Genomic DNA, 72089 nt, shown 5'->3' with positions numbered 1-72089 from the left:
ATACAAAGTTCATTTTTTACATTCACTTCTCTATGCAAGCTTGAACCCAAATGTAACTTTGTTATGGATTCTATTATGCCTCTATTGTTCTGCAGAGAATAAAAGTCTAATTCAGAATAGCTCCGTAGTTTATTAGAAATTTTTTAATTTTTTTCATAAAATCACTCTGCTCGCGGAAAAATTTAAGAAATTGCGGCGCTAACTGCAATTAACTTTACCTCACGAAATAAAACTAAAAGAAGGGCGTAAAATTATGAGCGGGGCTGTAAAATACTTTTCCCCTGTTCCAATCAACTTTGCACAGGACATCCAGTGGTGCTCTCTCATTGGTCCTAGCGTGTATCAAACCAAAGGAGCAACAATTGTACGTCGCAACAAGACAAGTTCTAGATCAATTCAAAGGCAGTCAACAACCTGCCTTTGTCCTAACAATTTAAAAATACCAGTACTAACTTGCCAAAGGATCTACATGTTCGTTTTTACCCTGACATTTCAGTGAATGTATCTAATCGCTAAAAATTAAGTCCCAATATTTCGATCCCAAAAATTTTTATTTCTAATTTTAAGTTTTAAGATAAAAAAATAAATAAATAAATGTTACCTTTCTAAAAACGCTAGCAGGTAAACTCCATGAGTGGCCAACGAGGGAAACAATACCAGAATGTGTGTAGAAGAACCCTCCAATTTCTAATAGTGTCAAACTATTGACACATTGTGACAATATACTGTACCATAATCTTCCCAACAACATGAACATACATTTTATAGATGTCTTGGTGTGTAGTACTCTTTTTACTATTAATTTAACCAGTTTATGAAAAATAGTTCAATAAATGAATTGTTGTAAATTTTAAGTGCTGGATTTTAATTATCTTCGAACAAACGATATGTCCACCTAATAATGCCCCATCCATGCTTACTGTACAAATATATGTTAAATGCAGGTGTCTTAATATGCGGTCATGGAACTAAAATTTATTCCAAATTTAAATTCATGGACCATTACTCGAAGACGTATTTAAAATGTTATGCCATTGAGCTATATATGATGTCCTGGGGTTATCATGTTTATTCTTTTGTTTCCATAATCTGAATCTTGATAACATGACTTATTGTTTAACTTTAAAAAATAGTCATTTTACAATTAAAATAATTTACAGCCCCAAGAAAGGACTAATATATATTCAGTTTCGGAGGGTAAAAAGAAATGAGAATTTGAGTTAATGACTATAGAGAACTGTAGCGCGATAAACAATCCTTGAGGCTCGTGGACAAAATAGAGGTAAGTGGGCGGCCACACTCAATGAACGTTTGACCCGGCGACAGATCAAACTGCATTATTCAGTCTTCTACAGCATCGTATACGTAAACAGCTGCTTGCTACTCTGGCCGCCTACATCAGTAAACGTAGATCCGGGGGTCAGGTTACTGCTGCATTATTCAGTCGTCTACAGCCATCGGTATACGGTAACAGCCTACTTTGTTACTCCAAAAAGCCTACACTAAGAGGAGGTCGACTCGGGGCCCAGGTACTGCGATGCATTATGTCAGTCGTCTACGCATCGTATACGGTAAGACAGCTGCTTGATACTCCTCATAAAGCTACACATAAGTGGAGGTCGACTCTAGGGACAGGGTACTACATGAATTATGACAGCTGTGTCTGCAAGTATCGTATACTGATAACAGCTGTGCTTTGTTACTCCACAAGCCTACATGAGTGGTGGTCGGACTTCGGACAGGGTTACTGCTGCATTATTCAGTTGTCTGCAGTATCGGTATACTGTAAACAGCTGCTTTTGTTTACTCAAAGGCCTACACTAAGTGGAGGTGTCGACTATCGGAGAAACAGGTACGTGCGATGGCATTATTCAGTACGTCATACAGCGAACGTATACTCAGGGTAATCAGCTACTTTGTAACTTCAAAAGCCTACACGAAGTGGGAAGTCGACTCGGGACAGGTTACTGCTTTTACATTATTCAGTTGGTCGGTCTCAGTATCGTGTATACTGTAAACAAGCTGGCTCTTTTGGTTACTCCAAAGCCTCCACTAAGTGGGAGGGCGACTCGGAGACTAGGTACTACTGATCAATTATTCAGTTGTTCTGAGCAGTATACGATATACTCTGTATCCGCTGTCTTGTTTACTCCAAAGCCTACTACTTGATAGTGGAGGTCGGAATCCGGGACAGGTACTTGCTGCATAATTCAGTTGTATGCACTATCGTATATCATGTAACAGCTGCTTTGTTACTCTCCATAAGCCTACTGTTGATAACACTAAGTGGATGGTCGGACTCGGGGACAGGTTACTGCTCTTGCATTATTCAGTTGTCTGCTGTATCGATATCCTGAAACAGATGCTTGTATACTCCAATGCCTTCACTAAGTTGGAGGTAGAATCGGGCAGACTAATGTAACTAGCTGCATTAAGTTTTCAGTGTCGATGCCTCAGAACTCGTATACTCGGTAACAGCTTCTTGCTACTCCGCTCTGTCTACACTCAGTGAACATTTACCCGGGACAGGTACTGCTGCCTTAATCAGTTATGTACAAAATCGTTTTACGGTAAACAGATCGCTTGCTACTCTGCCGCCCTTTTCCTCAATAGCCAAATATGGTAAGGTGTATTCAGACTTATTTCCCCCTTGTTATACAGAAATATGTCAGTTTCATCTGATAACTGGCGGATGGCACCACACTAACCTTTCCAATAAGATTTTCGGATATCGTTATGGAAATGACTCAATAGATAAATTCTTAAACTGGCGTATAACTCACAATCTCAAAAACTAAAACCTGTGTGTTTTAACACTAATAATGCAAATTTAATTTCAACTTAAAAATTGTTGTTTCAAACCTGAAGACAGGCTAACTTGTCAGATCATTTTTTTTTGGCCTTCTCATATATCTTCGCAGTTTGGGCCTAGTGTGTGTCATTGTTAGTAAGTGGAAAACCCTATTGATTTGCCCCATTTAGATACAAGGTCCAAAAAACTCCTTGATTTTGCATGTTAAGAATAAATATTGATGAGATAAATTGGTTATAGAATACAGTGGAATATATTTAAGAAAACGTTTTAGTTTTAGCGCATTGTTCAAGTTTTTCAATCGTCATCAGACACCAAGAAAGATATATAAATTTTGGAATTATAAAAAAACCTTGTGAATATAATATGCACTTCACCCAAAATTTCTCAAAATTATTAACGTGTAACATGCTGCATGGAAATTATGAACTGGTTGTTACGTACATTCACTTATAATTTCATTGTATGCACACTTGGAGTATTTAAAGAATATGTAAATAGTTAAATGTCAAAAGTTTCTCATGCAGGAATTTTGTCTAAAAACGTTATATAAATATTCCATGATAAATATTATGTACAATGACAGTGATGTCCAAATGGGGGGTGGGATTCAATGGTAACTTTAATTGCTGCACATTGTTTTTTGTGTTGTCTTTTGGCTCTCAAAAATGTTTCTAGCCTCTGTTAATCACTCCAATTTGACTAGTTGGATTAATAGAAATACTTGTCAATAACGGTAAGGAAATGCACATTATAATCTTAGAAAGAAGAGTGCAAAAAACCTAATGATGTAAAATTTTAAAACAGTCTTGAATGATTTATTCTGTTGTTATCATTCATATTCTTCAAGGGCCGCCATAACCAACAATTGAGGTGGCCTGCTTTAGCATATCAGCAATCTTAGAGAGTTGCTAGCGCGTTGCCTCTTGGACGGGAAAAACTCTCGAAGATTTGTAAAATATAGAACAACTAGTGTTACGTAGTAATGCATAAGTGTATTGAAGGGGAAAATGTTCGCATCATGAAATTTATGAGGGAAAATTTTACCTCTTTAAAATCATTACACCCAATAACAATGAAAAGAAATACAAATGAAATTGAATGTGAGGACCTGAATGGACACTTTCATTTCATTTCATATACTAGGATTATATCCAAGTTGATACCTTTAAAATCTAATAGCGGATATGCATTTCTTATTGTTGGTTTTCTCGATTATCAATAGGTGCTCTATGAGTAGGGTGGGGGGGATAAATTTTTTTACATATTTATGTTGTAAATAATCTGTACGATATAATGCATGTATGTGAAAGTCCTGCCACAAATCTATAATAGCAATAATTTTTCACTGCCCAACAAACTTTTACTTCAAATTTTAACTGATAACTATGGCTACAATAGTGGGGATCTTTAGTTTGGACTGATATATGTGGTACGTTTAGTCGAGACCTTCTAAAATTTATTTGAGCGTTTGTTAACTCTTAGTATCTTACCGACGAATCTTTTTGTGTAATGAATAAGCTATATACTTGAAGTTTTTGCACGTAGCTTTAGCGAATACTTGTTAGATCGGCCAATTGACCTGGCGTACTTCTATTTTGTTATATTGTAGTAAAAAAACAGGGATGATTTACAAAAGTTTTGGAACGCATCGCGATGGCGTAAATACAGTTTTATATATCACCATCAAAAAATATCATGTAATTATAATAGTAACTATCGTCATTAACAAAAGCCCAAAACTCTAAGAAAGAAGAATAATGCTTCTTTAATTCAAATTTTTAACTTTCAACCAACAATGTTGTTATAAAATATTACGTACATTAGTGTATTAGAATCTTAAAGGACTGTGATCTCTTACCTTTTTGAAATACAAGGACTGTATTACCAGGTTGTTATTACTTACTTAAATATAAAGGATAATATAACCGCTTAACGTACTTTTTCTGGAAAATCTATTGAAAAAATATTTCCCACAAATCGGGCGGTGCTGGATAAGAAAACGAGGTATTTAAAAACTTATGGCGTATAGTGTTCTTTCAGATAGCAGCTTTCTTGAAACTCTCTATGCTCAGATTTGTGATTAACAGGCTATGCACAGATATTATTAATGAGATTTTTTAACAAGAATATGTCTCTAAAAAGGATGTCTTGGCAATTTACGTATAGCAGTTTATTAGATGTGATCCTCATTACTGCAATCTTAAGGGGACAACACATTTTCCTTATCATCGCAAGTATATATGAACAATGTTCATTGTGGAAAACGTATTTCAGTTATATTAATATAATGATGTTAATAAACGGTGCCAACCGTTTTTACGCAAAGTCCATGATGTTAGACAGAATAGCTTTGAGTCTTATAAACAATGAACAGCATTTATTTTAAATGCTTGTCATAATTTACATTCACGTAATATGATAAAAATCATTATATTATTTCTATTGTTTTTCCATAATATGTTGATAAATATTGCAGTTAGTATTATATTGTTGGATAACTAAAAAAAGTCCTACTATCCTAATAATAAAAATTACTTTCATTTATCATACCTCAAATTAAAATATTACTTATAGAAATTAATTTGGGGCATTAAGAAAATTATATATTATATATAGCTAATTTTTTTAAGGCTTTTTGTGATTTTACAACTCATTAAACATCTTGAAAATTGTATTGTTTTTTGTTTTAAGTATTTAATTTATATTCTTACAAAAAGTTTTAAATATTTAGGAAAATTGATTGATACTGGAAGTAGAAGCTATTATTTTTTTTTTTTTAATTTTTCATAAGAGACATTTGTGTTTATTAATTCTGTTAAACAAATTATTTCTCTGGAAAAACTTAAAGTAAAGAAGTTTTCAAATTTTTTTCGAACCTTTTATTATTTTTTCTTAAAATAGTTTTGTTGGTTTTCATACTACATTAAAAATCTTACAAACCGTGTATAGTAATCTAAGTGGGGGAAAAAAGTATTATAAGAAAAATCTAAATGGGATTTAATATTGGTTTTAAAAAGACACATTTATTTGTGATCGAAAATTAGATTGCTATTGATAATTTTAAAGTCTAATGTTATTAATACGGCCTTTACATTTCTTGATTGTTAAGTGATTTTTTTGTGTTACATTTATGATTTACTTTTATTACAAATTTGTAGATTGTACAAAATTATATGCGATATTATATCAAACAATGCACAATAATGCAGTTGTTGGGCGCTTATAATGAATATCTGCTGGGCTGATTTCACGGGTTTTATTTATATGTAATAAAATCAATCAATTTTTGTATGAATTAAAAATAATTTTATGATAAATAATGCTGTTTAAACATCCACATACATATATTATGTACAGGTCTATACCTTTGTATGTTTTATACCTGTACACGTTCTGTTCTATATAAGGTAATATATTTTTGACAAATTTTAACATATGATGATCACCGGAATATTGATTATTTCCCAATTTAAAAATCTTTGGTTGTCCTTCGTTGTTATGGTTATATTGCTAACTTACTAGAAGCAGCTTTCACCTCGTTACTGTGCTATACTTTAAACTAAGAGAAGCTCGCTCCTAAATAGTCCGATTGAAATTTGCAGGTTGCCATATCGGTGCTGACCAACAGCTGTTTTCCCCCGTGGGACGCGGTTATGGCCACAAACTGTCTGCTTGGTTTACAAATTGTCCAAAAAATTAGGACCCAAACGGGCAGACGATAATCCTTTGTATGGCATTACAACACACACACACACACACACACCACACACACACCACACACACACACACACACACACACAACACCATCAAACACGACACACACACGGAGCTGTTGTATGTTGTTTAATATAATGATGTTGTATGAGTATAATGTTTGGCAATCTTAATACATTTGAGCCAAGTTATTTGGATCGAATTATGCTTACAAACCACTCGATGTCACAGGAAATTAATAAAACGTTTTGGGTAGTTATCTGTATGGTTGGATACTTTTACTACCCCATAGTCTTAATTTGGGAAGTTACTGTGTAAACGTTTACCGTACAGTAAGGTGAAAGAGGTAAATAAAATTATGCAACGCCAACCCCCTACTATTTGATATTCCCCGTTATATAATTAAAAAAAATCTTTACAACTAGTATGATTTTTAAGGATAGGAGCATATTTTCATATTTTAGTAAATTTCATATTTTTTTGCTAATGCACGATTTCTATTCAGACAGCAACATCCAAAAAATTCTTCTCTGGAAGACGATGTCCTCACTAATAAGAGTAGCGACCGTTTTGTTTCTACATGATGGGGTACCAGCACATATTGTTTAATTTTTTTCAGAAGTGCTAAACTAGCACCTACCATGAACTTGGATGGTTATAAAGTACCATCTTCGTAGCTAGCTGAAACAATATCCCATAGACTTTTGGGATTTTGTGTCTGGCGCAGACATCCAAAACTTGTATTTTCAGATGTACAACTCTTCGTCGCAGGACATGTGTAGATGGGACAACAGCAACACACACAGCCTGGCAACTAAACAATATTCAAACCACTCCCACCAAGTGAGTAATAATGGGGTGATATCCAGTCCTGAGACTTAGTCCGTAAGTGTGTGCAGTAAATTCGACGTTAGAGAGGAAAGAATTCATGAATGTTTTGTAATGTGAAATTATCCTTTAATGATTAAAACTTCCATTATGAGACACACCCAAAATAAAATTTACAACAAAAAAATTATGAAGAAGATTATGTTTGGGAAGAAAATTATTGTTTGGCTTGTCAAATGTCATATTATATTTTTTAAGAATAAGAAGTGATTGAACCGTACATTATTTGAAACTATTAAATAAATGTGACATAATTCTTAATTGTAAATTAGGAAAAATTTACGAGAGCAAAAAAGATGTTGTACGCACTAGAGAATAAAGAAAAAAGAATGAGTGTTAATAATTAGTTGACATGTTAACTGTTCATTGAATTTTCTCTATATTTGATGTTTGAGAAATTCAAGTCTAAATAAAATTCAAGAATTAACAGAATTTAAACAGCATTGTTGTTCAAAAACAAAACAAAAAAAAACAAAAAAAAAAAAAACAAAAAAAAAAAAAAAAAATAAAAAAAAAAATAAAAAAAAAACAAAAAAAAAAACAAAAAAAATAAAAAAAAAAAAAAACAAAAAAAACAAAAAAAAAAAAAAAAAAAAAAAATACAAAAAAAAAAAAAAAACGCCGTATCCCCTATTTCAGAATAAGTAATGGAGAAGTGTGTGAGCATGATGTTTATTCATATCACTAGGTCGCTTTTTTGGGAGTATGTACTAGTTTTAATTTGAATTGAAAAAAATATCGCACGAAAGTTAAGTCATAGCGTGAAAAGGTTCTATATATCTAATTTTAAAAACATATAATATAATAAGATAAAAAGCATGTGTAAATAAAGCTCTTAGATATCGGTTGATTATATAAAAGGATATAGCATAAAATATTAACTACATATTAGTTCAAAAGCTGATTCAGATGGAAAGTGTGAAGACGTGACGGTGCTAAGGTGATTGTGATATTTTTCTTTTTTTTCAAAGAAAGCGAGGAATGCAGACGGTCGGAGATGATGACAATACGCGTGGACGATAATAATATCTTCGTTGTACACAGCAGCACTGTAACAAAGACTCAGCGAGCTGCTGCCTGGTTTAAACCACAAAACAATTTGTCTACAACAAAACTCTTATTGTTTATAAAAACTGCTGCCAACCTGTGCTGCTTCGTAAGGCGACTCAAGTTTCTTGGCGTTACTTTTGACTTAGTGGATTAAACTAAAAAACATCTAATACTTTTAACAGCTATTTATACAACGCTTTCGTTACAAAAAAATGACGCTTTTTATATTGAAAACATGAAATAAAACATAATGGGAAAGAAAATAATGTAAAGAAATAATTGAAAAACCAAAGATAAATAAAAAATTAATTTATTAAGAAATAAGATATTCAAAAAATAAATATATAAACGAAAAAAAATAGTATAAAAATAATAAACAATTACATATCTCCGGTTTACAAATTAAAATCACTTATGCTGTTGTTTACGTACAACCTTATGGTTCGATTATATGGGTTTTATGTAGTTATTGAGATTTTCAAGATACGAATATGCTAAAACTAGATACATTTATAATTATAATTAATTTATATAAACCGTGTATTCTCAAAGACCCACAGAGCAATATGTTTATAAAGACGAAGAAAAGTGGTAAAGGCTTTTAGAACCATCAAATAAATTTTAAACGCCACTTAAGATTAGAGCTCTCGGCTTACCCGTTAAAATTATTGGAAACTTATAGGATTCTCCTGAAGAACTATTAAAATCATAGGTTCCTAAACACTTCGTTATGTTTCTAGTTTATCAACATTAGGTCAAGTGGTACATAAATGTTTATGCTTATTAAAAAATTAAATTTATACGTTTTTAAAGTTGGTTTTACATTTTTATTTTTTTAAAATTTTTAAAATGCGGGAAAATTATCTAAAAACTGGGAATTTGTTATTTCTCCATTCCCAAAATGCTGATTATAATTTGATCTTGTTTATTCTTTAATCTATATATAAAATTCCAAAGCAAAATCTTTATCAAAATAGGAGTTTTAAAATTGATGGGTAAACCCATAACTCCAAATTTTTTAACTAACCGATTGCGTAGAATTAGCGTTCTAATTTGTAAAGTATTCTTAGTGACTTTACCAAATAGTACCGTAGCAAAATCTATACCTATAATCACTGTATGTTAGGATCATGTTAATAGAACTATCCACATGATAGCCTAAGTAACGGTTTTAAAAGGAATAATTACTTAATTCTTTATGACAAGGAAAATTAGGCAAGCATAAGTCAAGACAGCAGGTAACTTTTCCCTAAAACTATGGACTCGGTTTTTGAAATCGATGGTCACACCATTTATCTACGTGCTACAAGAAGTGGATAAGTGTCTATGAACGCAACAAAATCATGAGAAAACCGTGTTATCTTGAAGGACGATCCATGATCCAAAACGCATTTATATCAGCAAAATAGGTGAAAACATTCTCCCTGTATGCATACTTTTGAGAATGATAATAAGTAGCTACCTAAGGGGAAGAAGAGACGATGATGATGCGGTTTTTTGGAATCAATTTCATCGGGTCATTCGAAAGTTTGTGTCTATGGATCGAGACCGTCACGGGAACATCATCGGTCTGGACATGCGATAATGCTGGCATCCTTTGATGTGACAAAACATAAATTATATCAACGATAATAGGGCTCACTCTCAACCTAAAGGAAGCTCTTGCAGGAAGAATACTGCAACAGTTGCAGCGGATGGTTCTCGTATCTGAGACAGGCCTTTATTTACATGTTGGATTTGTCGTATAAAATTGCCTCATAGAAATTCGTGCAGTGAATGTTATGGTTACTGTTTACTAGAGAAAGTTTTTAAAAATTAATACAGTTTCAAAATTAAAAAACAAAACACGCACAAAATTAGTCAAAAGCCAATTTGAAATCGAAAAACCCAATTTTTACGGGGACTCATGTATTTCAATTTAACTTTTTCATTAACATTATTCAAAACTCACTCTCCTTTTGATTTCCAGATCTTGTAACTTATAAAGTTTGTTAAAGCACCGAAATAAAACTTTCAGTTTTAGAAACTTTACGTTGTAATGAATTGAAATAATAATTTTCGGCAAACGGCCGATATGTCCCATGAATGTTGCATAAATATATTATTATATATTACGTGTTTATGTATTGTTAAGAGGTAGTTCTTCTTTTCTTTTACAGTATGAGATTTATAGTAATAACAATATAGGAAGCAATTTACTACCTATTCGGTTAACGTAAGGTGCAATGGCATAAATATAAAACTAATACGCCATAATACTAGCTCTTAAAATTTGCCAGGGTCCAGGTCTAAAAAGGGATCTCACATATTATTATGAGAACCTTGACGAACCTCTGCAAGTTTTTCTCTCTGTAGAGTTTTGAACCGGAACACAGATTAAAATTATTCGTATTATAATATTGGCCAAGTATAATCCACGTTACTGTTTTAAAATATTATTAATAGTATAAGGCTTATAAGATAATATGTCTCGTCTAATATATAGCTTTGTCTCAACGGAGTACAAGCTCACAGGAATTAGTAAAAAATTTTTTTGCGAAGTAATGAGGAAATCTGTACCAAAGGAAGCGAATGGCTGGGCCAAAATTGGGAGTTTCACTTACTGCACCTATAATGACGAAGCTGCTGGCTTCCGTTTTATAATCGATAAATGGTATGGGATGAAAGAAAAGTCATCTTATTGATTTAAAAATTTTATTTTACATTGGTGGTTGGTGAAATTAATATATTTTATTAAAAGTAAAATAAACTCATTAAAATTCCTTTAAGAAGCTAATTCCAAAAATCTGCGTTAAAAAATTCCTGGTTTTTTGGATAGTTGCATGCATGAATCCGAACTCAAGTTGTTTCTAATTTTTCATAAAGTTATTAGCTTACCAACTGTATATGTATGAAAATTATTTTTAGTAAATTTTGAACAAAAATATAGGTCTTCTTCCCAAAGGTGACCTAATTAAAGTAATTAAAAAAACAAAATATTATCAAATAAGTTTAGTAAGGATGTTCTATTAGTAAATGTGTTTTAACATAGTTACAAATGAAGTTTATTATGGTTGAATTTATTATACAAGTCAAGCAAAGTATTTTATGCGATAAAACCCTTTCTCCTAGGCTTTTTTAAATTATTGTAAGTATATCGTAAGATGCTAATATTTTATAGATACAGACTTGCCCTGTGACATAATGAACTGATTTCATTAAGAGTTGAAATATCTATCAATCTTCAACATCCTGTACGCTGAAAGTACAACTTAACTATAAAACCATATCCCAAATTGATGTTTCAAGTTACAGTAAAAAATAATTTTTATCTATCAGCCTATTCTTCATTTACAAAATGGGATTATTTTTTACGATGGATTAAAAAATCATCAGAGAATTTTTCCCTCAATGCCTGTAGCCACACTAAGAAATGTAAGATATGCGATTCTGAATTTCGTTTCTGTACACCTGTAAATTGTCAGATGCTCAAGTTTAACACTGTAAGACGATGTAGTATTTGCACTTGATGTGTAATGCTTTAAGCAGGATATAATAGGAAGAAAATACATCAAACGATGAGGTGGGAGTGGGGATAGATAAATCAAAGAGAAATTATTGTCAAGTTTATACTTTTTGCCGGGGGAACAGCAAGATAATAGCACCACCGTAGTGTGTGTATATGTGTGGTTTTTCAGGACAAATATCGTGCATCACATACTTTACACTCAGAGGGCCCTATCCACCATCGTCCAGTCCGATATATTAAGTGAATTTCCGCACACCAAAAGTTTCCAATGATAATGAAAGATAGATTTTTGATAAAGATCAAAATAGATGTAGTGAATATCAAGTCAGGTGTTTGATTCCCCTTTTAATGTATAGCGTTTACTTACTAATCATTCTTTAGACTTAGAATATCATGATGCAGCACAGATGTCTAATGGTGAGTGAATTATAATATTTATTAAATAACTGAGGTTATATCGAATAGAACATGATAATTATTGGACACGTATTATAATACAGGGCTCACTTGGGGTTTTAAATTGTAGTACTAAGACCTTTATGACAGAAATTTTCCTTTCAATTATTGGTGAAATTCTTCACTATGCTCTTTTATGTGCTCGACATGTATAGACAAATAACATGTTTAAATGAAACGATTATAACTAAAGTGCGGTTTTGAAAAAATATGAATATATTTTGTACAGTTGAAATCATATAAACTAGATATAGAGAGGAAACTCTTGAGCAAGAGAACTACCATTTTGAGTATTAAAAGTTGGTTGCGTAACGAAAATGTTTATGTAGATTTGATTAAATGGGTTTTAGGAGGAGTTTGTGGTGGGCATGAATCATGATTTCATAATCAGAGTAAATGCGATAGTGAAATTTGCAGGGGTACATCAAAACTCTAATTTATTCAAAATTTTATAAATTGTTATTGTGATTAAAGATATCCTCAATGCGTTGTTATAAATCAAAATCCATATGGGAATTTATAATCTAATGTAACGTTAGACGGAAGCAAGATAGTGTGAAAAGAAGAAGAGTTGAGTTAGCATTAGTTTAAGTTCACTTTTAGCATCAACATAAGAAACTATTGACCATGATTTAAAAATCATAATAAAAACAATACGCCTTACAAGTTTTACACGCCTTTGATGTAGATTAGTCAGTAGAAAATGATTTTATATCGACTATAAAACTACGTTTTTAGGTTCACAATGAATCAGGAATCTGGAAGTTTCTTGACTTCCTCCGGACAGTTGTGAGAATTATAGATAGATTAAGTAAAAACCCAATTTATTTTTATTTGTCTTACTCACACACACCACCACACACACACATCAACAGCACACACACATACACACACACACACACACACACATACACACACACACACACACACACTCACACACACACCACACAGCATACACTCATCAACACACAACATCACACCAGATCACACACACACACACACAACACACACACTCAGACTCACACACACATACACACACACACAGCACGACCACACATACACATACACACCATGACCAAACAACACACACACACACACACACACACTCACAACACACACAACACACACACACAGACACACACACACACACACGAGAAAACCTAAGTCACAAAATCACACACCACTCACACTCAGACAGTCGCATCGCACACGCACTACACACACACACACACATATATGTGGGTAGTAGTTTCGAAGAAACATGTATTTCTCTATGATGACAGACACGCAGTGAAGAAATTTTATGTTCGCAAAAGTCTATAACAATTTAAAAGATTATGGTTTAGTCATAACATTTATAGATTTATTATATCGCAAAAGCATGATATTTAGTGGGCATAAGAATGTTTTTCCAATTTTTATATGTGTTGAATGAAAAAGATGAAAAATCTATATGTTGAAAAATTAGTAAAATGACGAGAATATTTAGAATTTACGCTAGTGGATATTTAATGATAGATTAGATAAATACCAAAATACATTTTTTTTTTTAATTCATTCAAATTACTATATCTAAAACGTTTATTTTGAATATGTAAAAATTTTTATAATGTGGAGATAGCATATTATTAAATCTTAGTGACCTCATTAAAAAAATTGTAATATATAGTGTATTTATTTATTGAAATAATAAATATTGTTGTATTGCCGACAAGGAGTAAAATATTGTATTTAGCTGTGTTTTCACTATATAGTTTCATAATTTCATTGGGGTGTATACGATAGACGATTAAGAAAACTTCTAAGTTAGTAAAAATTTAATTTTGAAGAACAATAAGAAAAAGTATCATTCATAAAAATTTTGGTGTGACAAGTGTACTAGAGAACTAGTTTGATGAATTGATGATGTGTAAGATCTGTTATAAAAAGTTTAAAGAATGATTAAAAACCCTTTTTGATGTTTCTTGATTTTTGACAAAAAAAAAATTGTAGAAGAGATAGACCGCTAAGAAATATTTGGGTTTAATTTAAAATTAAACATTTCAATGTGTTATATAACGAAGGGGGGGGGGTGGGGTTTTTTCATTAACGCTGTCTAGTTTGGTGACATACTCTTAGATATTGTGGTATAAATAATGCTTTAGAAAAGTTCAGTTTTCCATTCGTGAGAAAGAGTAGCTATATTTTTGGATTAAAAATGTAAGATAGTATAAAGTACTTCTGCTGTAAGTAGCAGTTGTGAAAGTAGAGATGGGAAATGTTTGACACTATCCCGTATGTTGGTAAAGGCAGTTTGTGGATGACCCTTTGGACGTAGCGTAGTCTAAAATGGAGCTTGGGCCAAAACCCCTCACAATCGTTCTCAAAGTTTGCATAACGGATATTCATCTATATTAATTTGTTCTAATAATACTCCCCTTGATCATGGGTTTATGCCCTTATGTAAGGAATAAGACTCCGTAGATACACTACCAAGAAATGTGAAGAAAAATGTTATACACGAAACTAAAAAGGTTACTTGTGTTGGATGACGCGATTAATTTAGAATTGTTAGTGTAAGAACATTTGGTACATTTTAGAAGGAATATGACATAGTTTAAAACTTAGAAGTCTTTAATTTTATTGGATGCAGCTTTTTATTAATTTTTTAAGTAACCAACTATTGAACTTAAAAAAACCATAGACTAAAGGACATATAGTGTAGGCAAAAAATGTATACAAACGTAAAAGTGCGTCCTTACCTTCGCGTCTCCTAAAAAGCTTGTGTGTTTAGAGGGAAAATGCAATAGGGTTTTTATACCCTTTAATCTAAACAAAGGTACGATATGTAGTGAAGATATTTGTGTTACTTTGTGTCCAAATGTTTCAAGCTCAAGATTGTTAATAAAAAAATTTATTTTGTAATAATGTATTGTTTATTTAAAACCTATTGAATTTTAATAAAGTATAAGTGGTTTCCATTGTTTACAATGCTTTTTTAAAAACATTTGGCGTTCATACTCTGTGTTTCATTATAAATTAAATTAGACTGATTGTATTGTTTGTTTCATTACAAAACATAAGGCTTATAATAAGTTCGGTATTCATATTTTTAGATCTGTTCATTTGATGTAATACAATTTAATTGGCAAGGTCGGGGTAAAAAAAATGGTTTGGGGGTCGTTTATTAATGAATTTTAGATTAGCTAATTTTGGGATGGGATTTGCAATTTTGGTGTTCGGTGAGGCTTGGTTGTGGTTGTCTAATTGTGTTTGGAGTGGGAGCGGGGGCTTGGGTGTCTGGTTGGTTAAGAAAATTGTGGGTGCTTTTGTTTGGTTGCTGTTTGGCGGGGGTATTAGAGGGGGTGTTGTGTCGGGGTGTGTTTGGTGTGTGACATTTTGGGGTGTGCTCGTGGTGTGTTTTCGGGCTGTTGAGGCGTGTGAGTGTGGGCGTTGGGGGTGGTGTGTGTTGGGGTGTGTCGGGGGTGCTGGTGTGTGTGTGTGGTGGGTGGGGTGAGTTGGTTTGCGGGATTGGGAGAGAGGGGGGGTGGCTTTCAGTGTGTGGGGTGGCGTGGGGGTGGGTGTGGTTGTGGGGTTGTTGGGTTTAGTGGCGTGTTTGGGTGGGTAGGTGTGGTGAGGGTGGAAAATTGTATTTCATAGTTGGAGGTATGGGGGGGGCAAGGGGAGTTGGGGGCGTTTTGTGGGTAGGAGGGGGGGGGGGGTGGTGTGGAATGTGTGGTTGGGTGGGGTGGGCTTGGGTGTTGATGTGCGTGTGTGTGTGGTTTGTTGGGGGGGGTTTGTGGTTGGTTACGGTGTGGGAGAGTGGGTGTTTGGGTAGCCGGTGGGTGCTTCGCATTTGGGTGGTTGGTGGGGGGAAAGTTTTTTTCTTTGTTTTTTTCCCCCCCAAATGAAAAAAATTTTGGGGTAGGCGGGGGTGTGTTGTTTGGGAGTTGGGGTGGGGGGGGTGTGTGCGGTTGGGTTGTGGAGTTGAGGGGGGGGCTGTGTGGGGTGTGGTGTGTATTGGGGGTCGTCGTGAGGTTTGGATTTGAGGTCGTGAGAGTTTTGTTGTGCGGTGGGGTTGAATGTAGTTGATTTGTTGTGGTGGGGGGTGCTCCGAGGTGGTATGATGTGTGGTTTGGGGGTGTTGGTGGCGTGTGGATTTGTGGGTCGAGGTTGTGGGGGGTGGGAGGGGTGTGTGGTGGGGTCTTGGGGTGTATGTGGGGCGTGTGGGGGGCGAGGGGGGGGGGGGGGGGCGGTGGGGGGGTGGCGGGTGGGGAGGGTGTTTGATGGGGTTGAGGGTGCGTTGGGGGGGGGGGTAAGGGGGAGGGGTGGGGGGAGGGGGGAGGGGGGGGCGGAGGGGGTGGTGGCGGGGGGTGTGGGGGGGGGGGTGGAAGGAGGGGGGGGCGGGGGGGTGGGGTGGGGGGGGTGGGGGGGGAGGGGGTGTGGGGGTGGGCCTTAGTGCGGGGGGGTCTGGGGGGGGGTGGGCTGGTGGTGGGGGCGGGGGGGGGTTGTCGGTGGGTTGGGTGGATGTCTGGGTGGGGGGGTGAGGGGGGGGGAGGGGGTGGGGGGGGGGGGGTGTGTGGAAAGGGGGTCTGGTGGGGTGTTGGGGGTGGTCGTGGTTGGGGTGGGGGGCTGGTGGGGGGTGGGTTGGGGGGGGGGCGGGTGGAGGGAGCGGGGAGGGGAGAAGTGCGGGGGTGGGGGGGGGGGTGTGGGTTGGGGGGGGTGGTGGGGAGGGTGTGCGGGGGCGGGGTGGGGGTGGGGGGGGGGGGGCGACTGGGGGGTGGGGGGGGGGGGAGGAGGGGGGGGGTGTTTAGGGGGGGGGGCGGGGTGTGGGGGGTTGTAGGGGGAGGGGGGTGGGGGGGATCGGGGGGGGGGGAGGGGGGGGTGTGGGGGGGAGGGTAGGGGGTGGGGGGGTTGGGGAGGGAGGGGAGTGGAGGTGTGGGGGGGGGGTGGGGTGGGTGGGGGGGTAGGGAGGGGGGCGCGGGTGACGGGGGTGGGGTTGTGGGGTGTAGGGGGGGGGGGTGGATGTGTGGGGGTCCGGGTGGGGACAGGGGTTGTGGGTGGGGGTGTGGGGAAGGGGGGGTGGGGGGAGGGGGGGGGTGGCGGGTGGAGTCTGGGGGGTGGGGGGAGTGGTGGGGTGGGGTGTGGCGGGGGGGTGGGGGGGGTGGCGGAAGGTTGGTGGGTTCGTCGTGACATTCGCTGGCGGGGCGTGGGGGAGTGCGATATGTTTGGGTGGGATGAGGTGGGGGGGCACACGCACACGTGGGGATGGGAAGGAGGGAGTCACGGTTAGAGAGAGGTTGTGGGGTGGAGTGGGGGAGGGGGGCTGAAGGGGGTGGGGGAGGGAGGGGGAGTCTGGGGGTTGGGGCGTGGGGGGGGACGGGGGGGGTGGGGGGGGTGGGGTGGGGGGGGGGGGGGCGCGCGCGGGCGGGGGGTGGTGAGGGGGGGGGGGGGGATGGGGGGTGGGTGTGTGGGGGGGTTGGGGTGGGGATTGGGGACTTGGTGGGCCTGGGTATAGTGATGTAGGGGTGCGGGAGGCGGGAGGGGGCTTGGGGGTCGCGGTGGTGGGGGAGACGGTTGGGGGGGGGAGGCTGTGGGGGGGGGGGGGGGGTTTTGGAAGGGGATGGGGGGGGGGGGGCTGGGGGGGTGTGGGGAGGTTTGAGGGGGATGGTGCGGGGGGGCGAGCCGGGGGCGGGTGAGGCGGGGGTGGGTTGAAGGGAGGGTAGGGTGCTGGGGAGGGGAAGGGGTGGGGTGGGGGGTGGGGTTGGGGGGGGGGTGGGGGGGGGGTCGGGGGGGAGTGGGGGGGGGGGAAGGAGTGGGAGGGGGGGGGGGTGGGGGGGGTAGGTGGTGGGGGGGGAGCGGGTGTGTGGGTGGGTGTGAAAAGGGTGTTGGGGGTGGGTCGGGGTATTGATTTTGGGTTGGATTTTATTTTTTTCTTTTTTTTTTTTTTTTACGTTTTTTATTTTTTATTTTTTTTAAATTCATAAATTTTTTATCTTCCATTCTTTCTTTTTTATTTTTTTTTTTTTTTGATTGTTTTATGTGTGTGTGTTTGAGAAAATTATTAAATGTGCATTGATTTTTTTATTTTGAGCTTAAAGAAGAAAATTTTTTTTTTTTTTAAAATTTTGGTTTTTTTCAATTTGGCTAATTAGTACCTAGAACTGCACCATTTTATTGTGAAAGATATCTCTTTAATAATATTTTGCTGTCGCGGTTTTTGTAGTATGTCTTTCACTACTTTATGATATATGAACCCTATGTTAGGAAGATAGTTACATCTTGAAAGAATGCACTAGGATCTCTGTATGTGAGTTATTTTGATTGCAGCGGGGCTACATCAATAGCTAGAGGCAAGTCAAGAGTGTGGCATCACGCAGCCAACACAACATTGCAGGTTGTTGGCTGCAACAAGTGCTGCAAGCGTTATTACATTTACTGGCTCAGTGCTCGTATCGCTTGCGAAACTCTAATTGCGAAATATGCCGCAGGGGGTAAGAATTCACTTTTGTATATCCATGTGGTTATGGGCTCCATTGAAAATTCTCTAAGCTGGTCTCGTATTGATAAAACCGTTTGTACCAATAGAAAAATCTCAGTTGTATCAATAAATTCTTTGTTGTTGTTCTAAGCTTGAGTTAAAATATGATTCAAATTAATAATTAGTTCAGGGAAGTAGTAAGGGAATATTTAAAAATAAAAATTCTGAATGTGTTATGTTTAATATTTATTTATTTTTTTACACCTTACATAAATGTAAGCAAGCTCTTCGTTTCGGTATTTTTAAACATTTTTTTTTTGTTTGTGTTTATGTTGAGCTTTTATCCACAAAACTATTTGGGATAAGATAAAAACGTTGTGAAACATTGGAAATAGTTTAAATGTGATGAGAATAATTGTAAAACAATATCTGTTTTTGTTTAACCTTGATAGGGCTAGTTACATGAAAATGTTATAGAAGCGTTGAGATTTTATTTAATAAAATTAATACTTTATATGATACAGTTGCCATTCACCGTTAGAGGTGTACGTTCTCTTCAATATGCATTCAGTTTACTAACGAAAACTACAGTTTCTTATTGGATTATAACATTCACTAGTTTAGCGAATATTAGATTATATAAGTCATGAGAGAAAGTAAAACGCAAATTAAGAAAGGAGTGAATTCTTAATATAGAATGATTATTTAAAGCATGATGATAATTATAGAAATTTTAAGAAATAAATAATATATTAAACTATTTAAAACTACGAATACGTTCACAATATACTTATACAAAATTTTACATAATTGAACAAAGATAATTTTATAGTGTGCTGAAATGTGTATACTCTCTGTATTCAATTTAATATTAGGACTATTTTGTATATTTGCCCGTGTCATCTTTAATTAATACTCCGTAATTCAAGAAATGTTATTTTACTGTATAAATGCTGTTTAATTGGTCTATTGTGCGTAATATTTTTGTATCAGCCTAGTGCAACTACCCAATACAAATGTTTCCCGAATCTTTGTAAGGTTAATTAGAGACTACTTGGATAAGTGCAGAATACGATCTTAGGGAGGTAGGATCTTAGAAACACTAAATATAATTCACTCGACATCGCTTAAATGAAACCTTAAGATGATTTCTTGTTTGTGATATACACTTGCTCAATTTGTCGAAAAAAATAAATGTCTAACTGGAACTGTGAGTTATCAATTAGGTTTAAGTGTAGAAAAATCAATTTTAAATTTTGAGTGTCCTAAGACGAGTCATGAGCAGACCCACTCAATATTCCTAAAGCAAAATTTTAGACCTTTAAGAAGGATCCTAAAAGTTGTTAGGTACCTCATATCTTTTCTTTACATTGAACATATTATTTGTGTCTTGAAATTAAACGGGTAATGATATTGACTGAAGAAGTTGCAATATCAGGTTGCCTGAGCTGTAAGTTCATGGGCTGACATCCTAGTTATATGTTTTATGCTCTTCTCTATGAGCAACTACGGAAGTTGTGTATAAAAAGTAATTATATCCAGTGAGTTATGAAAGTATAATGCATGATGATATTACATACAAAATATTGGAAAAACTACGCGAATAGTGGTAATTAGCACTAAAACCAAAAACTAATGATAAAAATTGGTAATATTTCCTCGTATATTTCTGGTTATCATCATAGGGGGGGATTCAAAATATGTGTGTTTGTAAAAACTGAATAGGGAAATGTCTTATAGAGCGAGATGAAATAAGCTCAAATACCCAAGGGGGCTTAAAGGGATAGAGACAAGGACTAGTCCCTAGATCTAGAAGCAAGGAGGGGGTATTCGACTATCAGGGTTGTGAACGCACATTCAGGGACATGGCCCTCATTCGGAATCAATCTTTATAAAAGGAGGGTTTAAAGCCAGATTTATGTATGCAGACTCTCTGTGGGGAAAGGATCAAACAGCGGAGCACATATGGTTTAAGTGGTATAGACATGTTGTTACAGTAAAACCAGAAAAAAAAACTCTCCTCGTGCTCATTTGATTAGTCAAAAGAATATTATAGTAAGAGGAGTTTAAATTTGATTTTGTAGAACCTTTGAATAATGGAACAATCCAAGTAGGGTAAAGACGCAAAAATGTCTTTTTAGAAGCTTGAGTTATTTTGTGAGACTGAAACAATGAGAGGACAAAAGTTGTAGGGGTCTTTACACCCTCCTTTCATATAAGCTACCACTACATATCACTAATATTTTTTATTAATATAGATACATAATGTACATTTCGATATGTAGATTAATAGTCTCAAATTTAAATCAGTGTGTAATTCAACGTACAATTGTAAGTTGTCTGTGTTAGACATACTTAAATACATAACACGGATCGTTACCGTATACTAAATGGATATAAGCTTCTATTTAATATTCAAAATCAAAGATTTGTTTTAGAATCGGGCTTTTAAAGATATGGTATATTCCTCATTTGGCGCTCGCAACGCAAAATTTAAGTAAGCCTGTCAGATAGCTTTATAATAAGAGAATAAATTTACCTGGTAGCTTAGGGGTAGTAGACTACGATTCAAAAATTAAATTGAATCTAAATATAAAAATTTTGCATTGGTAGAATTGAGTGAGTTATGTGTGTATTCTATAGAGAAATTGGAACAAGCATTATCAATCTCTTATAGTGGATGATAGTAAGAAGGAAAGCTAATAAAGACTTGTACCGCTTTCTAGTAACAAGCTTTTCCGAGGTTTAAAGGTGAGTTGAAAAAATAATTTGTCTGGCTCAGTTATCCACTTAAAAGGGCTGTCAGTTATCAAAATAAAATGGCTCATTTACATTTACAGCATAGTATTGAAAATAAACAGTTTTTTTTTTTTTATTGTGAAAACTTATTATTTAGTTTCATAAAATATGTTAGAACAAATTTAGTGTCCAGTGCATCTCGTAGCATGTTTTTTGTTTAGGATACCGAAGTGCACTATATTTACTGATATGGATTGACCATAGTTCGTTTTTATCAATTAAAATAGTTTAAGACTAGGCTAGAACTACTCAAGTGAAAGAATAAAAATGATACCTTAGTTTTAACTTTCGGCTCCAGAGTCTGTGTAACTGAAATGTTCTAAAGTAAATAATTTTAAAAAATTGTTCTATATAATATTGTCTGTCTGCGATTATTGAATACTAAAGAAGTTAAAAGCTCGCCAAATTTTGGATAGAAAACAATGGAATTGGAGCCTCATTTTAAAATTAGAATTGAGAGTATGAGAGAATCTCTAACAACTTTTTCAAGCACAGCATTTATGTTTAAGAAACTCGATTTAAATATGGATGAAAAATATCAAAAGATGTTTGTAGATATTTTCCTGGGTTTTAAACCGATGGTTAAAAACTATGTGTTATATATATATTCACTAGTTGAAATTACAATAGAGAAATGTGAAAAAACATATGGAAAAAGAGTCAACTGAATGTATTTTTATTGCAGATAACGGTCTCACGAGAAATATCTAAAATAACTGTTCAATAAGTTAGACTAAACACGTCGATAATGTCGCAAAACGGTATAAATTAAAGGTGTGATTATAAACTCATAAGTGGCAGCCATCGTACTCAGGTAGGTATATTTATTTAAAATTGTGGCTAAATGTGTTGAAATGCTGCTGTAGATCTTTCTCTAAAAATATGAAGGTGTCAAGAGGTTGTCTCAGTACTTTGAGAAAATTGGGCATTGCTGACTGCTGATACTCATCAGGCGTCAGTCCGGTTGCGACAAGCGAGGGGCGATGACAACCTTGCCCGTAAATGCTAAATATTCTGTAGGTCATCTAACAGAACTCTACTTGATGTATAAATATAGTTACAAAACTGTTTGTCCGTTTTTAACTCGAATGAGTCATTATTTTGTTAGATTTCCTCTCGGAATTTGTTAAGGGTTGCAACACTCTGGTCAACTGATTTCTAGTGAAGAATCAAAAAATTTAAATTTAAGTTTAAATAAAGATGTAAGATAAAATATGTAATTCTATAGAGAAGGAAATTTTCGCAACCTATTATTGCGCTGGTATATTTTATTAAATGAATGTCAAGATTCAAGCAACAGGACTCCTTTAAAATGCTATTTTAACGAAAAAAACACAGTTTTTGTTTAGGTTTTATACGGATTGATAAGATTTGAACATTGTTAATTGCAAATTCTAGTGAAATTTCACAAATTCAATGAACAATAATTGTTTTCTGGGGAAGGAAGAAATTGTATGGTCATTTAAGTTGGGCTTCTATAGTTGTTGAGGTAATCTTGGTAAGATTATTCAATTAAGAATCCGATTCATGTCTATCTCCGTAATAAAGATTTTCTCTAACAAAATCGTGAGAGATCAACCCATTTTGGTCTATTGTAGACCGAAATAGATATGTTTACCATTGAACAAATATAAGAATCTTGATTTGACACCTCCGAGATCTATATTCCGTATTCAATAAAACGTTTAAAGATAATACAAAAATGGCTTGAAGAAAGAAGAAGTATGATTTGATGTATTGTATCCTCCGGTGAATATTTATATAAAAAAGTAGAGTAAGGATATTACAGTTATCTGTGAATACTCTAGAGAAACAAGTTGGGACAATAGATGTTAGGCGCCAATCCGTATGATAAATTAAAAATAATTATTTAAATTTTTATCCAATACGTAGTCCTGTAAAGTGGTGAACAGAAAGCAATAGATTTTAACAGATAATTGGCTGACATATAAGATTCTTTTGTTAACAGAAAATATCCTATATAATATTCTTAATGTTTTAATGATAAATTTTCAGAGCTAAAAACTACAATATAAGTTTGTGTATGTAATGTATTTATTAAAATTGTTTGGATATGAGAAGAAGTTTTTGAAAAGTACCATAAAACTTGAGCTCTCTGTGACAAACAGTGAGATGGATTTTTTGGTGTGACTCGGCTATCAATTCATCCCCAGGTAGGGTTATAAGCTAGAGCATAGCAGGGGCGCATGCGCACATAACGCGGGACTAACGCAGGCCCTCCCCCGCTATCGAGACCAGTGTGGTCGCGCCCGGGTCTTGTCTCGAGTCAGGACGCTAACGCCAGGTCTAGTCTCGCGTTGATCGCTTCGTGTGCTTGTGGTCCACGGTTAGTGGCAGGGTTGAGTAATAAGTATGTAGCTGCTCCCCCGGTAGACAAAGATTAACGTTGAATTAGTATTTAAAACTAAATACTCAAGTGCAGTAGGCAAAACTGTCCATGTGTTAAGTGTTGTACGTTTAGAAGCTAGGAGACAAAAACTTTGCTGTGTGGAAAGGACGATAGTTTAGTGAAAAAGTTTCGACACGTTGAAGCAGATAGTCCTCTTTTTCAGTCTAGTTGGTAAGTCTTATTTAATAATTTAAGTATCATATTTATTGGATTTGGTATTTGTATATTCTTCAAGAAGCTTGTGAAGTTTATGTCTAAACACTTTTTTAAAACTAGACGTGAAGCGCTATCAAGACAAAAACGTAATATTACGATAGTAACAGTAGAATATTTTGTGAAGTATTTTTCATAAGGCGCTTGTTGTATATTTACACTTCTGTCTTACTGATACGAAAAATTAAAAGTTTTATCGAATATCATGTTTAGATGTTGAGGATGTAGTCCAGTTAAGTAATGTTTCATGTTAGTAGATAACAGAATTAAAATTATCCAATGATAGGATATCTTGTGTTTGAATTTTTGGGATGGAGATACCTGAAACTAAGACGTTTGTCGCCCCTAAATCTGAATTAATATATAGAGTAAAGCATTCTAGATATGTTCGAGAGAAATTAGTAATATATTTCATTCTACGCGACTGTTCTTTCTTAGAAGATGAGTTAACAAGTTGTTTAACAGTAGTTACAGTAGTTACAGTAGTTGAACAGTTGTTATTTGAATAAATCATTAAACTTGAGAAAATAAGCTTTACAATTTTCAAACTATCTTGTAACAACAAAACATAAGCAAGTTGTAAAAGATGAAAATATTGTAAAGTTTTCTTTTGGCATTCATGTTTTCCCCTTGTATAATGAATAAACATATCTGTTCAAAAAAAATTAAAGTTACAACAAAAAACTTCGCATAAAGGAATTTTCTATTTAATATCTTATCCTGAAGAACTCACTGTCTAGAATTAATTATTATTTGGTAAATTTGTATAATTATAATATATATAATATTAATATATTATGTGTTTAACATAAAGTGTGTGTAAAAATATATATTATTAATAATATATAAGATAGTTATAATGAGAAATATAGAAATTTTTTATGGAATCAATTAATAATGGAATGTAATTTATACATTTGTGAATGAAATGACAGTAATAATTCATTACTATAATACATAAACTCTTCAAATTCTGAACACAAGGTTCACTTATTAATACTTACGGCTTTAAACACTAAAAGAGTAATAAAATAAAAAAATAACTCCGTTACTATTCTAATTCTTTTCTAATTAGAAATAGTATAATGAATTAATGATAAACTCTCATTTTATTGCCTTAAAATAGATATCACATGTGATTTGGCACAAGAATGCAAGTTATAGCGGAGAGTAGTGAATTTAAATCAAATCAGGTACAAATTAAAATATAACCTAGGTGATTTAGACAATAATTAATTCATTAGTAAATAATTCACTTCACAAACAGAACACCATCAAGGTAACAGATTGCTTTGGTTTAGTTAAAATTCAAACTAAGAGGCTAGTATTAAAAAAATTAAGCATTTAAAATTAAATTTAGATTTAATACAGAGGCCACAGACATCTTTATATCTTAAGTTAAAACTGCAGGACCATAGTTAAAAATGAAAATTAAGATAGGTTATACGTGCTTATGTATATAAATTACTGAATCACATATAAAAAGGATCTTTATGCTGAAGGTTATGCTTGCTAATTCAATTAAGAAAAACGCTATGCACCTCCTTTAAGTCAAATTACTTAAAAAAATTACATGGCCTTTTTAATAAATTGCAAGGATTTATATTTACAGGGAAAACGCAACAACGAAAAAAATTTAGTCCTATAACGTTCAAAGAGAATAATTAAAATTTGTAGAAATACAGAGTAAACCTAATTTATTCGTTACTAGACTTATCAGATAATGACCAATTCACTAGAAACCGTTCAGGGCCAATTTCATCTGTAATTAGCGTTGAAGTAAATAAAAAAGAGACTACAATTTATATTTACTTGTTTGAAAATATGAAGGTTGTCAATGTAATTTTGATCGAGTAGATATGTATAAAGCCGAATTCGCAAATTGTATTAATTTTTTGTCTTGCTTATTAATCTATATTTTTCTCGCATTTCTTTATGTCAAACAGTAATTTGCTTTGATAGTGCACAAGCTTTATATGAACTTGTGAGATGAAATTAATTTTATTTTAAAATTAGAATTAAATCATGTTAAATATAATATATATATGATATATATAATAGAATATATATTGGTATATATGTTATATGATATATATTAGATATGAGATATATGAACTAGTTCTATCAAAATTTATCCTTTTTGGTCTCATACCTGAGATATTTAAGAAACATTTTATATCCCTTTTCCTATAATAAGTGGTTTTGTTTACTTCTTAATTGTATTTATTTAGAAATGTACTCATTGATAAAGGCTCAAACATCATATTCTATACGTATTATAGTATATGGGAAAATATGAGCATTATGTTTCTATCATTAAAAAAATTACGCTGTATCTGAGATATTCTTAGGTAAATGCCACTGAAATCAGATCATAGAATTGATATAACTTGCTTTTGTTTTTTTGTAATAAAAAAATATGATTACGAAAGATTGTGATTACTTCAAAATCTAGTAAATTTTATTACTTTTTTAATACCTTAAAATCATGTTCATAAAATAACTGATTGTGGAATTGGAAAAAAAAGAACTATTTTATGAGTACGTAATCACTCTAAGAGGTTTGAATCTGCTGTAAGTGTTTGTCTGTGTACGCATATGACCGAAACTAGACTATAAAAAACGGGAGTAGAACTAACACGTTCCTTCCAATATAATCCAATGTTTTGTACGGCTACTAGGTGTTTGTTTTGCAAGTCACCGTTGAAGCTTGGGGACAAAATATCGTGTAAGTTGTCAGCAAAAGAACTTCTTAGTTCTAACTTTTTCTTGGTGAAGACAGAAGGAAGTCATTTGTCGGATATATAGTTATTACTGTTTTAAGATTGGCGTTTATATTTGAAAGAGTTCATCAGTGACTTCCAATATTGCAGGATGGAGGTTTCGTGTTTAAGAAATATGTATATAAGAATTATGTTATCAAGATCATATTAGTATGAAATGGTGGCATAATGAATCCAGTGAATATAGTCTAGCTGTAATTCATAGCATATGATTGATTTAAATTAAAGTGAATAACTTCCTTCCTCATCCATAATTTTTGAAACGAAAAATAATAATGAAATATCTGTTCTCAATATCCTTATTGTTTTAGAGTGTTAAAGAGAAGAAGCCACTCCCAGTAATTTTCTTTTTGAAACAGAATTTTAGTGTCAAAATCTAAGGACGCTAATAAATATAGTTGTAATAGAGAAATGACCTAATCTTCTTTAAAACTTAAAATAAATATATCAAATCAGAATATACACGCTCTTTAGAACAGCAAAAGTTACTGTTGCTAAGAGTACATTGTGGGAACCATGAGTATCTGATCTAGATAATTATTACAGAGTATTACTCTCTTGAGTCTCTTTGAGTACTACTTTACGAATCAAGGGAAGAGTGTAGTGATATTCAATGAACATATTTTGCTACTGTGCATGGATAATCTCTGTGTTGAGCAATAATGTTAAGTTCGATTGTGGGGTACGTTAGATTTAGCTAGTACGTAGCTATTTAGAAATTGTGATAAATGATGTTTGAGATTTTCAAAATATTTTCACAGTAAACTTATATGTCTAAATCAGTTATTGTATAAAACAATGGTTTTCAGATATAGCAGTATAACCCTCAAAATTAAGAAATTTAAGTATAAAAATATGGATGAGAAAGGTTAAGTATGCTCTTCTTAAAGATAATTTAAAGTAAAATGAAAAGGTTTTAAATTTTAGAAAATGTAAGAAAAGATTATCAATTTTCTTTTTATAAACTTTATGATCATTATATATATTAGACTTACGAATAATAGTAAAATTTTCCTAAGGATTTAATAAGCAATAATAAAAATTATACCTAGAGAATAGAATTTATTTTTGAACCAACAATAGTAAGGAATATCGCTTAGAGTATGTATATTTACATATATATTTAGAACAAGGATATATCCCAAAAGAAGTGTTATGTTGTCTGAGGATGGATGAGATATATTGAGTACATATAGACTAAGTGTATCTCATTGTCACGTAACGACGGGAAAGAACGTATCATGTTTTGTGAATGTCTACCATATTTTTAGAAATTGCCCTACTTCTCATGAGAGTGATATATGTTATTAGAACAGAAGGTAAGATACAATGTTTCTTAAAAGATTTGCGAAAAAAATTGGAGAAAGAGTCTAGGCATAAGAGTTATTTTGAAAAATGTATTTCTTATATAAAAGGATTTAAAAGCTGTACTGTGCGATATAACTCAAGTATGAATAAAAGTATGAGCTGTACTTAACAATTTAAACATATTTTCCCTAGTAATCGGACGGCGGATTAGAATTAGCCACCGGTCGTATTAGTTTACTTTAAGGTAAACAATAATAAACACCACAACAATAGATCTCGACATGCAAAATTCAAAGATTTTAGCTCTTTCATTCTTGAGATAGTCCTGAGGATCATACAGTTAAAGTACATTCATACATAAACAAGGTGTTTAATGTACTGGAAGCGGATAATATGAAGAGAAAATTCAGCCAGCTTTACCAGAGTGACATGCTTCAATTACGTCCCATCCAAAATATTTATGATAGAAGAACTCAATTTCCCTTACGTATTAAAAAGAAAAAAAATTCAGTAATTGATAATGTTTTAAAGTCGTAGATATCACACGGAAAGACGATGTAATTGATTTTCTCAAACCCGCACGAGTTATTATTGTGTAGATTATAGATAGAATACATAATTTGAGTATGATATATTGTGTAGAGGAATAAATGATATTATCGCGCCCTACCTGTTCATGAGTAAAATTGTACATTGGAGATAAAGAGACTGGAATATTGACAAATATTAAGGTAGATTCCACGAATGAGTCGCTAAATTTCTTTCAGAGAGCAAGATAGTAAACAATTCGCTGTCTAAGCAATTTTTAGAAGCAGCCGCTCGAATTCAGAATTATGCAATCGATTGTTGAGTAACTGTCGACCTCTGAAAGGAAGATTCAAACGGAAACGTAATATTTGCCGCCCTAACGAGATAATGGTTTTATATACATAATAAGCTAAACAATAACTGATCGTTAGAGACTTGATTAATGCTTATCCTAGTATATATCATATAAGTAGTCATATATTGAACTAGTGCTTAGTTGCAGAGTTTATACCCTGAAAAAGTTATTAACCATGGGAAAAATAGGGGAAAATAAATAATTAACTATCTGAAAGATTCTAGGATAGGTTTTATAAAAGAATATAATGGTTTCTCGGTCTGTGTTTGTTATCATTAAAAAAGAACCTGGGACTGATATATACTAAAATATTACACAGACTGTCTCCCTATGTTAATATAGATCCTATTCTTATTTCAAATGATAGATTCCTCCGGGCGTACTCAACCCACTAATTATGTCATGGTGGTCTTTTAAAATTGTCATAACAAGCAAACAAATACTTATTATTGAAAGTAGCTTGTTGTAAAAGGTAAATTCTGTTCTGTGTGGAACATATTTTTTATTGTACATGTACTCAACAATACGTTTTGAAGTAAAGTAACAAACAATGCTTATATTCAGAACCTTTAGCTGGAAATCGCTGTTGATTCACAGGCAGGTAAGCATATATCATATAAGGAAATTTATAAAGTTTATAGTAAAAATAAGCTTTGTTAGTACTCTAATTTCAGATTTCGCAAAGACCTAAAACTACCTATATAACGTTTACTGCTCATATTTTCGAAGTCTTTTTTGTATAAAGGTATCCATGTTTATTGGTATCTTCGGTCAGGATTGTAGTCTTCTCAGACATGTATATGTTCAGTTTATATATTTTCTTGATCGTGGCAAAAAAGGTTAAAACTCTTAATTTAGAATCGAAAATTACATTACACTCAAGCCAGAGTCACACCACATGCAAAGCCACTTTCAATTACTTGCGAAGTTGTTGGGAACGACTAGTTTCACCACATAAATTTGTCTGTTTCATGAACCATTGAATAACACGTTTTCTGGCTATATTTCTAGAATAGGTAATGATTCACGTATCATGTTTATATGAACGACTTAGTCAATTGATTCATGGATCACAAGATCAGCATATTGTTTCTTAACATTTGGAGTTGAATTTGATAGAATATTTCCATGCTCACCGCCATCAGGCGTTCACTGATATCATTAATTGCTGGTTACCATGTAATATTCTCTTGCTGCCTAAGATGGCAAACTCCGTTAAAATAGGCTTAGAGAAGGAACTTTATCTCCTCGAAACGATGTTGCAGCGTGTGGATTTAGTTGGATAGGCTTTATACAATAATATTTGTCTGAAAAGTGGTGGCTTCTCTGCTGAAAAATAGGGTGGGGGGGGGGGGGTGGGGGGGGGGGGGGGTGGGGGGGGGGGGGGGTGGGGGGGGGGGGGGGTGGGGGGGGGGGGGGGTGGGGGGGGGGGGGGGTGGGGGAGATTGTTGTTTGGTGGACTGTGCTTTTAACTAATCTACCAACTCCACCTCTACATTTTCTAAACTTATTAACACATTATTCTGCTAATAAAGAAACAAACACGTAAATAATACTTTTTCCATGTCATTTTAACTGTACATTTTTGGAAAATGTAAAATATTAGATGTAAAAAGATAAAGTTACTATCCAACTTTTAAAGACTGTTATTAAAGCCATCTTAGGTGTTTTTAGAAGTAGGCTTCTCAAATCTGTGGCATGTATATATGTTTTCTTGGCTATAAATGGCTATAAATATACACTAAAGGAAAATGTTTTTGATCGTAAAAATAAAGGCAAACTCAGCATTGGCGTCAGAAATATAATTTAATTTATCCAAAAAAGTGTTTAAAACACGTACAAAATTGCGTCCGATGCCTCGTGTACTGCTAGTTATCATTGTGTATTTTGAACTCGGTTAATAATTAAGAAAGAAATAGGCTAGCAACTTTTAATTTATTTAATTAAAATTCTTGTATTTAATAGGCACCTTCCCTTAATCCATGGGAAATCGCTTTTATTGTGAGGCCAAAAAAGACAGCCAATTTAAGGTGGTTATTTTGTGCAATTGGCTGTGTGCGCGATAACTCTTAAGATCCTGGTGTCTGAAACTTGGTACACCACTTTCCTCTTGGTACAAAGAAGAACCCTATTTGCAACTTAAAAAATTAAATTCCTAAAGTATGTATTATACAAATGTATCTACATAATGGATGGGTAAGGTGTATAATGCGTTCATCACTTGCCATAAGCTATATTTGACTTTTTTCGGTATGTGTTACCTACGTACTGAGTACTAGACAAAATAATAATTACGTTAGTAAAGTAATGAAATAAAAATGAATAAATGAATTTATTTCCCATAAGTACAAGGCAGCAATAACAGTATTGGAAAAAAGTGAGAAATTAATCCGGCCACTTTATCCAGTAGCGTGACCAGTTGAAACTATACAAAATATAAAATACATTAACATAGTATATCATAGTTTAGCATTTAGAATACTTATAAAAGAAAATCGCCAACTGTAACATCTGTGAGTACAACTACTTACAATAATTTGGAAAGAAGAAAATAATATTAGTGGATGTATAAGTAATATGATGTAAGTTAAGTAAATAGATGAAATTAATTGTAATGAATATGAAAAATAGTTATCAGTCAATGAATACATAAAATATTTAATAATAAGTAGGTAATAAATATGCCTAATAAAATGTGGTTAAAGTTATATCTTATATCAGAAATCTACCAGCAAGAAAATAACAATTATTTATACTACTTAATTATACTAAGACATAATTAAAGATATTCTACAATCTTGTCGTGAAGAAAGCCAAGTGATTGTTTCTTTGCAAAAAATTTTAATAATTTTGATTTGAAGTGGCAACTGATTGAAATATTTAGGACCTAGATATTGAAAAGGAGTGACGAAAAATAATTTTGATGACTTTGGGTAATTTAAAACAGTTATTTACAAGACTTCTTGTATTGTGAAAATGGTTTGTCGTTGTGTTTTCTCTATTCCCACTTCTGATATAAAACATTCTCAGAAACTTTAAAAACGAAAAGATGCTGAAAGGGTAAAATTTTTAATTGTTGAAATAATGGAAAAAGAAGTTGTTATCTTTTTGGTTTTTTTTAAGAATTATAACGTAAAAAGTAATTTTGAGTGGTTCTTAACTTATCTATTAATGTTTTTGTATGTTCCTCCCCCCAGCATGGTAAAGCGTATTGCAGTCTTGAGTTGATGAGGGCAAAATATAGTGATCTCAAGAGTGTCAAGTTACAAAAATTTGCTCAAAAAAATAAAATTTTCTAATTTGTGATCTTAGTTGTGCGTGTAAATCTAATATATTTGGTTCAAAAGTCAATTTTTCGTCGAGCAAAATTCCCAAATATTTAATAGTTTTTTTAATTTTTTCTAAGGGCTGGCAGGTACATAATTGGAAATGTACAGGATGTGGAGTGAAATATTAAGGGGGAGGGTAGATCAAAACCAAAAAATTTCAAAAGTTTATAAACTTGGTCTTATTTACATTAACCTGCATTTTATTTGCAGAACACCATTTTCTGAGAATTAAAAGATCATTGTTGATTAAAATGTCTAGTGAATTAAGGTCTTTGTGATTATAAAAAAGTGCAATATCGTCTGCAAAAGCGATAACATTTTCCATTGAAATTAAGGTTCAGCAAATCATTAATAAAAAAAAGAAAAAGGGTGGCTGAGGTCACAGAACCTTGAGGGACACCCGTTTGGACAATTTTTGAATCACTAAAAGTGTTCTTAATTTTTACTTGTTGTCCTCCTTTCTTTGATAAAACTATTAAACCAGTTTTAGAGCAACACCTCTAATTCCTGGCTAGCTCCAAATTTTGTTAGAAAAATTTCATGATTCACCCATATCAAATGCTTTTTTAAAAATCAATAAAGAGGTCAACTGTTTTAAGTTGCGAGTTTAAACAGGTGAAAATATAATCTGTTACTTTAATTTAATGCACTTTCCCGTAGATCTCCCTTTAATAAAAACCAAATTTTTTACTAAAACAAGTAGAATTGTACCTATGATCATGTCTTAACAACTTTGGTATGACCACGTCTCAACCAAGAGGTAAATGCCGAAATGCCGTTAGGTGATTCAGAAAAAAGTAAATTGTATCATAAATTATCTTGACACTACGTTCAAAATTATAGCACTTTAATAAATAATTAGTACCCCGCAGTATATCTTACGTTGGAAAAATATTTTAAAAAAAAACCCTCACTTAGTACTGATAATATATCAATTTTGGAGATTTAGATTAAACACCCACTGGGCGGTTTATGTTGAAGGAATCAACTAGTATCAACCTCGTTGTGTGCTGTGAGGTATCTGCCGCAGTCAATTTGCTAAATTATTCCATAATAACTGTCTAGCAATAATACACGTAATTAAACTATCATAAAACATCTGTATAGCTATTATACATGTGGTTAAATAAGATAAATTTTTGTGTGGGGTAGTTGTGGATTTTAAAATAAGTTTGAACATATCTTTAAAACACAACGAGCGAAACCTAGAGTTAGAATTATTTACAAATGCTGAGAAAAACTATTATCAATATGTGGAATGTTTAATATTTAATAATATTCCAAATATAAGACTGCAAAGAAGATTTGCATTAGTGGCGGAAATATCAAGTCAACAATTTTACTGTCAGACACCGCCGCCGGTCATAAATTAAGCACCAGAGAATGTAGATGTAGGTTTTAAAAAATGTTACTTGAACAAAGAAAGAACGCAAAGACAAAGGATAAACTACATCCTTGATGAACTGAACATTAAATAAACTGAGGTTATTAAACATTGCTCTTGTTTCTTTAACACCTTTTGTCAGGATTTTACAAACATATTTGCTAATAAATTTAGAATCAGTTTTTTTAACCTACGTGTTCTTATAACGAACGTTAAATTAAGTTAGTTTAATACAATCTGTAAAGATACTTATTGTTTTTGAGCATGTTTGATCAAGTAAAAAGAAGTTGGCAATATGAATGTATTTTGGATTATATTAACTTTTGGTTATAGAAAAAATGGATTTTAAAATATTTTAGATTATTTTTCACTGTTTGAAAACAGTAATATAATATATTTTTTGTTCAATCTTTGTCAGTTAATAGGACATCAAAATTGTGACAAAGTGTTTACTAAAATATTAGTCTGAAATTTTTAACAGTTTTAAATAATTTAAGTTATTCCAGTAATGTAACCTGAAGTAGAATTAAAAAATCAGGAAAAAGGGAACTACTTCATACTGTATTTACTAATTCTATGACTGGGCGAACAAAATCACTTCAAAATTTATGCATTATTTTCTTAAAATAAAATAAAATATTTTAATCCCACGTAATGGAGGCTAATATATTTGATGTGGTAACACGATATCTGTTCTTATTCTAATACTTGACATCTATTCTGTATTATGAAAATAATTAAATACAATTGGTGGTGTTCATGAAAACACAACATTAATCAAACAGTTTTTAATAAAAGCCCCGATATTCTTAACATGAACAATGTTAAACCATATACAGAAGCTATCTGGACTGGAAAGTGTGACACGTTTAAAGTTATAACTTGTAATTTTCAGAAGCGACAAGGCGTGGAGATGATGAATACGAGGAGATAATAAATCTCGTTGTACACAGCAGCACTGTAACAAAGACTAAGAGAGCTGCTGCCTGGTTAAACACCAAACAATTTGTCTACAAAACACTTATTGTGTTATACTGCTACCATCTGCTATTTTTGTTAGTCATCGTCTTGTGGTATAGTAAGTATTACCTCTTTCCAACAATTCTTTGGACAGAAACTAAAGATTTATTGTTTTGAGACATATCTGATTATCAGCCAGATATTACTGATTAATTCTATATGATTTCTCTACGTTATATACATGGTTGTGAAATCATATAGATCTAAATTATTAATGTAATCATCTCTGGCTAACGTTTATTCATTTATATGTAATGTATTTTTGTATATATATATATATATATATAATAAACAATAAAAGAATAAGACTTCATACAATCCTTTAATATTTCGATTAATTTTGATTTTAAAAAAGTGTACAAAAAAGGTGTGTGTATATATATATATATATACTAAGCTTTATATACTCTTGTGTGTTAGTAATCTAAGTAGTTTGAATTAATATTATATGAATAATAATAATTTTCTTTGAATATTCATATCATCATATACATAGCTATTTCCATTTACACGAATTTAATAGTTGTGAGTAAAAGTTAATGACAAATAGATGTACTTCAACGCTTAACATGTTAAATTTTTTACATTTAATTCCCTATGTGTGTGTATTGGCATTAACAAAAACTAATTGCTTAAATTAAACCCATTTAATTTCTTAGTCCAGATGTAATCAATGTAGTCAAACTTGTGTAACACTTAAATCTTTATGAATCCGCCCACTGTATCTCATAGTGGAATAAACCCTCTTAAAAATGTATTGGTAAATAAATATTCTAAATTTTATTCCCACATAAAAAGTAAACTTTGCCTAACTATAATGGTGTATCAATTATCTGTTTTAAATTTGATAGTTAATGTCAACAAAAGGTTGAAAATATTGTGTATGTTGTTGTTCACTGCCAGTTACCCGCCGCATTTTACGCAATTTTCAAAAATGAAGGGTATAGTTTTCTTAGTAAAAGAATTTATGAAGTAATATGATGGACCACTATGAAGATGTTATGTGTGTGTGTGTGTGTGTGTGTGTGTGTGTGTGTGTGTGTGTGTGTGTGAATTACGGGCGATGCAGCGGTTACGCGCTAGTAATAAGTAAATTAAAGCGAAACAGCATAATCTATTTGTAGGGTGTATTTTTTGGCATAAATAAATCCAGAGGAATATTTTGTGAAAGGCATTCTGGGACAGCTACAAAATACCGCCGTGTTATTGTGTCCTAGACAAATATCGGGTCTCCACACTCTTCCCAAGGGGCTATTCAACATAATTCCCCCCCCCCCCACCAATATGTGATGGGGTTTTGACCATATTTACCAACAGACGATGTCACATGCACATCAAATTAAAGAAGTATTAGGGATGAATTATTACTTTACATTTTGTATTAATATCTTTTTCTAATAATGATGAGTTGAATAGACGATGTCTCTTGGAAAAGAAATTTTAACTTTCAAACATGATGCTAAATCATAGAATATCTTTATAAAATTCACTAAATAGGATTCCAGTTTTCGATAAGTACTAGCAGCTTTTTAAAACATCTAAAATTTTGTAATATTTTCAATTACTCTGGTTTATTGTGATAGCAAAGTGTAGAGAAAATTGTGCAGATACAATTACACGAGAGTCTTTGATAGAAATTACACTTTTTACGGTGAAATGAGTGTGCATATTTAAAAATCATTTTAGTATGGATACCGGGTTACCAAAAGAGATTGTTGTACGAGGGTTGAAAATGGCGAAAATTGATGTGTTTTGTTTATTTAGTTGATGGTAGCTTCAGATACTTTTATAATACTAAAAATATTTAAAAATGCAACGTTTTAAGTTGATCATAATTCTTAAAATATACTCTCCGCAGGTAATTGAAGGAAATAATAGTAAAACCTTCGAGTAGTGGTAATAATATAAAAATGTGTACTTCAATATAAGTCAACTTCTGCAGGTTATTTTCTTTCTTTCTATATACACATTATTGTATTCTTAGGAATGAAAAAAATCTAAATTAGACGTAAAGGATTAATTTAATTTTGTCGCAATGTGTCATAGTCTATTGATGAAATTTTCTTAAAAAGTTTACTAATGTTTTTTTAATACTAATGCCCAGTCCCATGGATTACCGTGAACTATTAGAGCAGACTTATAATAGTGGCACTGACTTAGTTAGTTGTATTAATACGACACAGATCATAACACAAAATAATGATCGTTAATTTAATAAAATAGGTGACTTCATGATATGAACATCATACCACTAGAGACAACGTGGTTTCCAAGACTTTGGAACTAATCTAAGTTTGTCAGTGTTTGACTTTATCTGCTTCAACGCTACTGGCTGCAATAATGTCTTCATACGATGAACGTAACTAAACGAGTAGTGAAAAATATATGTGAAAAATTTGAACTTTGAATAAGAAGAATATTTTAACAGTTCATTATTTCATTACTAATCTTCAATGTTTTGTGCTTTACGAGTTATAATACACTCCTACATCTGATCGAGTTGAAAAATGCAGAAATTTAATTGGCCCACTTTTCAATATTATTTGGGGTTACCTAAATTCCCAGCCAAGGTTTACCTGCGGCTGTTTCAAAGAATAGGTTTTTAAAATTTATGTTTTTTATCAACATCTAAAATTTATCTTAGTGAATAATTGCTATGTTAAGAATGAAATAACAAACATTGTAAGATGCCCCATTGAGAGTTTAGGAACAACGTGTTGGTCGGTGACCACCAGTTTGAGATGATAGAACATGTACAAAATTGTAATAGTTTAATAACATAACATTATATAGTATTATACTGCCAAAACACCAATATAGATGAACATTTTAATAATATTTGATATTGATAATATTAATTACATCTCATTGTCCTGTAGTCCATTCTGTAAGAAGTGAAATTTTATTAACACTCCTTTCACTACCTGCACAAATGAATAAGGTTAGTTATTCCATTGGGATTCTCACCTTACACATTTGGTAATCTAACGGAAATTTAATCTTTTATGGAAACCTTTCTGTTAAATTTAGAGACGTAAATTAACACGATTAGCGTTTTAGATAACAGTAGTTTGAAATTAAACTGTTAAAAATGTAATGGTTTACTCCATTTCTCAAAGTGCCCAACTAAAATCAGATCAATGAGTTATTACGTACCTTGAGAAGAGGCAAGTGCGGAGGTTTACATCATAAATCATAGTTAAATAGTAGCTAAGTGTTTGGCTGTAACAGTGACACAAACAATACTGGTAACTCTCCAACTCGGTTACTGTTCTCTTGACAAACGCTTCAAGTAACTGATTATTTATTTCTGACCGCTCTCTGTGTTCCTCAATATTAACGAAACTAAAAAATTTTAGGATTAAAAATATCTCTTGGTATTCTTGAGGATGAACAAATGTTTTAAAATAATTTAAGCTAATACAATTTATAACTATTTACTATCAGAATAATTTTCGTAATATCATCTTCAAATTAACAAATTATTTTTTAAGTGACAATTTAAACAGGGTTCCGTATTCTTATTTGTAGCATCAATTCTATGACACCCTTTAATACCGTCTAATTTTTCTTTAAACTTTTGTTCTCGTATATGTTACAGCCATCTCAATAAATGATTCATTAAGGAGGTCTCTGTTGATATCTACTATTAGATATAATTGAATCCTTTTTTATGGTCCTGTTATTTGTATCATTGTTTACATCCAAGAAAGAGATCGTGTTTTGCTTGGAGACCAAGTTTCAAAAAAGACTTAAACCGATTAAAAACGAAAAATTTTTTCACAAATTACCAAAATGAAGTTACTTTCATAGAATAAAGTGAACGCCTTTGATATGATTCTATTCACGAAGAAGCCCAATATAATGTTTGTTTCCAAACTATAATTTAGGTCATTAACATATAGGATATATTTTTTAATGATTGAAAAATATATCCTTGTTTTTCTCTGAATTTCGTTATAAGTAGACATGTATTATCAATAATAGTTTGTCCAGAATACGAAGTAAAAATTCCATCCTGTCATAAAAAATAAAACGAGCGTAGTTTATAAAATATATGGGCAAAGAACCAACCAGAGTTTAAACCTCAACTACTGCCTGTTCAGCTAACTGGCATCTTATTTTGATGTTACCAAAATAAAACCTTGAAGTCATTGTTTGCAAACAATCTTATTTATGTGTAAACAATATACACAACAATATTTTCAATTAATTTTAGCTCTACTAGTAAGTTTGTAGTTATCGTTCAAACTAGGACATCTATAGATTTTGAACCCACAGTAGTATTTAGCTCTATTTGTACTAAGGTGTATCAATAACAGTTTAAATAGTTTTTAAAGGGTTTCAACCTAAAAATTTCAAATTTAGTTGAAAAACCTCTTCATACAAATTCTAAAAAAAAAAAAACAATTAATGAACTAACTCACTTGTTGAAAATAATTATCCGTAAATATAGAACAGAGTAGGAGATATTCATATTCCGATTTAAGATTAAATATAACTAAAGTTTATTTAAAGTCTACAACATAGTAGGTGGTATATTCAATATAAATACACCTCTGAAAATTTCTCATATTTATTTTTTTTCCAAATATTAAATCAACCTTTTATGCTCAAAATTTTTAGACAAATAAGAGTAAAGCTTGGTCTTTTGCAAAACTTTTTTACTGATGTGTCAGATATGGGGATTGACTTGTAATATGACAATTTGTGCTGATTAGACTACATTATTTGATGGATTTATTCAAAAGACTGGATACTGTTTATCTAGACGTACTTCAAGTTACCTTTTTCATTATATTTTCACAATTGTATATTTACAGAAGAAATATTATTTGTATCAATCTCTTAATATAAGATGTATTTGTTTAAACCATAGAGGAGAGATAATGCACAGAACATCACATACAACAAGATAGTACAAAGTGGAGCAGACCAGTGATGACGTCAGACAATCGTGTCTGTGCATGTAAATGGTGACGTTACCATTACCTTGGCACCTTCCTTCCCTTCTACCGTTTGACATTTTGATTACACTGCGATTCTGTAATGTTTCTGATTGCAGGTATAGAAATGGCGGTGTTAGTATTCCAATATCGACAGTAAATAATGTGGATTGCATGATCTGATAGCTAAATTACATTATAGTATCAAGAAAACTAATATTTAAATAGCACAAAAATACTAATCACATTAATTTGCAATTAGGTGAAATTTAGTCTTCTTCGAGGAAAAATATCCAAGCCCTTCTTCACGTCATGGATACTACCACTAAACTTTCAGAGTCACGTCTCCATACCATCCCCTAGGCAATCGCTTGCTTTGCCTGATTAGACATAGCTTTTAAATTGCAAGTACAAGAATAACTCATACTGTCACAGCCTGAAGTTTTCACCCTCCGTAAAAAACTTTTTTTGAAAGAATTTATATTTTATATAGTCCAACTGTTGCTTTAAATTACCAAGCGGCGTATTCTAAAATAGGGGCTAACAAACACATATATCACACAGCAGCCATACTCTGAAAATCTCAGAATTATATTTCATCTGATAGATCGTAGCCACACTCTACAGAAGAAGTATAAGAAAGTTTAAACTCTTTTCGCATATCTACCAATATTTTAATCTTGATCTCTAGCCATAAAACACCTGGTAGAATATCCAAGATGGCTTCGGAACTGAGACCTAAAAACTAAAATAAGACTCTTTGTTTTTGAAGAATTGGGCTCTATATATCACAAAACCTAAGTTTCTCGTAGCATTCCCAGTCTTATTTTTAGCCCCCCTATATTTAACTTCAGACACTTTCCTCTCTTATTTGTATCTCAGTAATATGGAATACGTTTAATTTAAAAGCATTATAAATACGCAATAAAATAGTTTTGATGCATATTGATAATATCTTTAAAATGAAATACCTCCAATAAACCTACTACTAGAAGTAAAGGCCTAAATATGTTACAAGTTTAAGATTTTTCTAAGGGACTTCGTTTAACTACAGACTCTAAAACTTCAATGTTCCTTTGCTATTAACGAATTATGTTTACTCTTCTAACATGTGACCAATGATACCAATAAGACAACGAATGTAGTACATTATCACTCTTTCTACCTATAATTAACATCACACAAGTCATTCTGGACAGTTCTCTTAAAAAAATATTTAGTGCCACGGTTATTAAAGGAAAACAAAATTAATAATAAAATAAGCTATTTAAGTTTTGCTGTAAAAAGTATCTCTTAAAGATTATTGTAAAATTTGATGATTGATGAAGATGATTGTAAATTTGTTTTCTTCTGTTCAAATTATATTTACCACTGTTTTAAGGATGGTGTATAAGTTTCATTGATTAATGTTCAATGTCATAGATTTTTACATAACTAATACCGATAAGGGTCATTGGAGTGAATAAAATATTAAAAATAATAATTAAAGCCGATAAAATTAAGGATAATCATTTAAAAATTTAATCAAACATAAAAAAGAACTTATATTGATGATACAAATATAATAGTAGCTAATTAACGAAATATAAATAATTTACATTTCCATACAAAATTTATAACGTCAGTGGATATATTTCAAAGATTCTAACAAAATAACTTTAAGACACGGGGTGCAGTTTGCCGAGGAGTAATGCTACATAACGATGCAAGAGATTTTCTGGATCTCTAGAGATTACATAAATAACAGATTTTCAAAGATTCTAACAAAATAACTTTAAGACACGGGGTGCAGTTTGCCGAGGAGTAATGCTGCATAACGATGCAAGAGATTTTCTGGATCTCTAGAGATTACATAAATAACAGATCGTCCTCGTTACATTCCCTTTAAAACCAAACTGAGTAATATTGTAATATAATTATGTTTGTCTCATGAGTGCAGTGAAAATGCTTAGCGTTAGAAAATAATAAAACAGATTCGGTCTATTTCATAGGTCAGTAATGACAAGTTCTTTGTTTTACTACAGGCAACACTGTTGCAGATACACAATGGCAGACTTACAAATTTCCACATGGGACTAGAAGTCTGATGATATGAAACTATTAAAAGAGGAATATTTTTTAAGTTTTGTTTATTTAAATTGGTGCTTAAAGAACATAAATGAAAATTTTTAATGGTTTTAGTGTTAATATTCTAAAATATTAATTTTAAAAACATGTTTGATACTTGAATTTTTCTAAAGTTTTATAAAGTCGTAAACATTTATAAATATCTGTACCGATTATTGCAAAAAATTACAATATATAATGTTACAGCATAGATTTACAATTTTGCAGTTGAAATTAAAGACTACGTTTTATAGAATTACCTATTTTATAAGTTTTTCTAGTTAAAACATATGATATACGGTAATTAGATGTACTAACATCCAAAACAACATGGGTGTTATAAATATTGTGGATGACAACTATAACAACATCTTTGAATTGTTAAAATGATAAAAGATCTGACAGCAGTTACTTATGTCGTTGTCCATCCGTCCGTCCGGTTATCCCATAACTATGGATGAAAGGTCATTGGTATACATGTCTCTTTTGATCCATGGAAGAACTGAATTGGTTTTGAAGTGAAAAGGTTATAGAACAATGCGATAATTCTTTGGTTAAGAATTGTCTCTTTGGTTAATTGTCCTTCAATACACCTTTGTATCGGTAAATTTCAATATTGAAATGTCAATAAAGTGTTGTACCATGGACCTCCTCGATGTTTAAAAAATATTACATTTTTTATAGAATTCTAAAGTTCAATTCTCATGGGTCAGTGAGAGGATAGATCAAGTGAAGGTGAGAGTGGGTCTCACAAATTGTGCCAGCGACGAATATTGTACACAAAATACTACTGGCCTAATAGGTTTTTCTATATCTTTAATAATAATAATATTCGAAAATTAACTGTTCTGAAAATTAACCACTCGTCCGATCACACTATGAACGCTAATATCACACATATGTTTGTGTGTAATAGCAGATCAGACCCGAGTCTTTTAGCCACACCCGTAAATACTAGCTGCGTGGTTCTCTACCGACGATTAATGAATCAGTTTCCATCTTGATTATAAATGGTTGTACATTTTTTAAGCTCTAATGATTATATTTCTGCTTGCTGTCCCACTGGGCTGAACCATCTATGTAGGTGACGGTCCCGTTATTGTGTTAGAATCTCTATTTTGAAATGAAAACATGAAATTCACGCAATTAAATGTGAGATAAATAGTTTAGCAGGGATACTGAAAGTCTCTATCCGTATTTTTTTCTAAGCTCGAACAAGTTTCATCCTATATAAATGTCTGGCCTCTATATATTTTAGTCAATAAGAAATACTTGGCTCTGGTGCAACTTTCAGTTTAGGAAGATTTATAAACTGGAAAACCAAGGGATCTGCTTAAGCTTGAAATTGTGGGGGGCTCTTGACCTCAGAATGCACAAGGGATGTAAAAATATGTAAACTGTTTTTAGTTTTCAGTTTTGGCTTATGGAAGTGTCGAACCTCTGGTGACTCCTATTATCTAGCCACTTCTCTCTAATGTTTCAGACGTCTTTGGTTTAGAGAAACTGGCAGTTTCTGGAAGTCCCAAGGCTCTAGAATAACCTGATATCATTGAAGTTCTATATGCTTTCATCCTATAGAACTGGAAACTACATTTGTCTCCCAACATCTGGCAGTTTCTGTACTATTGATGTCACTTGTTTAATCCCCTGTCTTTCAAGAAATGCTGCCTTGTGAGCACCGGGGTTTAGAATTTCAGTCCTTTTAGGATTTTTGGTCCTTACGAGCTCCATAAACACATTTACTTTTGAAACTCCCGACCTTACTCTATTACTTGTTAAACTCTATACTTGTCAAACTCAAGTGTAATTGTATCATCCAAGAGACATTAAAAGGGATACAATAAATTTTTCTTAAATATAAATTAAGAAATTTTAAAAATTATATATATATATATATATATATATATATATATATATATATATATATATATAAGTAGATAAGAATATAAGGTTCCTTGACCACTTTCGGAGCCAACAGTAAATCAATGGAAAATACTGTTTTAAAGGACAATAAACGAATCTGTAAAATCAAACAGTAATGGAAAAATACTGTTTAAGGACAATAAACGAATCTGTAAAATCAAACAGTAACTCACGAATGAAAAATTACCGAATCTATAGCTGTTTTGCTTCTACTTTCTTGAGCTGTCAAATCAATCTATTTGAAATGTCTGCTACGAATAAACGAAAAATCTGCTACTCTACAAAATTGATAGTAACACAGTCTTTATCTTTAATAGTCTTCTTTCCAGTAACAACCAAGTGTAATTTATCATGTTTATTCAATTACTTTAATCTTTTTTTCATCCAAAACAGTCAAAAATCTGTTCGGTAAGTGTTACTTTATAATCTTCCAACTCGACAATTATTGTAAACCCGAATTTTATCTTTCATTTTCTCCAGATTCAAAATTTTGTATTTCTTATTTTCTTCTAATTCATTCAACTTCTTATATTCTTTGAACTTTTAAATCACCAACTAATTTAATTCCTTTAGTAGCTCCATTTACATAGGAAGAAATTTGATTGTGTCAAGTTTTCACTATTTAGTAAAAATATCTTTTTATTAAGGAAAAGTTATCAACTTTTAAGCTTAAAGTTGGCAATAATTTTAGATAATTCAGTAGATAATCAAGGTTTTTTTTAAGGTCCCTACACACTAGTATTAGAGTTTTTTTTTTAAATCCTGAAAATCTACTGAATTATCTCAAATTATTGCCAAATTTAGCTTAAAAGTTGATAACTTTTCCGTAATAAAAAGATATTTTACTAAATAGTGAAACTTGACACACTCAAATTTTTCTTATATAAATGAAGGGTGAAAAAGTAACATGTCCGTTTTGTAAGAAAAGAAATCCTAAAACAACTATGATCGACATTATAGCTCAAAAATCCATTTAAAAAACAAACAACTTTACGAAAGTGAACTGAATTATTTGAGGAATTGGGCTAAAGAAAATCAAAATTGTCGATCATGAAAAGATGTACAATATAGAAAAATTGCGTGAATTAAAGAAAAACACTTTAAGGAAGATAAAAAAAGATTCTCAATCTATTTAAAAGAAGAAAAAAATTTCATTCAATAGCTGAAAAGTTGGCTATCGAAACTAAAGACAAAACTAAGTCTTGAAATGATCGAAGAAAATAGATAAAACTCTTAACGAAAAATCCGAAAATATCGTTGATGTAGAAGTTTTTATCCTCAATACACGGTCTTTTCAAGCAATACATTTTAACAAACTTGAACGACAATTCTATGTCAATTTACAATATATCTATCAATTATGAGGCCAGAAATTAAAAGTTTTAATCGAGAAATTTCAAGAAATGTTAAAAATATGAAAGGATATCTCTCTTTGGAATGTGAATACGAAAGAACTTTAGTGAACGGTGAACCACCAAACTTGCCCAATGTATTTTACTATAAAAATTAGACGAAATCTTCGATGGCAAACGATTTTTATCACCAAACAATTTAATAAATTAACACATCGTGAACAGACAAATCATCCAAAATAGAGGTTCTGGATGGACATTTAAAAGCTGCAAACAACTAGTTTTGAGCATTAATAAACACGAAAATGATGAAACGCAGGATCATATATCGATTTACCAAAGATAATCAAAGATAGGAAGGCTTGTGTGAATATCAAAAATAAAGATGATTTCTGTTTTATTTATTCTATCCGATGTGCTATTGAAAAACCAGAAACTCATGTAGACAGAGCAAAACAATATGAAAAATTTGTGAATGACGAGATATTTTCGGGCTTTGAGTATCCAATGTCTTTAAAAGATATACAATTATTTTGAGAAACGCAGCTCCAATTCCAAGTACAAATATCCAAAAATGTCTATAAATATCTATACTTATGACGAAAAAAACTCAACATTGTTCCATTACAAATTTCCGAAGTTTATAATGCCGAGTTAGAAATCGATTTATTGTATGTTAAACAAGAAGACAAATCTCATTATGTTTTGATCACGGATTTAAATAAACTCGTTTTCTCTCAATTATCTAAATGTAAAAATAAAAAAATTTCTTTGTAGAAGATGTTTGAGTCATTTCTACAAATATAGTGCTTTAGCTGATCATTTAGAAAATTTGTAAGCAACACGAAGTTTGCAAACCAATTATGCCGTTTCCAGGACAAAAACATCATTTATTAATTATCAAAAGAAAATTTAGCCATCCGTACGTTATATATATGGATTTTGAAAGCATATTAGAAAAAAATTCCGACATGCAAGAACAATCCACACAAAAATCGACTACAAAACAAGATTCAGAAACACATTCCTTATGGTTTTACTCTATATTTAGTGTCGAATGTGACCAATCGCATGTACAAACCGATATGTTATCGAGCCAAAAAATGAAGAAGATTTTAACCTAATGTTCCAAAACAATTGTTTGAAGAACTCAATAAATTTATCGAAATACATAGCGAAAAAATATAATTCAAAGAACATGAAACATATGAAATTGACTGAAGAAGAAGAAATTTCGTATCAAAATTCTAGTCTTTGTCATATCTGTGAAACAGAAGGTTTTTGATGAAGAAAAAAAGATTTAAAAGTGAGAGATCATTGTCATTTAACCGGCAAATTTCGAGGTGCTGCTCATTTATGTTGTAATCTGAATCTCAAATTTCCTCAAAATATTCCAGTTTTCTGTCACAATATGAGTAACTAAGATACTCATTTGTACATAAAAGAATTGGCTAAAAACAATATGAAACGTTGATTTGATTGCAAACCCGATGAACGATATATAAATTATTCTGTGAATTCTGGATATGGATATGAATTCGAAGGTAATAAACCTAGAAAATACATTAAGTTTTCTTTCGTAGATACGTTCAGATTTATGGCCTCATCTATAGAAAAGTTAGCTAAAAATCTAAAGACAGAAGATTTTAAACATACAACAAATCATTTTATACAGGATGGAAGAATATTGAATGAAATTCTAAAAAAGACAGCCAAATGACGACAACGAGGATTTTTTTAAAATTCTATCTGGAAAAGGAATATTTCCCTATGAATTTATCGATAGTATTGAAAAACTTGATTACACAGAAGAGCTAAAAATTCAAGATTTCTATTCACTTTTAACATATGAGAGCATATCTGAGAAAGATTTTCAACATTATTTAGCTGTTTGGAATAAATTAAAAGATACAAATCTTGGCAATTACTCTGATTTGTACAATATCCAAGATGTTTTATTGCTTGCTGATATATTTGAAAATTTCAGAAACATTTGTCTAAATTGTTTACAAACTCGATCCAGCTCATTATCTGACTGCTCCAAGTCTCGCATGGGACGCTATGTTAAAATTAACGAAAATTGAGCTTCAGCTAATTAACGATTATAACATGTATTTGATGATTGAAAAAAGGTATTCGCGGAGGCAATTTCTCAATGTATTAAACGATATGTTAAAGCAAATAACAAATATTTGAAAGATTTTGATGAATCAAAGCCTGAAAACTATCTGTTGTACGTCGATGCCAATAACCTTTATGGTTACGGGCTTATGCAAAATTTACCATATAACGAAATCAAGTGGATGAATCCTAAAACATATACAAAAGAAGAGTGGCAAGAAACAATTTTAGAACTCACTGGCGACGAAGATTATGGCTATATTCTCGAAGTTGAATCTAGGATATCCAACAAATTTACATGAACATCACAAGGATTTACCTCTTGCTCCCGAACATTATAAAAACAAACTTTGCACAACTTTACTGGATAAAACTGAATACGTTGTTCATTCAAGAAATTTGAAATTCTATCTGGAACAAGGTATGATTTTGAAACATGTGAATAGAGTTATTGCATTCGATCAGAAGCCTTTTATGAAAAAGTACATTGATTTTAACACAAACATGAGAACCAAAGCTACAAGTGACTTTGAGAAAGATTTTTACAAGCTCATGAACAACTCTGTTTTTGGAAAATCTATGGAAAATGTGCGAAATAGATGCGATATCAAACTAGGAAATGAAGAATTTTCAATGAAACAGGCCAAGAAAACAAACTTCAAATGCTTTAATATCTTTGACGACAACTGTATAGCGAGTCACATGTATAAACAAAAGGTTAAATTTAACAAACCGATCTACATAGGATTTTCAGTTCTTGACCTATCAAAATTGTTAATGTATGAGTTTTATTACGATAAATTAAAGAAGTTCGACCCAGATTTGAATCTGTGTTACATGGATACAGACAGTTATTTTCCTAGAATTGAAACGAGATCCTTTTAAAATTATTAAAGAAAATATAGATGACTTTGATACAAGTGATTATCCAAAAGATCACGAATGTTTCACTACTAAAAATAAGAAGGTAATAGGGAAATTCAAAGATGAGTTAAATAGTGAAGTTTTAGAAGAATTTTGTGGATTGAGATCGAAAATGTACTCGTACAAATATCTAGACAAAAATCCAGTTAGGTGTAAAGGAATTAAGAGAAGTGTTGTAAATAAAACAATAAATATCGAAAACTTGAAAAGATGTTTGTTCGAAGATAAAGAGGAATTTAGAGAGATGACTGTAATAAAAAGCTATAAACATGAGTTGTACACAATTACCATAAACAAGCTGGCACTGAGCGCTAAAGAGGATAAAAGAATTGTCCTAGAAAATAAGATCGAAACAGTACCGTATGGCTATAAAAATGAAGCAAAATGTGGTATACTAGACGAACTAAATAAACTTGGAAACTTTGATATGTAAATGGAAGATGATTTAATTCACTGTCACAAATGTAAGAAAAAAACGAAAAATATCGATGCTAAGATTGTTCAAACTCAAAACGGATTGTATAGAATTGCTGCAAAATGTTCAAAATGTAAGACAAATAAGAGTAAGTTTATAAAGAATCCTTATGAAAAACAAGTAAAGAAAGAATCTAAGAATAAGGAAGAAATCGAGATTGAAGCTAGAGAAATTCATGCACCAGTACGAAAAAAGTTTAAAAAGAGAAAAATTATAACTTTAGGAATTGACGATTTATGGGCAGCAGATTTAGTTATAATGTCTAACTATTCAGATCAAAATGATGGATTCAAGTATATGTTAAATGTTATTGATACTTTCTCAAAATATGCTTGGTCAAGAGCTATCAAAAGAAAAAACGGCAAGGATGTTTCAAAAGCTTTCGAAGATATAGTAAAAGATGCTATAAAGATCGGGCATAAACCTCCGAATCTTCTTCATACAGATAAGGGTTTAGAGTTTAAAAATAAAGAATTTAACGATGTTTTGAGGAAATATAACATTAAGATTTATCATACTGAAAACGAAGAGAAATCAAGTATTGTAGAGAGATATAACAGAACTCAAAACGAAAGGATGAAAGTCATTTTTGAGATTAATAAAAACTTTAAATGGATCTATATTCTTCAAAAAATAGTCACAAATTATAATGATACGGTTCACAGTACGATTAAAATGAAGCCCAAAGACGTAGATAAGGATGCAGAAAAGGAGTTATTAGAGACCGTTTTCAAGTATGTTCCACCTGAAATTCACACGAAAACTAAATTTAAAATTAATGATCATGTAAGAATTGTTAGTAAAAAACAAACATTTTCGAACAAATATATAAGAACAATTGGTCAAGAGAAATCTTTGTGATTTATCAAATTAATAACACAGATCCTGTAACTTATAGTATAAAAGATTTAAACAACGAAGAAATAACTGGAAGTTTTTACGAATATGAATTGAGAAAGTCAAAGCTATAATTTTTTCTATATAAATGGAGGCTCAAAAGAAATGTTCAATGTGCAAGGAAATAAAAGGTTTTTGAAGAATTTTATAAAAATAGAACTAAAAAAGACGGATTTGGACATTATTGTAAAGATTGTCATAATAAATATCGAAAAGAATTATACGATAAAATAGAAAAAATAACTCTAGAGGAGAAAGAATGTTACTTTTGTAAAGAAGTTAAGAATGTTTCAGAATTTAACAAGTGGCATTATAGTAGAGATAAAAAACAAGCATATTGTAAAGATTGTACTATAAGAATTCAACGAGAAAGTCGAAAAAAAGAGACTCATTGCGAATGTGGACGAATTATTCAATGGTTACCTAGTTATGCTAAACATTTACAAACAAAATATCATAAGTCAAGAGTTTTTAGTAAAATTTAGAAACATTTTCATTCCTTTTTCAATCTTAAATAAATTGTTGTTTTACTCTCATTTTTCAATAAATTTCCATCAGAGTCTTGAACAGTAAAGGCGATTTTTTGAATTCTTGTAATATTTGTTCTAATTGGAATATAATCGATTTCATACGGTTTTTCACTGATTTTTGATCCATAAGCAACATTTTGGGAAAAATATGTGTACAAAATTTCAGATTCTTTGTGTAAATGTTCGGTATGATTTTCAAAACTAGGTTCAACGAGATTACAATGTACTTCAATTACATCGAACGGTCTAAATTTTGGCGTTTTATTTCCTAAATATACCTGATTTGGCTCAATAGTTTCTTGAACAAACCCTAATAAATCTACAATAATTGCTGAAAACATTATTCTTACTGGTGATTTTATTTGAATTTTATTAGAGAGATAAGTTTTTTTGCATTTCAAACTTGTTTTCGTCAAATTTTAAAGATTTATCTGATTGTTTGAATGTTTTCAGATAATTTTTAAGGGAATTTTTTATTTGATCGAAAGTATAATATCTTTTGTTTAAACCATAATATTTTGTTATGTTCTTCTCACTAAATCCTATACAATAAGGAGAACTTTCACTAATATTTATTACAAAATTGTCAGAATAAAAACCGCTTAAACCGATAAAATAATTTGATTCTTCCTCTAAGTGTATAGGATGTTCCAAGTTTAAAAAATAATTGAGAGCTTTCTGAAGTCAACTTGAACAGCTTCATTTTCGCTATTTAAATGGAGAAATTTTTAAAGCAAAAAGATCAGATAAAACTTCAAACGTTTGAAGAAAATAAGAAAAATCAACCAATCAGATTGTTAATTGTTGGTTCAAGTGGATGTGGAAAAACAACTTTATTATTGAATTTTATCTACAATAGGTTGATTCCTTATTCCAATTTGTATGTTTTTAGTAAATCTTTAGAACAAGACGCCTATAAAAAATTACAAGAAAGATTTGAAAATATTGAGAAAAACTTAAACAAAAAAATATCACATTTTTATAATGCTTCCGAGGACATAGTTCACTTAAGCGAATGTAAACCAAATTCTTTAATCGTTTTCGATGATTGTATTTTAGAAAATCAAGACGTTATTAAAGAATATTTCGTAATGTCTCGTCACAAAAACATATCTTGTATCTATCTTTCTCAATGCTTTTCAAAGGTTGATAAACAAGTTATTAGAAATAATTTGAATATGTTGTGTGTTTTTAAGCAAGATGATCATTATTCCAGAAAGATTTATAACAATTATGTGGGATCTGATATGAGTTTTAACCACTTTGTTGAGTTGTGTGATAAAATTTGGAAAGAAGACTACGTTTTTTTTAACTATTAATCTAACTTTGAAGCCTAAAAATGGAAAATATTTGAATAAATTTTCTAACATAAATGCTGCTCAGTGGTCTGACAAATCTACTTGATAAAATATTTGTTACAACTATTTTTATATTATCTTTAATTTTTATTTACATTATGAAAATAACAGAAAAACGGTAAATCTGTTCACGTTCCACGTTCACGTTCATGTTTCACGTTCGTGTTTACGTTTCACGTTCGTGTTTCACGTTCATGTTTTACGTTTCGTGTTCACGTTTTTACGTTCCACGTTCATGTTTTACGCTTCGTGTTCACGTATTTTACGTTCCACGTTCATATTTTACGTTTCGTGTTCACGTTTTTACGTTCCACGTTCATGTTTTACGTTTCGTGTTCACGTTTTTACGTACGTTCCACGTTCACTTTTTACGTTTCGTGTTCACGTTTTTACGTTCCACGTTCACGTTTTACGTTTCGTGTTCACGTTTTTACGTTCCACGTTCACGTTTTACGTTTCGTGTTCACGTTTTTACGTTCCACGTTCATGGTTTTACGTTCCACGTTCACGTTTTTACGTTCCACGTTCACGTTTTTACGTTCCACGTTCACGTTTTACGTTTCGTCTTCACGTTTTTACGTTCCACGTTCATGTTTTACGTTCCACGTTCACGTTTTTACGTTCCACGTTTACGTTTTACGTTTCGTGTTCACGTTTTACGTTTCGTGTTCACGTTTTTACGTTCCACGTTCACGTTTTACGTTCCACGTTCACGTTTCAAAATTTTTCTAATTAAATGGTGAACGTAACTTCTGAAGAAGCGAAAAAACTTGATCAAATCGAAAAGAAATTAATCAAAGAATTTAAAGAACAGATTCGAATTGATGAAAAAGAACAAGAATTTATTCAAAAAAATCAATCAACCTGTAACTTCTGCAATAAAAAACGTTGAGGGCAAAATTGAAAATGTTTTAAGTGATAATCAAAATTTGATGAATTTGGTTCCAGTTGTACGACAATTTGCCGATATTTCAATTCCAGAATCTGAAGTGGAAGAGTTTGAATTGCCAAAATTACCATCTTCAACACCATTTAGACCTCGAATCATTGAAGACTCTACCATAGTTGAACCAATAAGTCCTGGAACAACGGATATAATAATTGGTGAAATTGGTAAAAAAATTTCTTCCTAGAGCAAAGGATGATAAATTTGGTTTGTATTGGGACAGAAAAAAGAGAAGTTTTATGATTGGAAATTTACCCGTTAATTTTGAACATAATGATATCATTATTAATGAAAAAACATATGAAGGAACTCAAGGTTTATGGAGATTATTAACAGACTATGACGCTCCAAAAGATAATTTATATTCTGAAGAAGATTTGAAAAAGTATACAGAAATTTTATGGGAATCTGACTCAATTTACAAAAATAATGATCCATCTACTAAGAAGCCTAAGTCAAGTAGAGGTAAAAAATATATGAAATTAATTAAACCAATTTGGGAAAAACGAATCGAAGGATCAGGTGTAAGAAAATACAGTGATAATAAGATTGAATACAGATATATCGACGATTTGACAAAACTCGATGGGATTATTAATTATATTTATGCTCAAGAAAAGGCTGGAAACAACAATGTTTTGAACGAAAAGAAAGCGATTAAGGATTTTATTTCGAACAAACTTGATGAAATGATTGAAAAACCTGATGGAATTAAATATTTAAAACGAATTTTGCCGGCAATAAGTTCATCTATGATTGAGGGTAGCGGACTTTTGAATGATTTTATCAACAATTTACCTTTTGAATTACACGTACCAACTTATCAGTATCTGGGGCCTGGCACAAAACTCGAAAAAAGACTAAAAAGAGGAGATCCTGGTATAAATAAATTAGATCAAGCTGCTATGGAACACGATATTTTTTATGCAAAACATAGAGACACAAATTCCAGACATATAGCAGATAAAGTTTTGCAAGATAAGGCAATGGATGGATTTTTATCAAAAGATGCTAGTTTAGGTGAAAGATTTGTTGCGCTTCCAACAGCTGGAGCAATGTTTTTGAAGAGAAAACTAGGAATGGGAATCGAAGAGAACTTGAAATTTTAACTATATAAATGGAGGTGAACGTAAATTTCAGCAAAAATCAGAAAGAAAAAATAAAATCCGCTTTTAAGAAAAAAAAAATACCCGTTAGTATTCAATTTAAAATAGATCAACTAAAAAATGGCGAAGATAAGATATTTTTAACAAATAGACAATACAATAAACTCGAAAAACATAAGAAAAACAATAAAAGAACCAGAATAGAATTTTCTTATAATCAGTTGAAAGAACTTAAAAATGGTGGACTTTTGAAAGATTTATTAGATTTTGGAGAAAATATTCCAGTTGTTAAAAATGTTGTTCCTTATGTTCGTAAAGCTGCTACAATCGTTAAAAAAGATGTGATTCCTATTGTTCGAAACATTTTAAATTGGTTAGATAAAGAGTTGGAAGATGTTACAGGATCTGGATTAGATGAAAAAACTTTGAATTACGTGAAATCAAACATAAAAAAAAATTGAAATAAAACCATTAACATTTGGAGAATTGGAAAAAATCTGCAAAAACATTAAACATTTTAGAGGAATATTCATGAGAGATACATTACCTGAAAAAGTTAAGAAATATGAATGTGGAATTGTTAATTTAGACTCGATTATGGGAACTGGAACTCATTGGATTTGCTATTATAAAACTGATAAGAATGCATTTTATTTTGATTCGTATGGAAGAATTGAGGACAAAACGCCGATAGAATTGATCCAATATTTGAAAAAATCAAACGTCTACTACAACGATTCTCAAATTCAAGACTATAAAGACCCCCCAATTTGTGGTCATTTATGTGTTTTTGTTTTGAATGAACTGACTGATGGTAAAGATTTTAAAGACGTTGTCAACAAATTATTGCTTAATAAATATGGATTCGCAAAATATTTTTGATGTGTTTGGAATACAAATTAGAACTGAAAATATTCGAAATAATGTCAATTTTGATAGTTTGAGAAATGAGTTTGATAACAAGTTAGAAAATTTATTACAAAACCTTCCAGATTCAGATATATTTGCTGTCGAGATTGAAGATTTTAAAGCAGAATATGATAACAAACTTGTAAATTTCATGAGTTCAAATGAAGTTGCTGATAAAATAAAAACATTGGAAAAAGAAGTTGATGATGGTGTAAAAAAATTATTTACCAATTTAATGTCTCATATCGAAAAAGCTGATAAAATTACCGAAGCGATCAAAGTTGAAAAGAATTATGTTAGTTTGGCTAATAAAAAAAGAATTGTCGGTGTTCGACCTGGTATTGACAAACATGATGTTGTTGTTAAAGAACAAATTTTAAAACCTCTAAAATTATCAGAAAACATCGATATTGTTGATTTACATGATCCGAATGTTAAAAATGCCTTAGATTTTAAAGGAAAAAGAATTAGCAGTGTTAGTAAAGGAATTAATCCATTTGATGTTGTTGTAATGATTCAATTAGAAGATCCTATTAAAATGTTTAATGAACTAAAACAAAATTATGAGAATCATAAACAGCATGTTAAAGATTTTACAACAGAAGTCTATGAAAAACTTGATGAAAGAAGTAAAAGATATCAGTAGACGATGTTGGTGAAATTAATGAAAAACTTACTTGATTTAAAGAGTCTTTTGATAAATTTAGTTTAGATGCTACGAAAACTTTTGAGAATATTGGTCATAAATTTGTTGAATACAATGATTCTTATGCTGACAAATTTCAAAATAAAAGAAAAACTTAATAAGTGGGAGGAAGATCTTACTGAAATAGGTATTCGCGTAGGGTTTTATACATGATAAAATTTCCTTATATAAATGGCGCTTATATACTGTGTGATATGTAAAGAAAAAACTGAAACAAATGATATAAAAATACTATGCAAACATCAATGGAGTTAAAAGAGTTTCTGGAAAATGTGCTGAATGTAACGCTAAAAAGAGCCAATTTATAAAAACTTGAAATGTTTTCTTAATAAATAGAGATGGCGGGACATTACAGTGCTTTCGATCTTTTCATAATGCAACACGAAAGAGATTTGAAAAAAGAACATTGGGATGATATTTCTCAAAAATATGAATTATCCGAAGATATGATGAGATTATACGTAAACAAATTGAATTGGTATAACATTGCAAAATATCAAAATCTGTCCCCAGAGTTCATTCAAGAAAATATACAATATCAATTAAAAGATCATATGTCTGTTCTTTGTCTCTATCAACACTTGAGTATAAAGTTTTTGGATGAAAATAAAGATACAGTTGATTGGAACAATATTATAGATAGCGGTTACTATCCTGTGCAGATTTTATTGAAATATGTGGCCGAAATTGCAAAATTTTAAGGAAGAGAATCCCGAATATGACGAAGTAGATCATTAAAAAATGACTAAATCTATTCTTATCGACTTATACATGATTAAAATTTTCGTAAACAAATCTTGAAATTTTTTCTATATAAATGGCGGACTACAAAAAGTATTCAGGCGATATTGAAAGGGCGGAGTTTAAAAAATTTCTATCCAATTAGTAAACAACATTTGAATGAACCGAATAAAAGAACTGAGTTTAATATTGATTTTGGAGATAACTTTTGCTCGTCTAACTTCCAGTTTTATATTTCTGGAACTTTAACAAAACAAGATGGTCAAGCATATCTTGGAACTGATAATGTTAGATTAATCGATAATTTTATACCGTTTTTATTTTCTAAGATTGAAGTAAGAAAACACAATAAATTGATAGAAGAAGTCGAAAACTGTGGCCAATTAAGCACTATTAAAGGAACCATTTGTTATTCCAAAAGTGATGTATTTTCAAACAGTTTTGAATCAACTTTTAAATTTGGACAATTTGAAGCGGTCGGTGATTTAGCACATTTCGGCTTAGGATTCTTTGAAAATGTAAATTTTCCAATCTATAAAGGTGGATTTTACATTAGTTTCATAAGAGCTGAAGACGATGATGTGATTCTGAAGACTGCAACTGGAAATGTTATGCCTGTTGATGGCAAAATTACAATTAACGAGTTTTTCATTAGAGTTCCGATGATTTATTACAAAACCACGAGTAAAATTCAGTTGATTGATGAAATTACAAAATCTCAAAACATTATGTTTAATTTTCTAGATTGGCAATGTATTGAGCAAAAAGGTATTTCCGGAACAACTTATTTGTGATTCGTTCGATATCACAAATATTTATAGAAATATCTTCAATCCTAAGTTTGTTATTATAGGTTTTCAAACAGATAGACAGAATAATCAAGAGAAAAATCCTTCAAAGTTTGATAGTTTGAATGTAAAAAATATCAGAGTAAAATTGAACGGTTCTTATTATCCAGATGAATTACAAAATTTAAACATTTCAGGAGGTCTTTTCAGAATCATGTATCAGATGTATCAAGATTTTAAGAAAGTTTACTACAAAAATATGGAAATGTATTATAATCCTAAAGAATTTTTAGCGAATAGACCTATTTATGTCATTGATACAACAAAGAGTTTGACAAATATTTCTGCTTCAAAGAACGATATAATTATCAATATGGATTTTCAAAATGCTGTTACAAACGCGATTTGTTATGTTGTTGTGGTTTCTGAGAAATTTTTATCATATGATGTGATTAAGAACGATATTAGAGAAATTCAGTAAAATTTTTGATTTCTTGATTTTTATTCTATTTCAGAGATTTTTTATTAAGAATTTAATATATTTACCACACAATTTCCGTTTATTCGAAACAGATATGAGAACATTGGTAATAGATTTTTCATTAAGATTTTAATATATTTACAACAGAATTTTCGTTGATTTGAAGCAGATATGAGATCATTTCCAATAGATTGATTCGAAGCAGAAGTTTCCAATAGACACCTTAAGAAAGTAGAAGCAAACAGCTATAGATTTGGTTTAATTTTTCATTCGTGAGTTACTGTTTGATTTTACAGATTCGTTTATTGTCCTTTAAACAGTATTTTCCATTACTGTTTGATTTTACAGATTGGTTTATTGTCCTTTAAACAGTATTTTCCCTTGATTTACTGTTGGCTCCGAAAGTGGTCTAGGAACCTTATATTCTTATCTACTTATATACATATATATATATATATATATATATATATATATATATGTGTGTGACTATTTTAACCACAATCAGTATTATAATTGTGAACTATTTATGACTTTAAGAAAAATTTATTGTATCCCTTTTAATGCCTCTTGGATTTTACAATTACGCATGATTTTGACAAGTATAGGGTTTAACATTTCGTAAAATATAATATGTATATATAATATTTCGTATATATATATATATATATATATATATATTTGATATCAAGTGTTTTAATTTCAGTATTTGTTTGTAAAACTTCCTTTCATATTTTCCTTCTATATGGACATGTGTTTTTTTTGTTTCCATGGAAGGTAAATACTTTTTTTAATATAAGTATGCATAAAACTTATCTTTCCAAATTATTAATGATACTTTCTAAAATTAGTTGCATGTTTTAAATTTGAATTACCTTCAATCTGGATTCTATGACCCTACAAACAGATGTAGGTAAGGCACTTTCTCTTCTGAATATTTCTTATAGGACCCAACTTTATAGGAATCAAATTCTTAAACTTCGTGAATAATTCATTAGCTGTTCCGGGGAATCTCAATTGCTGAAAATGGCTTTCCCCACTTATCGCCTTCCCTCTCAAATTCTCTTCTTGTTTTTTGTACTTCTAAGAGTTAGTTCTCCCTTCTAGTATAGATTCGTTTTCGACAAGAAATTTTAATAAAATGATTCATATATCCGATAATTTTTATAACTTATTTGCATCGTTATATTAATTACATATTAGTCATGAAATAAATATAATACTGATATCACGATATGCATCATACCAACATATTTCGTACAATTTACTTAATTTGTGGTTAGCTAATAGAATCTAAACTGACTACTTTTCCAAAAGTATTTTTAATAACATATTCTCTTTATGTTATTTTAGCATAGAACTTATAGGCACAATACTATCATGATTTAAAATGTTTTATTCTAAAAACATCCTATTAAGCCTGTTTCTGAAATTACATTCTAACTCAAGTTAAAAAAAACTGTTTTTTTATTTGATGTTCTATACCAAACAGCAAATACGCAGCATCAATCCAGATTAGTTTTTGATTAATTTTTGTTTATATTTTGTAATGAGTACCAAATTACTTAATATTGAGCTTTTTATAAATAATATGGGTTTCTTATAAACGAATGAGTTATATATTAAAAGTTTAATTAACAGGCGGACACTAAAACTTGTTTTGGAAAAAGTACTAAACCGAAGTATCTTTTTGGAGTTTATGCAAAAATAATTTCTGAAATAGTTGTAATTACTGACATTTTACCTCCTGAACTGAAAGATAGAATTACAGAATAAACAGAATGAGTAGTATTGTGATTTAACACATAGTCTTGGAACCTCTAAAAAAATAAATCTGAATTTTGATTATAAACGAGTTAATATATCTTTTAGTGCATCTTCAAATTTAAAAAAATGATAAACAATTTTTTAATGCTTATTATAACAATGTAATGAGATTGGGTTGTAAAAACGTTTCAAGCACGTCTAAAAGTATTTAATTTAAGATATGTACCTCAAAAGTAACTCATAAATAGTGAAATTGTCTTTATTCTTAGTTTTATACACGCTATGAACTAATTATTTACGAATTTGTAACAATAATATGTCCCTACAAAGGATGTCTTTGACAATTAAAATAGCGTTGTTAGACATTATTTTGTGCTTCAATTTTCTGAAGGACAACTAATCGTCATCTTTACATATGAGCTTTTTCGTGTGGAAAATGTATTTCAGTTCATTATATGTTAATAAACAGTACAGCGTATGTTAAAGTAACGAGCTCATGTTAGACGAAAATGCCATCAAAGTTGATTATTATAAATTATAATAACATATCCAAATTCATTAAATAATTTACTTTAATTTATTGCGACACAACATTATATTATTTCTATAGAATTTTCCAATAATTTTGAATGCATTTTCAAGTTCTAGATCTGTAGGGATTAACTTTTTTGGTTATTAGAAAAGACGATCAGAATATGATTATTTTATACCTAAAAAACGAATATTACAGTTAGAAATAACTCAACGTTTTCGGATAGCGAGAACATTATAATTTGGATGATTTTTGTACTTTTAATTTAGAGATTAGTACCTTTTTGTATTAGTTTATATTATATATATATATATATATCATTTTATCTTACAAATGTTTCAAATATTTTGAACATTTTGGATATTGAAATATAGGAGCCAACTTTGGTTTAAATTTTTAAGTAAACACTTTTAATATGAGATACCATTATTTCTTAAAAACTTAAAACAAGGAAGGAGGAAAGTAACTGTAGACGTCTGGTTCATATCTGACATATTTGTCTTTTAATGTATTTTCCTAACAACAGAATTTTGAAAGCTGTTTATTCATGTAAGTAGATAAAAACAATATTATTTAAAATTTACAAGAGATTCAAATGAGTAAAAAGGACAACTATGTACTGAAAATTGATTTCTCTTGGAAATTTATACTTTAAATTAATATCACAATAAGGCCTTGCAGTGTTTTATTTAGTTTTTAAGTAACAATTGTTGCTCAATATAATTTCATGTATAAAAATCTTTAGATTGTAAAAATTATTTGTGGTTTATGTGCAGATATTGCTGTGTTTTTGCGCTTCTAAAAATATATATATATAGAATATTTTTGATCCATGTTTGTGTAATAAAAGTCAAATAAATATGTAGTAAACTTAAATAATCTACGAAGCAAGCTGTTTTAATCCTTGATGTAATTCTATACTTGTGAGCATTTGTATGTATTGCTTGTACACTTTTGTTTATGTTAGTTAATAGATTTTTGGCAAATTATCCAAATTTAATTGCCAACATTTTTAACTGCAGGAATCCGTAATTATTGGTTACTGTGCCACACTCATTAGAGTAGCCCGCACCAAAACAGTCCGATGACTTTTGAGGTAGAGTTGCCATATCGGCGCTGACCACCAGCTGTTTCCGCTGGGACGCGGTTATGGCCACAAACTGTCTGCTTGATGTACAAGTTGTCTACAAATACACAAACGGACAGACGTAATCATATGTAAGTATTATATATATTGTATTTTATAATGTATGGTAACTGATGTACCTTTATAGTGATTTGCAATCTAAAACATTTTAATAATAATTCGGATCAAATATTTTACAAACCAATGTCAAAGGAATTATTAACAGTTTATAGTAGTATCAATGTCGTTAATACATTTTAATTTTGTGTTAACGTGTAAACGGCTGTAAAATAAAGCACGAGAGTACATTGAAATAAAATCTTTGTAACAAACTTTAACATTGATTTTTTATTCTTGTTTTAATAGTTTAATCATATGATGCTCTGGTATGAGCATACTTTCCTATTAAATGTCATTTTTCTTTCTAAGGAGAATGTATTCAGACAGAATACTCACTGGTAGACGTTCCTCTATTAATAAGTAGTTTACTTTACACATAATGGGGATCCGGTACTAATTAGTTTAATTGGTATAAGTGCTGGCTGGATCTTCGTGGCTACACATTATCGCCCAGTCTTTTGGGGTTTTTTATCTTGGGCATCTACATTTGTTTTGTCAGCGTGCAATACAGAAACTCTTCCTTAACATGTTGTAGAGGCCTGCCATTATATGAAAACCCACAGTTTAACATGAGTGTTAATAGTACTAGACTCGGCGATTGTGTGTGTATTTAGAAGCTAGACATTCAACCATTTTATGAATTTATATATAGATTATCCCGCAAGTCTTAACCTTATATTATTCTAAAAAGTTTATGATGTGATTTTTCTTTGTTATTTCTCAATTTCCTTAACTTATAGTATATATTTGCACGCATGTAAGTGTATACTTTATTCAATTAGATTACGACAAAATAATATACATTGAAAAAGGAATTATTGGTTCCATGCTGTTAATAAAGGTTTCTTAATTTAACAAAAAACCACCAGTCTCATAAAAACAGTATTACATCATTATTTCAAAAACAGCCTCTCTTGTTCCAAAGAGGAATTGCTCATATCATGTCGCTTCTGAATTATTAGTCTTAAGTTAAATTGAAATTATCGCGGTTAACGCAGTTCAAGTGTGAAACATTTTAATAAACAATTGTGTATATTTTCCGTATAGACATTCTAAAATTAACTATATGTCAAAGCTATCCAAATGAAAAGTATGAAGCGTGACGTACTAATGTTTATAATTTTCAGAAGCGACAAGGCGTGGAGATGATGAACACGCGGAGATAATAAATCTCGTTGTACACAGCAGCACTGTAACAAAGACTAAGAGAGCTGCTGCCTGGTGAAACACTAAACAATTTGTCAACAAAACTCTTATTGTTTTATACTGCTGCCACTTGCTGCTTTAGTAAGGCGTCTTCATAAGATTCTTTTAATGCTATTTGTGACGTGGCTGAAGTAAAAAATAACTACTTACAACGGTTTATCCCTACAGCTGTTTTCATAAGAGGCTGTTATATATACAAAATATTTGACAGTTAAACATTGAGTTATGCTATGACTTTCTGTTCGATATAGTTGTATTAATTAATATAATTTTTAATTATATTTTTGAGATATTCAATTGCAATGAATTATGTACATCATAAGAAATTATGAAATGTGGTCCGGACCACCTGACTAATATTTAAAACAAAATAAGGTTATTAGTTAGAACTACCAAATGAATTTAAACACACTAAATAAACTGTCGGCTACCTGTTAAAACTAGTAAAATTATAGGATGATTCTGAAGTATGAGCTTATACGTTCCAAACTCAAAAAGTTCTAATGTACACTTAGCTCAAGTGATATATAAATTTTATGCTTATTAAAAACAACATATTTTAAAGCTTATTTGAATTTTTATCTTTATACGTTTCAAAATGGTGGTTAAAAATATATAAAACTAGAAAGTTTTATTTATTGCCATTCCAAAATTAAGATTGCTGATGTAATTCGGTCCTATTTAATTTATATTCTTCATACAATTTAAAAGATAGCCAAAAAAGCAGGATTTTATAATTCTTAGGCAAAACTATTAATACAAATTATATACATTATAAACGATTCTCTCTTTCATTCAGCTCTTATAAATGTAATGTTTTTAAATCAACACGATAAAACTGTTATATTTAGAACTTTATATCCTAGTAATTGATCCTAGGTACAGCAACAGCCTTTATGTCCAATGTGCACTAAGTATTGTTATACAATGTGTTTATGTATATAAGAGGTTGCACTCTCTATGAAGTATGATTCATATGTATAATCATTTACTACCTTGTCAACAACATAGTTCAATGGCATTGCTTAATTAATAAATCATAAAACTAGCCATTAAATTTGCCAACTTCCATGTTCGAGATAATCAGGGATCTGATTCGCTTATAAAATAACTTGACGAACATCGAGGCAGAGTTTTTCCTTTTGCATAGTTTGGAGGGAACAAAGAATAACTATCAGCCAACTCTAATGCCTTTACTGTCCAAAATATTATTACTGAATATCTTAGATCTTAGATCGATGTCTCTTTAATATAGCAGCTTTGCTCAACGTATTAAAATCACAGAATTAGTAAACATTTCCTTTGAGTAATGAGGAAATCCGGACTTAATCTTCTCACTTAATGGAATGGGATTTTTTACATATTTTAGATTAATAATAAATGTCATTAAAATTGCCATCCTTACCTTAAACACATCCAAAAATAACAGTGCGGTCCTGAATTTATTTGGTCTATTGTAATTTATAATGTAGCATTAATACTAATACTAGATAAGAGTCAACACTAAAGATATAGTATTACACTAGGTTCATGCTTTACTGGAATAATAGGATAAAATAAATCTAATTTGAGGTGGGGATAGATAAATCGAGGAGAAAATATTGTCAAAGGTATTCTGTTGTGGGAACACAATACCGCCGTAGAGTGTGTATTGTGTCCCAGACAAATATCGGGGATCACATACTTTACCTCAGGCCATCCAGCGTCGTTCAGTCTGATATTAAGTTCTGACGTCAATATTTACCAGGTGATCTTGAAACACATTTTTGCTAAAACTATAGCTTTATTGTATTCATTGTTTACTTAGCAAGATGCAGCCTATGCAATGGTGAGTTTAAAATATGTTTAAGTTTAAGTTTATGTTTAAAAATATGGAATAACCTAAAATACAGCCTCATAAATCCACAAAATAAAATTGTATGAATTTTCGTGAGTCCTCTTTTAAAATTTTCTACCAATTTTATATATCTCCCAATACTACTTTATTTGCTCGGCTTTTGTAGACGAATTGCCTAAATATACCACTGAATGTCACTCGTTTTAAAGAAACAGTGATACAAACAATACTGGTAATGCTCCAACTCATTATTGTTCTTTGGAAAAAAGCATCTAGTAATTCATTGTTTATTTTTTACTGATCTCATGCATAACAAATATAAAAATATTATTATTAAGAGTTGCTTTTGATATTCTTCAAGATAATAAATATTTTATAAAATAATTTAGGATACGATAATTTTTTACAATACAGCATTTGTTATCACTCTAATATAAGAAATATTTCTGTCATGTTATCACATTATTTATGAACATATAATATAAAAAAAGTATTCTCAATTCTAGTGCAAGTATACAGTACTTAATAATTTTCCTTTACCCATTTGCTGTCGTTTATTTTAAAGAGCAAAGCTAAAAATAATATTTATTAGAATTCCTTAATTATTTTTTCTATATCTGTAATACCAATAATATTGGAAAATTAACCGTTCTGTTTGGCACCACTTGTCCGATCACATTGTGAACATCTATATCTCTCACATGTTTGTGTGTCGTAGTTTTGTTGAGCAGATCGACCCGACTATTTTAGCCACACCCATAAATATTTAGCGGCCTTTTTCAATACCATCGATAACAAATTGATTAATGAATGATTTATTTTCTGGATTGTAAATGGTTGGATCATTTTTCATTTCTAATGATTACAATTCTGCTTGCATTCATCCAGGGCTGGACCATTTATATCGGTGACAGTTTCGTTATTGTGCTAGAATCTATATTTAGAAATTAAAAACTGAAATAAATCTAAAAAATGTGAAATAGTTGTACCCAGCTATGAGGTGTGTGAAAAAAGACAAAAATTAAATGTGTATACACTGTTGTTTTGTTTGTAATATCATACAAACCGGAAAATAATTTAATCGGGTAATTGTACTTGTCCGAATTTTGAGGACGATTTCCAATTTAATTATTTGTATACAGCAGATAATGGGGTTGAGATATGAGTCTTAAATGGTGTTAAACTTTATCGATATTACGTTATTATTATAACTATATTATTACTGCAAATGCGATGAAGTTACTTTTTTGGATTGGTCAAGGGCTCTTTTACTTCGTTTTTGAACTGAAATTGATGTTAAACAATGGAATGGATAGAAAATGGATTTCATGTAATGGTGGTTTAAAAGCATCTGTTAACTTCCTGTCTGCCTATTTAGTAAAAATATTTTGCTATTTTTAAACTAAAAATGCTATGACTTTGGACATTAAATTTGAAAAAAATTTCATGATATAATAAGTATTCATATCCTGAATTAAAACAAAGGATTTTTACAATACTTTATTTGCATATTTTTGCACTTTAATTACTCGTATACAGAGATATACAGGAAAATGTTACAACATGTTTAGTCATTGAAATGTATAGATCGTGAAGTGCACATTCATGTTTTTATAATTGGACATCCCGAAATTCAGTTGGTTGATAATGTAGAAGAATATCTCCCAACAGTTAATGATGACATCGGATTTCTGTCTTTGCCTGTGAGCCTACCTGTTGCACAGCAATACACATAAGATAGCTTAGACGGTTAAATTTATATCGGCTCTATCTCTAGATCTAAATTTAAAAATGGTATACTATTGGGAATCAATCTCTGGTCGAATATATTGTGCACTGTTGGGGTACGTATACGATTAGTAATTTTATTGTAACAATGCCGTAATTCCAGACTAAATTTAGAACGAATTGTATTGTGACGAAAGTATTTGTTTAGTTAAAGAAATAGTTGGGATGTTAATACAAGGAGTGAAAGTAAAATTAAATACTTCATCGTGAGGGATAATTTAGAATACATAATTTAATCAGCGGAATCTGGGTATGATATGAAAATGGGGAATATACGATTGTCTTTAATCTGAATGACCTGCGAAACGGTAGAGGTATATTTTGTAACATGTTTTTCAGTTATTATAAGTTTATAGTACCATTTTTAGATATAAATACTCGTAATAATGCAAAATTTTAAGTAAAAACTTAACATGAGGATACCTTCATGCGAATATATGTTTAAATCCTATTCATTTTTCAACGGCGTAGCTTCAATACCGTTTTATTTTCGGCACCGATTGTAGTTAAATTGTAAAGTGTACCATCTGTGTAAACAAAAGTTGACATTAGAGAGGTTTCAGAGGGTCATGTCTGGCCCACAAACTACGTGATGTTGAACTGTCATGTGTACGTGCCTGGACGTGCCCTAATGACTTCTAGAGGTGTGAGCAGTTAACATTAAAACTAAATTCAACTTTCAAATAATAAAATGTGTTGTTTCGTATATTTACGGGTTGAATATTCAACAAGGGTAGAAAGTCATTTAGAAAGTGCAGTTATTATAGCTTGCTCTTCACTATTTACGTAAATAATCAGTGACACGTATAAACCTATAATTTAAAATGTTTATTGATTAGTTTAGTAACAGTTTTATATACTCGAAATTACTTTGTTATCCTATGTTATAGTTGTTTAGACTTGGTTTTTAGAAGTATAATTTGTGAAATTTCCATTTTAGAAATAGTTTTTTCTTTGGAAATCAACAGTGTTTGAACCCTTAAGAGTGTTTATAGCCTAATAATTACCGAAAAAGTTGAGATTAACTTGTAAACATATCGAGATCTATGCTATTGAATTTATATTCGAAAAACGGCAAGATAGGTTTAGGATTTAGCAGGTCTCTATATCTCTTAATATATAAAATCGAAAAAGATTCATTCTTTAGAAATGTATTGTCTCTAAAAATATTTCAACAATAAGACATTTTTGGCTCTTAAGCCTTCCGTTTGAGGAAGATTCATAAACTGGAAAACCAGGGCATATGCTTGATCTGGGAATTGTGGTGCTATTCTCGGCTTCAAGATACACCAGAGATATGTAAGGTTACTCCGTTTTGCCTTGTGGAAGTTTTCAAACTTAGATGACTCCTAGTATCTAACTACTTATCTCTACTGTTTTATACAAGTTGAGTCTATGGTATACGGAAACTGGTAGTTTCAAGAAGTCCCAAGTCTCTGGAATACTTTAGTATTTTTCAGGTTCTATATGCTTTCATCATATGGAACTCCAGCCGCTGGAATACTCCACTTATGTAATAATAATTATAATTGCAATTTTGTATTTGAAACAGACTTTAACAAACCTTTATCATTTAAGATAATTAATTGATTTGAAATATACGCTTATTAATTTAATGGTTATTTAAGAGAATGTAAAATATATCACTAATATTTGTTTTGTATTTTAGAGAATCGATAAATTGGAATAGGTAAAACTTAATTTTCTTAACTTAACTTTAAAATTTATTTACTTCTACTATTTCTTTCTTCAATACAACTTAAATTTTCCACTCAAATAAATCAGATTATATTTGATAATTTCAATTATATCTTAAATTTAATAAACTGTGTTCAAATTATGTGTCTAAGTCTTTTAGGATCATTTTAAATATTCTTTTCCTGAGGATTGTCTTACCACCCCACCTCTAACGAGTTTCCTTTTACGAGTATCCCTTTTATATCCTACTCGATAAAAAAACAACAGTGGGGACTCGCTTTACCATTTATTCTTTCTGACGTTTGTTCTGGCATCATATCCTTATGATGATCCTTAAGATCCTCATTTTAAAAGTAATTCCTTCCCACTGATCGCATCCTGATAAAGCAAATCTTATATTTTCGATATTATTTTTGAAATAAATGTATTTTTGAAATAACGTCTTCTTTACCATAACCCTGTTGTCTAATTAATATTTTCTTTGCTAATCTCGAACCCACTATTTATAAACATTTTTCCTTCTTAAAATTCAACTAAATATCTCTATTAATAATTCTTCATATTTTTAAGTAATTTTCCTTATTTTTAATTGTTGTATATTTTTACAGAGTACTTTATATATATGTATGTATATTTATACCCACATAACCTCGGTTTTCATGGTAATTTAGCTTAGTAGGTTTTGGTGCCTGGTTTAAAGCATTTATCATTTTCTTAGCTTGCTCATAGTAGAGTAAACCTACATGTTGTGTTATAAGTGATTTATTTGCTTTTTCCCAAAAATCTTTGCAATTAACATATTAATTTTTAATTAACATATAACTCTAAAAGACTTCATGTTATATTCTGGAGTTATACATTTTATGCAGAATAAATACAATTTCTTGTAGTTTTCAATAATACATTTTCCTATTTTTACATCACCCCAAACATATTTTTTAAATTAAAGATTTTGCGCTTGCTTCATGAATATAGTATTTGCACTGTAGTACTTGCACTGGTACATAGCTAATATTTAATCTTTAAGACGTATATTTACTATTGGTGTTGTTTGAATATAGCTTTTGTATGCCATATTTACCCTACTGTTATTTATATTTTTGTATAAAATAATAAACGTTTTTAACACTTTTGATATATTATTTTTATTTCGTACGATTTACATTTCAAATTCTAAGAATTCATCATCAGGTACATCTTTAGGTTCATTTTAGAGTTAAAAAAGTGTTAAAAAGGTTGAATAAAATTTATTAAACACTTTTTGAGGCTACATCTCTAATTATATTTTTTCCTCTATGTATTTTGCTTCTACTAACTATCATTATTTAACATATTAATCATTCCGACCTAGGCTCTTACAATTACTACTGCAAAATTTTTTCTCGACGAAGTTACTAGTAAAGATTTGTGTACGATACCATCTGTACCCTCACCACTCTCTGATTAATTACTTACTGACCGGCGTATTAATTAACACTACAGTATACTGTTTAAATTTTGGAAATTGTAAGACCAAAATTTATTTTCTACATTCAAACTCGCTGGAACAATAACTTTAATAAACATGATAATTTTTATGTTACTAAGCAAGATCATTTGTATTTTTATTATTTTTCAAAATTAAAGTTGGCGTGATGAAGTAAGCCCAATATGTTTTTTTGGTGTATCAAGTTTTTTGATTTATCTGATTAGACTCATCTAGTTAAATAGTTTAGTTATAAAAATCTAAAAATAAATTAAATCTTGAAGCATCCAGATGGAAAGTGTGAAGTGACGTGCTAATGTTTATAATTTTCAGAAGCAGCAAGGCATGAAGAGAAGAACACCCGGATATAATAAATCTCTTTGTAAACTACAAGCACAGAGACAAAGACTAAGAGAGCTACTGCCTGGTTAAACAACAAACAATTTCTCAACAAAACTCTTACGTTTTATACACCTGCTTTTTGAAGCCGTCTTCATAAGTTTCTATTGATGATATTTTGTAACATGGTTAAACTAATTAGTAACTCATTCCAAAAGCGTACAACTCTTTTTATGAAAGATGATAACGTTATATTACAAAATGTTTTTTTGGCAAACAATACATTATGCTTCCACTTCACTGTCTAGTGTAATTATATTTGTTATTATAATTTCAAATGATATTACTAAAAATTCAATATGAATAAATAAGATGTATTATAAATAATCATGCAATGCGTTTCGGACTACCCGAGGAAGTTTAGAAAAGGAGAAAGATGTGAGCTAGTAGCGCCAAATGAGTTTTAAACGCAGTAAATACGCTATTGGCTAAACGTTAAAATTGTAGGGTGCTCTTGAAGTTTAGGATCATTGGATCAAAAATTTCAATGTAAGCAACCTAGGTTAAGTGATATATCAATTTCAAGTTTGTTTAGAGCAAAAGACTAAAATTGTTATTAGTTTTATCTTTATCTGATTTAAAATGGCGGTCCAAAATACCCAACATTAAAGTTTCCTATATTTCCTATACTATAATTTGGATAGCTTATAATATTTTGTTCAAATTAATTTATTATTTTATTTATATTAAAGCGATACTCTAAAGAGAGCAATTTAAAATTTGTGAGTAAATCGAATTACTCCAAATGTGAAAAAATAAAAAAAATATGATTACCTGACCTTTGCTTCTCGGTGTTCCATTAAAAGTACACTAAGTTAATTCACAAAATGTCACCTCAGAACAAGGACGTAGCCAGTGATGGGGGTCCAGACTCCCCCTAAATTTTCAATTACTTTTTTAGTAAACAATTATTATTATTTAAATAATTCAGTATTACTGAAATGTATGTATTGCTAAAAGATCTTTCTCAACAAAGAAACACGTAAAGAAATTCTTTAACGAACAAAATAGGCCTATGCTCTCTGTCCACTACTAGGAAATATCAGTTGTCTGGACCCCTTACAATTTTTTTCTAGCTAAGTTCTTGCCTCAGAAGATGCTATATACCTATAACCACTGTATCAAAGAAGCATATCACAGGATAGTCAGTAACGTAAGAAATAACGTGAAGAATACACCAAATTCTTTATGCTAACAAGCCGGAGCATTGGTCACGACTGGAGGTAACTTTCAGAACGATCTGGTTAGAAACGTTTTTTAATTCAATGTCCCACAATTATTTAGAAGTGAGTCGCTAAGCAACGACACATTAATGAAACCGTAGGCCTTGTCAGCCGATAATGATAAATCGATTCATGTGCAAAACACAACTATTTCAACGAAATAGTCTCACTCTCACCTAAGGTAGAAGAGGCTTATTTACTCATATGTCATCCTATAGGCTTTGCGGAAGAACATTAAGGCAAGTGCAGCTCTTTTCTGAGACTGAGTCTTCTGAATGTTGTATATTACATGTTGGAAAATACCTTGTGCGATTTGTGAATGTTATTGGTGCTGTTTTTTAATTGAGTATACAATAAATAATACATTAAAAATTAAAAATATACCGACTTCAATACTTGTTGTAAAATTATAGAACTAAAAAGTAAAAAATAATTTGACTTTTACAAAATGGAATTTGCTCAAAGCCAATACCACACATGTTTTGAAAGCAGTGCCAAATTTTAAGAGATCTGAATTATTTAATTAATTCTATAAATATGCATTATAAAAATAATCACCCGCCCCTTAAGTATAATCCTTTCTCAAAAATGTCTAACGGAGTGAACGGAATCTTAGTAATTGATACATTCGAAAGTTGAGTATTGATAAGTTAGACTGAATTGGCCGTTATGTTTATTGAACGTACGGTACATAATTTAGATTATGTGTTTATTTATAAAAGTGGTTGCACTCACTACGAACTATAAGAATAAGTATTCCTCCTAGCATATCATTCACTGAGGAGGAAACACACTGCTACCAACTCTGCTGTTCTAATAAGGTACATGACTCTCTCACAATGGTGTTAATTTACGTGGTCAGTGACTTAATTCAATGACACCACTTCATTCATAAGTTCAACGAAAACTGTATCCTTTTAAACTTCTAATCATAAAGGAGTTATGATTAGAAGGGTTGATTCAATGTCAATTTTGAGTTTAAATTCAGTCATCCTTTCTCCTAGTACAGCATCTGGATCTGACGGTGTCACGTGTCATATATTTACATATATGTATATGTAAATAAACGGAATTTAAAACATACATTTAAAATATTTGGGTATAGAATTACTATTTAGCATACCAGCTACGTTTATGGGACCAGTTTACTCATACCTTTTAATCACATAAATAACTTGAATTATAAAGTCTTACAAAATTTCCGACTCATTAAGAGTTGCGACATCATCAGCAATATTTAACATCTTAACCTAAAAATTAACTATTACTCTTTAATTTGATAATTTTATTCATGTTACTGTTTCTTCCCACTTCTTCCAAGCCGGATATTTTTACATTTTGTAGGATGCTAATTACCGTAAAAACTGATACCCTAGAACGATCGCCTTACACACCCAAAAAAATGAAGCGATTCGTAATTAGTTTTAGCTCTGTAATATAAAGTATAATATCAATAGTAATATACTAATATGCCAATACTCACGATGCAGTTTTTCACTTGGTTCATGCTTTCCTGGGATTACCAGATGAAATAAATCAAAGGTGGGGATATCCACCTTGATATATATATAAATCAAGGAGAAAATATTGTCACTGGTATTC

At 31.6% G+C, this 72089-nt stretch overlaps 1 protein-coding gene across 1 annotated transcript; it reads right to left on the bottom strand.

The window, feature by feature from the left end:
* Window positions 1-16741: 16741 nt before the first annotated feature.
* On the bottom strand, window positions 16742-63099 carry LOC124366834 (basic proline-rich protein-like; the record flags this gene model as incomplete). Its single annotated transcript, XM_046823434.1, is given in 7 exon segments — window positions 16742-16801; window positions 16804-16918; window positions 16950-17069; window positions 17101-17575; window positions 17715-17958; window positions 60669-60809; window positions 63073-63099. Coding segments are annotated over 7 exon segments (1182 nt in total), but the record flags the coding sequence as incomplete, so codon positions are not given.
* Window positions 63100-72089: the final 8990 nt, after the last annotated feature.

The sequence above is a fragment of the Homalodisca vitripennis genome, chromosome 7 (genome assembly GCF_021130785.1).
Source record: "Homalodisca vitripennis isolate AUS2020 chromosome 7, UT_GWSS_2.1, whole genome shotgun sequence".
Classification (NCBI taxonomy): domain Eukaryota; kingdom Metazoa; phylum Arthropoda; class Insecta; order Hemiptera; family Cicadellidae; genus Homalodisca; species Homalodisca vitripennis.
The sequence above is the reverse complement of the archived record's forward strand: the minus strand, read 5'-3'. Positions and strand labels throughout refer to the sequence as shown.